Source organism: Cynocephalus volans, chromosome X (genome assembly GCF_027409185.1).
Source record: "Cynocephalus volans isolate mCynVol1 chromosome X, mCynVol1.pri, whole genome shotgun sequence".
Classification (NCBI taxonomy): Eukaryota; Metazoa; Chordata; class Mammalia; order Dermoptera; family Cynocephalidae; genus Cynocephalus; species Cynocephalus volans.
The window spans coordinates 149,136,195-149,208,283 of NC_084478.1; the positions used below are offsets into that span (position 1 = coordinate 149,136,195).

At 35.9% G+C, this 72,089-nt stretch overlaps 1 pseudogene; it reads left to right on the forward strand.

Annotated features, from left to right (window-relative positions):
• Positions 1 to 19,287: 19,287 nt before the first annotated feature.
• Positions 19,288 to 44,414, forward strand: LOC134368463 (syntaxin-binding protein 2-like; annotated as a pseudogene).
• Positions 44,415 to 72,089: the final 27,675 nt, after the last annotated feature.

Below are 72,089 nucleotides of genomic sequence, written 5' to 3' on the forward strand. Positions count from 1 at the left end.
ACTGTAGTCAGCATCCCAGGAGGTGGCTGCACTTCATGCAATGTCATCCCTTGGCATGTCTGGGTTATGGCATTGCTGCTGCTGTTGCTGTAATGATAAACATCAAGCATAGTATGGATATGAAGTTCCAAATGAATGCTCAGAAGAATTATATATTGGGGTGCATGCAGACTGTGCCTGGTCATTCCAATATGTGGCAGCATTCTGAGTCAGAAATTTGGAAGTTTCATGATCCTGCTGTTCAGAAAAAGAGTACTGTGCTGTTTGATTCACATTAAGTGTTGTGCTTCCAGATGCTCCAAAAGATATAGTACTGGAATCCAATGCATCCTTCTTAAGTTTTTCCTCAGACTCAGTTTTTGCAAGCTGTGCTTTATTTATTTGCAGCACAGGAATTTTATTCTGGAAAACTATGGGTTCTGGAGAATTGATGAATGTGGAATTTTTAATAGATGAATTTACTGTTTCGTTATCTTGAAGTTCAAGGACTGTGCCATTCATTTCTAGATTGGTATGGACATCCCTCACAGAACAGAAAACAGGCTTTGAACACACTGATGCACTAAGCTCAAGAGAAGGATTGGTTCCTGGTTTTATGTTTGAAAGACAAGATTTCTGTCCAGGATCTGGGGAATTTTTAGGAAATTTATGTGAAGGTGCTTCACGGTCTTTGGAAAAGGTGTCATCTACACTTTTCTGTTCACAAATCGCAAAGGAACTACAGTCTTTATCACATTCTGTTTCAGCAGCACTAGAATTCACATTTCTTTTCTTCATGCTATTTAAGTTTCCCTGTTGTCCAGTGAAGTTTTCTGAAGTATCAGACAAAATATCAGTTATATCTATTTTGCTTTCTGACTTTGATGTGCAAGTGTCTTTCAGGTTCTTTAAAGGTAAAAGTGAGCCAGGTAGTGATCTTTGCATTTCAGTCTTTTTTGGAGATGCATGGTTTCTTTTCAGCTTGTCAGATGAACTTGATCCTATTTCATTTCCACTTTGGGGACAAGATCCTGTATTCCTATGAAGTGTAACACATACATACAACAACTTTAAATATACAGAGTCACAACATTTTAAAAGAAACACATTTGAAATTATTATTCAGGAGAACAGTTCTCACAATTTATATTTTCTCATTCTTTTGGCAGTATACGAGTAACATATTTTACCAGTTTCTCCCCCTTGGTTTGAATTTAGATACTTTTTCCTGCTGAAGATGACATACTCCACATTTCAAATATATTTCCAATATTGTAATAAACTATTTTGTGCTTTGGATATTTCCTGATAGAGGCTTTTAAAAGTAGGAAACTATCATTATTCAGTTGTTCAGTGTAGTTGCTAAGTCATATGTCTCCAACCCCTTCACAATGCTCATTACTTTCAACTAGCTATATAGAACTTGTGAAACCACCAGCTGTGCACACCTCCTCCACACCCATCCAAATGATCTTTTCCCCGTTATAACAAACTTTTTTTTTTTTTTTTTTTTGCTGGTCCGTCTTTGAGAACGGGCAAAGCAGACTTCCAAAATTTCTTGCCAATTTAATACCGTTGACATTCTTAACTAAATTTAGATAGTCTCGAGTAGGCTGAGAGAAGCATCCATTATGGCAATGTCTAGAGCCAGAGAGTTAAAACAGGTCCCCAAAATAATTATATTTTTTGGTGCTCTATAAAAGTCTTTGAATTATATGTGGGAAAGAGTATGTTGAAAAAGGGAAAAAAGTACTACTTCTTTATAGTTGAGAGAAATTCATCTTTGGCCTGGAATTTGTATATCCACCTCAGGAAACTAGAAGTCTCATATTTTACTGAATCCAGCCTCCTCCAAAGGTATTTCAATAATCATCTAAATCATCATCAAACTCCATATAATACTTTGAGTTCCCCGAACGTATAATTTGACTTTATCTCATTTCCAGGGATGCTTCGGCGATGTCTTGACTTTATATATTGGTAGTTGCCTGGACTATCTGTCCCTTTGTGTATTTCCTTAGAAGATAGTAATTTCCATGATACTAGCACCCTATATTAATCTTTTATTAGAATTCATTTTTTCTGCTATGTGAGTCTTCAGCTTGATTCTTTAAGAAGCGAATACCACTTATACTTAGTTAACAAAGCTAAGATGATTACAAAACTAGTTTATGTTATCCCTCTAATAACCTATTTGTTTTTATGTCACTATACAACTATTTAGAGAGTCATATATGCTAGGAGAAAAATTCTAGAAATGCAGTAAATGAAATGTTTTATTTAAAGAAGCAAAACCAAGTAAGACAGAAATGAGGTTGCTTATTTCTCCTTTTTATATTACTCATTATCCTTCACAAAATGGAAAAAAATGAAGCCAGTCACAAATTGAAAATCTCAGAGTTGAATAAAACCAGAGATGTTCATCAAGTCCAGTGGTGTCACTTCATGTCAAAATGAGAAGCACATAACTAAATGCAGTGAGTTTTTCATTAAAATAATTTATTCACTTAAAAGAACAAGCCTTTGAAATTTTATGGTTTTAAAACATCATTTTATAAAATAGTACTATATTTATAATATGTGTATATGTGTCTGTGACACACACACACTATTCATTTTAATGTTCCCAGTTAGTTACGTACGCTGGCAATTCATATCTCTTTACGTAATTTTGAAATTTGGCTGATGTGTCATATACACAAATTTTTAAAAAGGTAATCTGATCATACGTCCTCATATTGCCTTTTAAGATAAACCAGTTCCTAAGCCCCATCAGTTCTTTAAACAATGTCTGTCAAATACAAACTTTCCCTATTCTGTAAAACAATCACCCTTTTCCTAAGCCTTGGCTAACTTACTTCTAAATGTACTCAGAATCTTCTTATCCTTTAAATCACTGAAAAAACACATTTTCCACGACGCTACCTTTCATTACTTACGGAATGAAGTTCAAACTCCTTGGGCCTAATAAAGGCACCGTATAACCTGAAACAAATTTCCTCTCCTTCCTTAGCTTCCTCGTATCCACTAAGTTACACATATGATCCAATATAATTATATACATAATTATTTTATTCTTGTTCCTTAATATTTGCCCAATTTTGTTTAGAGTTTCTTCAGATATGGCTGATGCCAACTCCTACCTTAGGTGCTTGAATGTTGCCTTTTCTCTGTTGATTTTTGTGATGTTTTTCATGTTAACCAATGTTTAAAAGATACAAAGAAAATCTACATTGGTGATGACAAACTATAACATAAATATTTATTATTTTAACATCAGATATTTGCAATTGTTTTTTCTGCCATCATCTAAGATTAAGCTCATTAATGATCCCTGCGACCCCCCCAAAAAACAGTGACTCGCCTGGACTTCCCATATTTTGCACATGTTTGGAACAACTTTCTTTTTTTAAGAAATTTGCAACATTCTTCTTATGCTCAAATCTTAAAACTAACTGGAGTCCATTTATGACTGCTCCCTTTTTTGTATACTTTTTATTAAACCAGTCACTAAGCCCCATCAATTCTTTGAGCAATGTCTGCCAAATACGAATTTTCTTTTTTATTCTGTAATCCATGGCTGACTTACTACTTCTAACTATACTCCGAATCTCCTTACCCTTAAAACCAGTGAGAAAACACATTTCACATGGCATTAGACTTAAATATACAGAGTAAAGTTCAAACTCCTTAGGCCTATTCTTAAGGCTAATGTGAAACCTCCTCTTTCTCCATCCTTAGTGTACTCTTGCCCACTCTATTAAATTGTTCCAATTCTAAACTCATTTCTCAAATGATGTCAATAAGCATTGTGTCCTGTGTCTTTGCTCACATTATTTCCCATAACTTAAATACCCTCTTCATTTTTACTTTCATTTGTTAACATTTTTTTTCCTTAAGGGAAAGCTTTGGTCTGTGTTCTTCCATACAATAAATAAAACTTCTCTATCAATCCAAGCTTTCCTTTTTTGCTTTTCTTCTCAATACCTACACTTTTTTGAGAACCACCCTCCCTTTAGTCTTGATGGGGAGTACACCCCGTTTTTTGTGTTTTTGAAGTATGTCTATATGTCAGTTCTTTACTAGGTGTTTTCTTAACGTAGTGTGATCGACGGTGATTAGATTCATAGTCTTTAGAACCAGTTTAACAAATACAATCAGAGCAAGCAGAGGAAAAAATCCTACTTTTCATTTTGCATATAGGGCTCTGTTTCTGTACTTCTGAACTAAGAAACTCTTGAAAGGCTGCGAGAGAAGCCTCTGAGTGTAGAGCAAGGGCAACTGTTAGTATGGGCTCTGGGGCTAGACTGCCTGGTTTAAGATCTGGGCTCTCCTATTTACTAACTCTGTGATCTTGGGAAAGTTATTTCATCTTTCTATGCCTCAGTTCCTCACTTTTACATAAGATAATAATAGTGCGTTCATCATAAGTTTTTTGTGAAGAATAAATGACTTAATATTTATACAATTCTTAGAACAGTGCCAAGAACATAATAAATGCTAAATAAAGTGTATTAAAATGTGCTTAAACAGGAATTCTTCTAACTCCTTGATAATCATCTATTTAAAAATATCTATCCTACTTCCCATCTGGATGATAATAGTCAAATAGACAGGCTTCTCTAGACAGTTTTTAATTTTAACAACATTGGACATGTTTTACAGATGCTACTCAGTAAGCACTTACTTGGTCACTCATTTAACTCACATTCATAATATTCGTAATATTGGAGTTCCCTTAAGAAGCTATTAAAATTCATGTGCTTCCAAGAAATGTTTTCTAAATACAATAATTTTTATATTTAAAAAATATCCAATACTTTAGTTAGTAAATTCATTTTGCAAGACATTAAAGCATTCTCTACTTTTATAATTTTGCGAACTACTTGTTTCCTTAAAGAGTAGATTTCTTCTCAAAAAAAAAAAATACTTAACACAGGTTTCATTTTAAAACAGTCATACCTTTGGCTTTTTACAAATGGAAATAGTATTTTTCTCTTGTTCCTAATAGTTTTCACATTTGTCTACAGTGATAGGTCGTTTTTTAGAGGAATTTGTAACGTTTTTAATTATGAACTCTGAAACTGAGGGCACCTTCACAGAAGAAATGAATTTATTGACATTTTCTCCACGTTTTATAACACGAATATTCATCTTTCCTTTTCTCTTCAGTTGTAAAGTCTTCCTTCTGTTACATTGCATTTGACATAAGATAAAGGAAATGGTTAATTTAGAATTTTTAGCACTTATAATCTTCGTATGTTCGATCGTTTTCATGCTTTTCACAATATGGGCCATTTTTCCTAAATCTTTGCAAGGGGCAGCCATTACATTTTCGAGCAGTGTAGAAAACTGACAATAGTTGTATTCTAACTCTGTCATGGTGCTTCCATAATTTATGGATGCTATATATGGCACAAAGTCAATATATGTGGAAAAGGAATACTTAGACTTCTTTAGAAGTTTTTTTATTTCTGAAAGTTCTTCAAGTTCTCTTGAGAACAAATGAAGAGCATAAGAGCAATTAACAGCTTCACTATATTTGTAGATAATAGCCAGATCTTCCTTAAGTTCAGAAATAGCAGTCTCTATCTCTTTCCAAGTGCAATCTGTTGAGTTATCTTTAAGAAATGAAAAAGCAGCCATTTTTTCTTGGCAATGAATTAGCTCAGGAAGAAGTGACAAATCAAACCAAAGCATACCTCGAAACCTCTGTTTTTCTAGTTTCTTTGCCATTACATTTTTAAGAAAGTGAACTGTTTCTGAAACCATGATAATTTCAATGTATGTTTCAATGGCTGCAGATTTTAACATTATACCCCCTTCCTTGCTGTTTTTCACCATATCCAAAGCATTTTGTTCTGTTATAAAAACATTATCTATGTTATCTTCTTGCAGCACCTGAAAGTATTTTTTAAAAATTTCTAAGTGATCTGTACATCTCAAAGTGAGCTCTTGCAGTTTCTTAATGTCTGCAAGTTCAGCTTGATCTAATACTTCGCTAATAAAACAAATATCTGGGTATGAAAGCAAAGTACCACTAAACCCACAGTTTTCTATGCTAATCGTGGCTTGGTTTATTAGATTATCTGACTTTCTGGAAGCAATCAGAGCATCTTCCTCAAGCCCAATGCTGGCAATTGGTTCATCATTCAGATCTTTAGCCACAGTATCATATATCTTCTGCAACTGATAAAAAGCGCATTGATTCATTTTGAGTAGCACTTCATTCTTCTTTTTCCTTGAGTATTCTTTGCTGAAAGATTGTCTTCTCTCTTTCCAAACAAGATTTTTTGCAGCATCAAAATAGATATGTTCCAGACCATAAAGGGATATTATAATACTCACTGCCTCGTTGCTCTTGATAAAATTAACTTTTGAGGAGATAATTTCTATGATAACCCACAGATGGTCTTGTTTTCCTGGATAAGAATGAGCTTTAGGAGACTCCCAATATACACTGATAAGCTTTAAAGTACTTTTTCTTAAGGTTTCTAGGTCTCCTAAACTATCTCCAAAGTTAATGCCACATAAAATATACATCTGACAAAGGATTAATATCCAGAATATACAAGGAACTCAAACAACTTTACAAGAAGAAAACAAGCAACCCAATTAAAAAATGGGCAAAATTGCTAAGCAGGCATTTCTCTAAGGAAGATATACAAATGGCCAACAGACATATGAAAAAATGCTCAACATCACTCAGCATCCGGGAAATGCAAATCAAAACCACACTGAGATACCATCTAACCCCAGTTAGGATGGCTAAAATCCAAAAGACTCTGAACCATAAATGCTGGCGAGGTTGCGGAGAAAAAGGAACTCTCATACATTGTTGGTGGGACTGCAAAATGGTGCCGCCTCTATGGAAAATGATATGGAGGTTCCTCAAACAATTGCAGATAGATCTACCATATGACCCAGCTATCCCACTGTTGGGAATATACCCAGAGGAATGGAAATCATCAAGTCGAAGATATACCTGTTCCCCAATGTTCATCGCAGCACTCTTTACAATAGACAAGAGTTGGAACCAGCCCAAATGTCCATCATCAGATGAGTGGATACGGAAAATGTGGTACATCTACACAATGGAATACTACTCAGCTATAAAAACGAATGAAATACTGCCATTTGCAACAACATGGATGGACCTCGAGAGAATTATATTAAGTGAAACAAGTCAGGCACAGAAAGAGAAATACCACATGTTCTCACTTATTGGTGGGAGCTAAAAATTAATATATAAATTCACACACACACACACACACACACACACACACACACACACACAAAACCGGGGGGGGGTGAAGAAGATATAACAACCGCAATTACTTGAAGTTGATACGACAAGCAAACAGAAAGGACATTGTTGGGGGGGAGGGGGGAGGGAGAAGGGAGGGAGGTTTTGGTGATGGGGAGCAATAATCAGCCACAATGTATATCGACAAAATAAAATTTAAAAAAAAAGAAAAAAGAAAAAAAAAGATATTTTAATTATTAAAAAAAAAAATGTTAATGCCACAGGTAAATGGAACAGAAAGAGAAAAGTCAAAGCAATCAGAAGAATGTTTCATTACGGCTTCACATTCATTAATCTGTCGTTTGTATTTTAAGAATGCATAGTATGAATTATTTCCCTTTTTGTGTCTTCAAACAATTCAATTAATTGATCACGATAATTCTGCAACTCACAGAATGCATTATATTTTAACCTTCCTTGAAGAGCAGGATAGAAACTGGACTGCTGTTGACATCCTCGTGGTCTGCCAAGCAGCTCACTGTACAATGTCTCATCATACCAAAGCAAGCTTCGGAATGTTGGTTCACCTCCTAAGAGGCTTTTTTTGTTTTCAATGAATTGAATAGTCTCCATCATCATTTGAAGTTCTACTAAAGTGTCTACAGCACACGGTTTTAACTTGTGTTTGCAATTATTCCACAAGTTTTGTTCTACCAACAGTTCTCTTGAAATCAGGATTTGTTCAAATGAACATTCTTGTTTCCTTTCAAAAGCTTCAACAAATAAAGGGAGAATATTTTGACAAACTTTAGTTTCTTCCCGTAGAGTCCGCAAAGAAGCTTCATCTGCCCTCTGCAAAATTCCAGATAGCTTAGCTATAAGAGCCATACGGTTAGCTGAGCAATGTCCTTCTTTTAATTCATTTATATGTGATGTAGGTTTCTTTTGAAGAGGAGTGACTTTAGAAGTTTCGGAGTGAGCATGTAAAATAGGCATACAATGAATTCCTAGAATGACTGGTTTGGAAATACAGGCTATTTCTGAATGTAATGTTGAGTTAGACTGTGAGCCATCACCGACTTTAATTTCCCTCTCCTCTCTTTTGTTAAACTGATTAGAAACTGTGTGATTCAAAGAGACTGCCTCAGGAATAGTATTCTTAATGCTTAAATGAAAATCAGTAAAGTTACTTTTAATTGTTTTCTCATTTAAGTGTGAAGATTCCTCCTCGAAGATCTTATTCTTTTGATTTTTGTACTCAGTCTCAGTAGTTGATCCTCCAGTCATGCTTTTTTTGTAAACTGAATCTTTTGTTTTTTCTGCCTTTTTAACTTTCCACATTTTTCTGTCCTGAATGACTTTCTTTGCAATGCATTTTTCTGAAGCATCCTTTATATTATCTCTTAAGAGCAGAGAATTATCATTGTGAGATAGTTTCTTCATTCTACTTTTCCCAAATCTTTTACTTTCTTCAGTTACTGATGTCAGATCCAACTCAGAATTCTCATTAACATTTGTTTCATTCCCATCTACATGGAAGCAATTACTTGAAGAGCATTCTTCTTTCTTTAGTAACTCTTTTCCGCTACATCCCTGCGGATGTGATACAGCAGTAGATGTTGCACAACAATGTAAAGCAAAATTTCTCTGTTTATCCCAATAAAATTTCGAAGATTCTCTCTCACTATCTGTCATTGGAGGGGCTGATAACAATTGAGGAATACTGTAATTTTTGCTTGCTATCAAATTTAGGTGTGATGTGCCCATAAGGATGTTTCCTGAAATAATGCTTGGTTTGGAGATCTCAGTAGAAGCTGTCCACTTTTCTATAGGAAATCTTACTTCCAGTTTTCTTTTATAACCAGAAGAAATAAGGTTATCTCGTTTATAGACATCAACATTGAAAAAGAGCTTCACATTTGATTCTTAGACTGAAATAGATGTGCCAGGTTTCACCTTTGGGTGAGCTGGACAAGTTGCATCACAGTTTCTGTCTGTGCTGTTACTTACATTCTTTTCTTTTACGCAACTTAAAGATACTGGATTACTTTGATTTATTAGTTCATGAGCCTCAGAAATGTTTTCTTTTGTAGCATCCTTACCATTATTATATGCCAAATGGCTCTCAAGCTTTTCATATTTACTAATGTTAGATGAAAGCTTCATATCAATTTGGTTTTCTTTTACAGTTCGTTTCTCATCTGGGTGGTCTGAGGAAAACAGACAACCAGTTTTTCTGGAAAAGGGCTGAAGTTCTGATGATCTTGGATTTTCCATACTGTTATTATAAGCTGACTGACTTGTACTTTGGGATGCGGAGGATAAGGGCAACTGTGATTCAGGACACTGTTCTTGATCACAAAATTCTCTCACGTGAATAGTGGTGTAACTTCTGGACACACTGCTGGCTACACTCTTCTTGGAAAGGCACATTGTGATTCTCCATTTGTTTTATAAGATTTGTGCTTTGCTACAGGGGTTAATGACTTACGAAAATCAAATCTTAAAGCTCTTTTCTCTTCCTGATTGTCATGTTTTCTTTTTGACAAAACATGCCTAGTGGAATATTTTCTTTCAGACACAGGACTATAACCTTGAAGTTCACGAGTTTCCCAGAAATTACTGCATATTTTTGCATGTGATCTTGGTAATGTGCCCTTTCTTTTTTCTCACACTTTAGCTATAAGCTGCAAAGAGGTGTGAACTAATCTATGAGCCTTTTTTAAGTGAAAGACAGCTCTCTCAAGATTTTTGGAAATACGTTTGCTTTTGCATGGAGATGCTTCATTATTTAGAATATCCAGGACATTCCTAACGTGCTTCTCTGACCGTGAAAATGTTTTACTTCGTCCTTGGGACAATGAAGCAAAACACGCAAATGAGTCTTGCCTGGTTAGCCTCTTCTTCTTCTCACAAATTTGATATTGTCTTAAATCTTTATCTGATATGTTTTGATCTTCAAATGTTGTACATAGCTTTCTTTTGCTAATTCTTGATTCCACATCCTTTTTACTTCTAGTATCAATACTGTCAGTTTTTGGTTTCAAAGAGAAACATCTGCTTTCTTCATTTATTGTTGTGACATTAGAAGGTTTAGTAAACAACAATTCACTGTTTTCTTTTTCAGACATATGATTCACACGTGTATTATGACTCAAGTCAAAGGAATGGGAGTATTCAGATTTACTCACTAGTACTGATTCTTGCCTTTTATTACCAAACTTATCTTCATATGGATAGCCTGAATTTTCACCAGAAGCCTGGGAATAAATTTCAAATCCTGGAGCTTTCCCCTCTTTCTTATTTATTTCTGGTTCTAGGGCTTCAGTTACACATTTGCCAGAATTATCTTTCAACTCGAGGGAGTCAGCAGTGGGGCAGAATCCTGGCTGGAATATATTAGTCATTATCACTGGTAGATCTGGGAGTAAAATTGGGTTGAGGAGCTCTGTTTTGTTTTTTTGTGTGGATGAATAAAAATTACTTTCCTTACAGGAATGTTGATCACTATTCTTCCTTCTTTTGGGGTTATCCGAAACTTCCTTCTCTCCACAATTGCTTCCTAATAGATCTTCCCAATCTATACGAGGCTTTAGAGCCTCATATGAGGCCCCAGATACCTCATAAAGTACATTCCCATGGCCATGTGCATCTTGTTGAAATAGAAAAGCATCATCACATTGTTCTGATCCTACTTCAATCTCATTTTCCAATTCCAAATTCTGAAGAACTGATTTCTCATTTATTGATAGATGAAAAGAGTCTTGTAATTTATTTTTATCCATATTAATTTCACAATCAGAAGCCCTATGTTTTGCTAACAAATCAAAATCTGGACTCTCAGAAGAACAAGTTTCTTTTAAGTGGTATCTTTGGTGATCTTCATGATTCATGCTTAATGCAGGTATAGTAGTACCAGTTATCTGTACTGCAGCATTTGAAGCTAAACACACCGATGAACCTGCAATTTGGGGAAATGTTGTGGAAGCCACATGCTCTACACCTCCTCCAGTATTTTGAGTATATATATATTTTTTTAATTTTAAATTTTAAATTTTATTTTGTCGATATACATTGTAGCTGATTATTGCTCCCCATCACCAAAACCTCCCTCCCTTCTCCCTCCCCCCTCCCCCCCAACAATGTCCTTTCTGTTTCCTTGTCGTATCAACTTCAAATAATTGTGGTTGTTATATCTTCTTCCCCCCCCCCCCCCGGTTTGTGTGTGTGTGTGTGTGTGTGTGTGTGTGTGTGTGTGTGTGTGTGTGAATTTATATATTAATTTTTAGCTCCCTCCAATAAGTGAGAACATGTGGTATTTCTCTTTCTGTGCCTGACTTGTTTCACTTAATATAATTCTCTCAAGGTCCATCCATGTTGTTGCAAATGGCAGTATTTCATTCGTTTTTATAGCTGAGTAGTATTCCATCTGGCACAGCACTGTATCTTTTTGTTTTACACCACTATCTTCACTCTCTAATAATGAAGTTTCTGTTAATACGTATTTTTCTCCCCGCATCGAGTTAAACGTAGTAGAAAATTCTTCAGAACTCAGAATTCCTACATTGCTGTAGTTTTTCCTCTTTCTTTCATCTACACTGGTGAAATTTTTGTTTGTATGAAAATCCTGCTTCTCGTCTCCGTATATGAATTCTACGTTGTTTTCTGAAGACAAAGCACCATTTTCCTCTTTAGCCTCATTGTGGTTTGCTTTATCCTTATCTCCTTGTTCTCTGAAATTAATATTCAGGCATATATTATTGTTCAAGTGTGTATTACAGAACAGACTGTCATCTTGACCTTCATCTTCAGTGTGAGGAATTCCTCGGCAGTCTCGGTGATTGTTCTCCGATGGCACTGGCTCATTTTCATTTTTCCTATGGACACACACATGCTCTCTATTTATGCTGCAGTTCGAATTGTCATGAGATGAAATAACTGTATCAGTGAGCAGTTCTTTGTCCTGGGGAACGTCTTTTGCTTCGTGGGAAACATCACTCATGATGCTAACATAATTCTGATTTGTTTTTTCCAATTTCAGTTCCACTAGCTTTTGAGCAATGGCAAAACCTGTATGAAAGTTATCTTCATACTGCAAAGAGTGTTGAGCATGCTTTTGTGAAAGGTTCTCCATACTTGGAGTAAGATTATTTTGTAATTCCAATGCTAGATGATCTAGTTCATCCTTATCCTTTGTGGCAGATGTGAAAGATTCTGGTATTCCAAAATCTCGAGTATTTAATGTTTTATCAGAGTTTTTCCCCAAAGAATTAAGATTCTCACCCTTTTTGTATTCTTGGTGCAATGAAATATAATTATCTAGTGGACTGACTTTTGTTTCATTAGTAAAATAATTTTCAGTTTCTTTCCATAAAGTTTGCTTCTTTTTCTATTTGGAATTGTTTTCTGGGTCGGTGAAGTTTCTCATCTTTCCAATATTTTGAATGTACTCATCTATGTGTTCTTTCTTTTGGAGTGGAAAAACTGCAGACATTTGGTGACCAGTCTGATACACAGTTTTTAAATTAGAAGACTGTAATTTCTGAGAGGTGTGACTACTGTATTCTTTTGTACAAGTATTCACTGATCCATAAGAGTTACGTGTCTCACTGCTTTGTTTAATTACAAGTGGGATGTTGCTTCTCTTTTGGCCTCTCTGGGCTTTTTCCTCACTGTGTTTTGGCTCTCAACTTCTAAAACTACATTTGACAAAGGAATTGGCAAGGAAAAATTGTCTTGGTCCTTACATTGTCTTGTTAACGTCATTTTATTGGAAGGTGTACAATCGTAGTCCATAGAGTCCATGCTGTGAGCCTGAGATTGTGAATCATCAAAAGACATTTTGAAGCGAGGGGCATCCAAACAATTACTAAGAATAGCCTGATTATCAGGAACCACTTCAGGTGAAGAGGCAGAAGTAGTTGGCATGGATGACAGGTTTATTTCTGAATTAACATAACCTGAACTTTTCTCAAATGGCAAAATCTCATATAAACCTGTGGTATTATTCTGCTTTTCCATGGCTTTTCCTCTACTAATCAGTCTTGGGTCTTTGATAAGTTTTGAAGTAATAACTGTGCTTGAGACACTATTGTTGTAAAAGGCAATAGCAGCAGAAAGATCACTTAAAACATTTTTAAGATATGTCAAGTTTAACAAATTGTCATCATTAACACTTTCTTTGGTATTACTGGGCATAAATGAAAGACCCGAATCATGTGCTTGAGAAGTGTCTCTAATTTCTGCTAACTTGTGCTCTGTCTGTCCACTGCATGTTTCAAGTCTAGGAATGTTTCCATTTTGCACATTTCCATAGGAATTAGAAATATTTGAGTTGGAAGTATTATTCTCTGCACTTAGTGCCTTGTATGAAAAATTTTCCTGAACAAATGGATTTATAGGTTTCCTGAAATGCTCAACGATGACTGTAGCATCTTCTCCTTTTCCAATTCTTTTGGCTACTGTACAGTTATTCAGTGAACATATTCTTTCTGTGGAAATAATAAGACAGTAAAAAAAATAAGTAACAAAAAATTGTTTCTATAGAAAAGAATTAATACAAGCAAACTGTGTTATGATTAGTTTTAATTGAAAGTTTAATAACTTAATGTTAAAATGCTTTCTCAACAGAAAAAGCAAAAAGAGAAGAGAATGAGTAAGAAACCAATACTGTACAAATGATGTGGCATGAAACTCTTTCCTAGTCTAGAAAAGTTTCTAAAAAATAGTATTTGTTATGAGAAAACTGAATTCTGACAAGAAATACAAAAATTAAATAGGAATAAGAACGTTTTTCTCACAGACTAAGCCTTTCTTATATTAATTTCCAACATTCAACAACATTTAGGCAAAATTACCTCCATTTACTGTTACCTTGCTTTCCCCCCTTCTATCACAGGAAAACAAAAAAGGAAAGGAAAGGAGAATGAGGTGGAGGAGTAGGGGGGAAAAACCAAAACAATTCCACAAAATCCTTTCCAGGAAGCAAAGCAAATCACTACCCCACCCCCTCAATTGTGAAATACGTATTCCCGATAATGGTTTAAGTACATAAAAACCTGGAAAATGAAAGCATATTTTCCTTCATAACTTATAGAAATGTATTCCTAAAATTTCATAAGGAAACTCAGGTAATAATAAAGGAACTTATAAAAATGCATATTTAACAAGTAAATAATTTCTCTTAAAATGTTCAGAAAACATTCACAGCAAAGTAACACCATAAAAATTCTTTTATTAAAACAGAAATTAATGATGAAAAATTGTTTATAAGATATATGAAGTCATAATCATATCACCAAGAAGCACCGCAATATTATTTTTCAAATGTAAAATCTCTAAAATTTATAATCATTTGTGATTGTATCTTGTTAATTACAGTAAGCTAGAGTGAAAATATGACCACTGATAATGAAAGGTAGTTCTTAAGAGTGAGAGTATAATGGAAAGATAAAAGGAAAGATAGATCCCTACACCTCCTCATACCAAAATGCAATTCATTGAAAAATAGAATTGTAAAAGGACTAGAAGAAAACATGAACGTTTTTATAATCTTGGAGTAGGAAATTACTTTTTAGGCCTGACTGAAAACACAAAAGAAAAAGATGATGTTGATTACATATAAATTAAATATTTTAATAGGCCAAAATGCAAAGAACAAAGTCAACAAAGTGGAAAGGCAACCTACAGAATGGGAGAAAGTATTTGCAATCTACGTATCAGACAAAGGGATAATATCCAGAATATATGAGGAACTCAACCAACTGAACAGCAAAAATGCACAATTTCAAATTGGGCAAAGGACCTGAACAGACATTTCTCAAAAGAGGACAAACAAATGGCCAATAGACATGAAAACATGCTCGACAACACTAATCATCAGGGAAATGCAAATTAAAACCACAGTGAGAGTTCATCTTACTCTAGTTAGAATGGCTATTATCAAAAAGAAAGAAAATAACAAGTACTGGTAAGGATGTGGAGAAAAGGGAGCTCTCCTACATTGGTGGTGGGAATGTGTTTAACTGGTACAGTCACTGTGGCAAATAGTATGGAGGTTCTTCAGAGAATTGAAAGTCGAACTACTCTCATGACCCAACAATCCTACTATGGGGTATATGCCCAAAGGAAACTAAATCAATATATCAAAGAGACACCTGCATTCCCATGTTCACTGCAACACTGTACCCAATAGCCAAAAGATGGAATCAACCTAAATGCCCACCAGTGGGTGAATAGATTAAAAAACTGTGGTATATATGCACAATGGAATACTATTTAGCTATATAAAAAAGAAATCCTATCATTTGCAGTAACATGGATGTAACTGGAGACTATAATATTAAGTAAAGACCTCAAATTAAGAACCTAATCCTTCCACCTTAAGACACCAGAAAAAAAAAGTGAAAACTAAATCTAAAAGCAAACAGAAAAAAAGAAATAAAAATTTAAAGAGGAAATTAATGAAATATAGAAGAATCAGGAAAAAAAAATGAAACCAAACACTGGTTCTTTGAAAAAAAATTAACAAAATCGACAAACCTTTAACCAAAAAAAAAAAGAGAAGACTCAAAATAATAGACTAGGAAATGAAAGAGAGCACATTACTACTGACCTTACAGAAATAAAAAAAAGACTATAAAGGAAATCTATGAACACTGTATGACAATAAATTAGGAAAGTAAACTGAAATGGAGAAATTCCTACAAATACAGATACTACTGAAACCAATGCAAGAAGAAACAGATCTGTATAGACCCACAATCAGGGGAGAAACTGAATTAGCAGTCAGAAAGCAGGCAGGAAACGGAGCATGCCCGGGGTCCTAGCCAGAAGCTGAGGGCAGCCCTCTCCACTTGTAAGCAGGCAAGGAACACACTGAAAACACCATTTTCACATGGGTGGCCTGCCACAGCCAGTGCCACAGTCACAACTGCTGCAAAAGTGTCTCGACACCACAGCAGTACCTATAGTCAACTGTGCGGGTGGCCCGTCAGACTGCAATGACACAAGAAGAGTCTGCATTGACACAAGACGAGTCACCAGTAGAGACTGAAAAAAGAAGAGGACGTTTCTCTTCTCAAAGTCCGCTCCAAAGTAACAGAAGTAGAAACTGCTCGACCATGTCCCTGCTTTAATTTCTGATTTTAGTAATTTCATTCTTCTCTATTTTTTTCTTAGTCAGTCTAGATAAAAGTTTGCAAACGTTGTTGATCTTTTTAAACAGTCAACTTTTGGTTTTGTTGATTTTCTCTATTGTTTTTTAATTTCCTATTTCGTATATTTCTGTTATAATCTTTGTTATTTCCTACTTATATTTGCTTTTGATTTAGTTTGCTCTTCTTTTCCTATTTTCTTAAGGTAGAAGTTTCCATTACTGATCTGAGATTTTCTTATGTTTTAATATAGGTGTTTACAAGTATAAATTTTCCTCCAGCACTGCATGAGCCCTGCATCCTTTAAATTTTGATATGGTACGCTATGATATTTATCTCAAAGTACTCTCTAATTTCTCTGTGATTTTTCTTTTTATCCATTGCTTATTTAGGAAGAGTGTTGTTTACTTTCCACACAGTCGGGAATTTTCCAAATTTCCTTCTGTTACTTTGGTCAGAAAACGTATTTTCTATGATCTTAGTCATTTTAAGTGTATAAGACTTGTCTTTCGGCCAAAAAAAAATCTGAACAGCACAAGCCTAATATTGGAAATTAATCTAATTGTTTTCAGTTAATCTTTTAAAAATTACATTAAATAGCTCTATTATATTGAAAAAAATTTAGTGTAAAATTCTCAATTCTTTTGTTCAGTATTTTTTTGAATATTTCTTTCTTCTTGATGCCAATATAAATAAAATTGTTTTTTATTTTTTTAAAAAAGGAAATTGAATTATTAATCAAAATACTACCTGAACAGAAAAACCCAAGCCCAGCTGGCTTCACTAGTGAAGTCTACCAAATGTTTAAAGAAGAATTAATACCCATTCTTCATGAAATCCACAAAAAAATAGTAGAGGAGAGAACATTTCCCAACTTGTTCTGAGACCAATATTACCCTGACACTAAAATCAGAAAAAGATACCACAAGAAATGTAGAGATAAGTATCTCTTATGAATATGGACACAAAAATCCTCAACAAAATAGCAGCACGCTGATTCTGGCAACCTTTTAAATGAAGCATATACTATGGTCAAATGAGATTTACCCCAGGAATGTAACGTTTGCTTAACATCTGAAAATTAATTAATGTAATAAAATAAAAACCAAAACCCACCAGATGATCATCTCAATAGCTGCAGAAAAAGCTTCTGACAAAATCCAATATCCTTTGATGGTAAAAACACTCAATAAACTAGGAATAGAATCTCCTCAACATGATAAAGGGCTTCTACAAAAGCCCCACAACTGACATCATATTTATTGGTGAAAGAGTGGATGCTTTCTCCCTAAGTTTGGGAGCAAGACACAGAGATGTCTCTGTTCACCACTTTTCTCAAATATTCTACCTAAGGTACCAGCCAGGGCAACTAGGCAAAAAATAAATAAATAAGTAAAATGAAAAGATCGAAAGGAAAAAGTAAAAGTATCTGCATTTGCAGATGACATAATATTGTATATAGAAGATACCAAGGAATCCACTACAAAACTTTCAGAACGAATAATACATTCAGAGCAAGTTGCAGGATATAAGATCAATATCCCCAGATCAATGGTATTTCTATACACTTGCAACGAACAGGACACAAAAGCACCCATAAATTTAACAAAAGAAGTGCAAAACGTAGCCTGAGAGCGACACTTCACACCCACTAGGATGGGTTTAACAAAAAAGTTGGATAATAATTAAGTGTTGACAGCCTGTGGAGACATCCTCACCCTCAGACGCTGTGGGTGTGAATGCAAATGGTACAGCAACTTCGGAAAACAGTCTGGCAGTTGTTCACTCGGTTAACACAGAGTTAACATAGGACCCAGCAATTCCAGTCCCTGGTATATTATACCAAGAGAAATGGTAACAAATATCCATTTGAAAACTCGTACACAAACATTCAAAGCAGAATTTTCGTAATTGCCAAAAGGTGAAAACAACCCGAATGTCCATCACCTGATAAATGGATAAACACAGTGTAGTGTATCTATACAATGGAATATCACTCCATAAAAAGAAATGAAGTCCTGATACATGCTTCCACACGAATGAACCTTGAAAACATTAAGTGAAAGACACCAGCCACAAAAGGACAACAATTATCTATGATTCAACCTTTATGAAATGGCCAAAATAGGCAAATAAATAGATCATTGGTTTCTTAGGGCTTGGGGTGGTGGGCGGAGCGTGAGATGAAAGGGATGTGACAGCTTTCAAAGTCTTTAAAACTCTTCAGAGTTCTGAAACGGACTGTGGTGATGGTTGCACATATTTTTGTGAATGTACTAAAAATCATTAAGTTGTACACTTTTAAATAAAATTGATATAACCAACAATAAAAAGAAAACAAAACTTAAAAAAGACATTTTAAAAATTGCATAAAATACCAAATCTTTAAAAATACATAAAACAAGACATGTAAGAACTTATAGAGAAAATTATAAAACTGAAATACATTAGGTACAACTGAAATGAATATAAATACAATGTTAAAAGAAGACTCAATATACGAAAGATGTTAATTTCCCACAAATTCATCACTAGATTCAATCAATCTCAATCAAAATTCTAATATATTTGGAGACAAACATTAATAAGCTGATTCTAAAATGTATATGAATGGCAAAAAATTCTTTGAATAAAGATGGAGGACCAGATATGTAGGTATTAGCATTTTTAATGGTTACAGTAATTAAGGCAAGGTGCAGATAGCAAAAGGATAGGCAAAGAGACAAATGGAATGGAATAGAGAGACCAGTAAGAGATCTTTCCAGCACCTGTGGCCAACTGATATATCGCAAAGGTGGTACTGCAGATCAGTGGAAAAAATGGATTCTCCAATAAATTGTACTGAGACAACTAAGTATGCAAATGTAAAATAAATTAAATTGGGATCTTATTTAGGTTTTTATCAAGATGGCGGTGGCTGCGGAGGTTGGCACGGAGGAGCTGAGGTGGAAAAGGCGGCCACTGTGCCTCAGGCAGCCGGGAAACTTGTGGACCTTCCTCTTGCCATCTCGTAAGGGAGGACCGCTGCTGGTGTCCGGTCGTGGGGGCTGAACGCCACTTTGACCCCCGGCAGGAGAGGCTGCCTCATTTACAGGCAACAGCTTTGAAGTGTGGAGCAGGAAAAGAACTGTTTCTTAGCTGCAAAAGCGAGTCTCGAAACAGGGAACACGGTGCCAGGGCTGCTTTGGATGCAGACAGGATCCCAGAGGCTGGGGCCGCACTGAAGGTGGCCAGCTGCCCTATTCAGGATTCGAGGTTTCAGGTCAGCATTAAAGAAGATTCCTGGGAGCGCCCGAGCTGCGCCGTGACTGAACAGCCCGAGGCGGCAGCAGCCGAGAACAGGGAAGGTGGCAAACCAGAGGTAGAGAGTGAGCACCCGACCTGGCACAACCCTGTGATTGACCCCTGGACCAGCCCTGTTTGGGGGACTGACACCCAACCGGCTCCCGCCTGCATCACCAGGCCACTCACCGCCCCGGTGCTGCCTCCATTTTCCCAGGTGCTAGCAGCTCCCCCGGCTCGGCCCTCACTGAGCCTTCCCACTTGCTTGGCCCGGCGTGGGGCTTTCCGGAGGCTGCGGGCCGGCCTCCCCTCCCACTCCCTCCGCGGTTCTCTGGTGGGTTGGAGGTGTGGGGCGTCCCCGGCCAGTGTCAGGAGGGCAAGGAAGTACGGGCGGGCTGACTGTCACTCCACCACACCCTGGACTCCGGCCCCCGGTAAACTTCTTGTTACTGGGAGGCAGTTACCATCTCTGTGGCCACCAGTTCGGAAAAAAGCCTAACCAATTTCTGGTTGGGAATAGTGTGGTAGGAGAGTTCCCAGGTCCGCTTGAACCTGCCGGAGAGCTGGCTGCAGGTGGGCGCTAGACTCGGTTTATACTGGGGGGATACAAAGGTGAACAGCTCCCGAGACAGATCTACACAGTGCTACAAAGGCACCCAGAGTGACCAGTCGTCTGTGCCTACCAGAAACCTGGTAGACTTCCTGGGAGAGGCGGTGCCGAGCAGGGTCTTGAAGGCCCAGCTGATAGATGAGGGTTGCAGAAGACATGCCCCAGCCCAGCACAGTGTGCACAGAGTGGGGAGACGTGTGGCCAGGGAGGCGGAGACTCTACAGAAACCACACACCCGGTGGGGTTGCCACTGCACGATCCAACAGCCTGGGCCAGAGCACACGGAACAGGGAGAAGTCTTGCACAGGAAGTGAAAGCTCAACAGCGAACACACACCCTGTGGTACGTGATCCACCAGCCCAGCAGAGTCCAAGCTGACCAGAAAGGTGGCTCCCCGGAGAAGCCCAAGACCCGAGGCAACAACACACACACAAGGCACTAGAGGCCAACGGAGCAGTCACGGAGGGAGCCATACGAAATTGGCAACCACAGCAACATCCTAGTTATTCATTCGTCTCAAACCGGTGGACTGTGAAATCCCCTGCCACAATGAATAAATATCAAAAAAAAGATAGCAGAAATACAAAAATTCAAAAAAGTACACCGCCAAAAGTTAATAAATCTCAAACTCTAGATCCTATAGAACAAGAAGCCCTTGAAATGACTGACAAGGAATTTCGTGTGATAATTCTAAGGAAACTGAATGAGATACAAGAGAACTCAGCTAGACATCATGATGAAATGAGGAAAAGTATACAGGATCTGAAAGAGGAAATGTACAAGGAAATCAATGTCCTGAAAAAAAATGTAGCAGAACTTGCTGAACTGAAGAAGTTTTTCAGCGAAAGAACTATAAACAACTATACGCCAACAAATTTGAAAGTCTGGAAGAAATGGATAAATTTCTGGACACACACAAGCTCCCAAAACTGAACCGTGAAGACGTAGAAAGTTTGAACAGACCAATAACAATAAAGGAGATTGAAGCTGTTATCAGAAGGCTCCCAACAAAGAAAAGCCCAGGACCAGATGGATTCACAGCAGAATTTTACCAAACATTCAAAGAGGAATTGACACCGATTCTTTACAAACTATTCCAAAAGATTGAAACGGACGCAAAACTCCCATACTCATTCTATGAAGCAAACATCATCCTGATACCAAAACCAGGTAAAGATAGAACCAAAAAAGAAAACTACAGGCCGATATCCTTGATGAATATAGATGCAAATATCCTCACTAAAATACTAGCAAACAGAATACAGCAACACATACGTAAAATTATTCATCATGATCAAGTGGGATTCATCCCAGGGATGCAAGGTTGGTTCAACATTCGCAAATCAATAAATGTGATACACCATATTAATAAACTCAAACACAAGGACCATATGATCATATCTATAGATGCTGAAAAAGCATTTGATAAAGTTCAGCACTCATTCATGACAAAGACCCTCTATAAGTTAGGTATAGAGGGAAAGTATCTCAACATAATTAAAGCCATATATGCCAAACCTACAGCCAATATCATCCTGAATGGGGAAAAGCTGAAAGCTTTTCCTTTAAGAACAGGAACTAGACAAGGATGCCCACTCTCACCACTCCTATTCAACATTGTGTTGGAAGTACTAGCCAGAGCAATCAGAGAAGAGAAGGAAATAAAGGGCATCCAGATTGGAAAAGAGGAAGTCAAACTATCCCTGTTTGCAGATGACATGATCCTATATCTTGAACAGCCTAAAACCTCTACAAAAAAACTCTTGGAATTGATAAATGATTTCAGCACAGTAGCAGGATACAAAATCAACACACAAAAATCAGTAGCATTTCTTTTCTCCAATAGTGAATATGCAGAACGAAAAATCAAGAAAGCCTGCCCATTTACAATAGCCACCAAAAAAATAAAATACTTAGGAATTGAGTTAACCAAGGAGGTGAAAAATCTCTATAATGAGAACTACAAACCACTGCTGAGAGAAATTAGAGAGGATACAAGAAGATGGAAAGATATCCCATGCTCTTGGATTGGAAGAATCAACATAGTGAAAATGTCCATACTACCCAAAGTGATATACAAATTCAATGCAATCCCCACCAAAATTCCAAAGACATTTTTCTCAGAAATGGAAAAAATATCCAGTCATTTATATGGTACAATAAAAGACCACAGATAGCCAAAGCAATGCTGAGCAAAAAAAATAAAGCTGGAGGCATAACACTACCTGACTTTAAGGTATACTACAAAGCTATAATAACCAAAACAGTATGGTACTGGCATAAAAACAGACACACTGTTCAATGGAATAGAATAGAGAATCCAGAAATCAACCCACACACTTACTGCCATCTGATCTTTGATAAAGGCACCAAGCCTATTCAGTGGGGAAGGGACTGCCTCTTCAGCAAATGGTGCTGGGATAACTGGATATCCATATGCAGGAGAATGAAACTAGATCCATACCTCTCACCGTATACTAAAATCAACTCAAAATGGATTAAGGATTTAGATATACACCCTGAAACAATAAAACTTCTTAAAGAAAACATAGGAGAAACACTCCAGGAAATAGGACTGGACACAGACTTCATGAATATGACCCCAAAATCACGGGCAACCAAAGGAAAAATAAACAAATGGGATTATATCAAATTAATAAGCTTCTGCACAGAAAAAGAAACAATTAACAGAGTTAAAAGACAAGCAACAGAGTGGGAGAAATTATTTGCAAAATATACATCGGACAAAGGATTAATATCCAGAATATATAAGGAACTCAAACAACTTTACAAGAAGAAAACAAGCAACCCAATTAAAAAATGGGCAAAAGAGCTAAGTAGGCATTTCTCTAAGGAAGATATACAAATAGCCAACAGACATATGAAAAAATACTCAACATCACTCAGCATCCGGGAAATGCAAATCAAAACCACACTGAGATACCATCTAACCCCAGTTAGGATGGCTAAAATCCAAAAGACTCTGAACCATAAATGCTGGCGAGGTTGCGGAGAAAAAGGAACTCTCATACATTGTTGGTGGGACTGCAAAATGGTGCAGCCTCTATGGAAAATGGTATGGAGGTTCCTCAAACAATGGCAGATAGATCTACCATACGACCCAGTTATCCCACTGTTGGGAATATACCCAGAGGAATGGAAATCATCAAGTCGAAGATATACCTGTTCCCCAATGTTCATCGCAGCACTCTTTACAATAGCCAAGAGTTGGAACTAGCCCTAATGTCCATCATCAGATGAGTGGATACAGAAAATGTGGTACATCTACACAATGGAATACTACTCAGCTATAAAAATGAATGATATACTGCCATTTGCAACAACATGGATGGACCTCGAGAGAATTATATTAAGTGAAACAAGTCAGGCACAGAAAGAGAAATACCACATGTTCTCACTTATTGGTTGGAGCTAAAAATTAATATATAAATTTACACACAGACACACACACACACACATACACAGACACACAAAACCGGGGGGGGGAAGAAGATATAACAACCACAATTACTTGAAGATGATACGACAAGGAAACAGAAAGGACATTGTTGGGGGGAAGGGGGGGAGGGAGAAGGGAGGAAGGTTTTGGTGATGGGGAGCAATAATCAGCCAAAATGTATATCGGCAAAATAAAATTAAAAAAAAAAATAAAAGAGCATTGAATGAGGCAATTTATAAAATCAAAAAAAATAATAATAATAGTAATAGTAAATTGGGTCCTTATGTTATAAACCAAAGTCATTTACAAGTAGATAATACAAAACTGGGACAACAGAACTAAAATATTTTTAAAAGATAACTTGTGGATATATCTTCATGTCCTGGGAAAGCATTCTTAAACAACACACATGTAATAGCACTTATAAGAAGAATGCCTGTTCATCAAACAATACTGATTAAAAAGTCTGACAGCACTAAGTATTGTTGAGGATGCAAAGATCCTAACTTCATTAAAAATTAGGGAAATGCAAATTAAAACTACAATAAGATAACATATCACACTCATTAAACTGGCAGAAATAAAAATGTTTAAAAATTATACTATGTGTTGTAAAGGACATAGAGTGATTATGCAACTCAATGCAACCACTTTGGAAAACCATTTGACATCCATCACCTTTGGGTTTAAGTTGCACATTCCTGGTCTACATATAAACTCTTTAGAAAAACTGTTGCACATATTCACCAAGACATTTATGTCAATGTTTAAAATAGCAATATTTGGAATTAAAAGAAAACTTAAAATTGCCCAAATATCCCCAGGAGAATAGTGTATAATCACACAGTGGACTATCCTTCCCTCCCTTCATGTAGCTATCTATCTATGAAAATAAATAAACCACAGTTCTACATATCAACATGAGGATTCACACGAACATAAGCAAAAGAAGTCACAAAAACACCTGCCGTATGATTCTAGTTATACAGTATGGAAAATAGGTAAAGCGCAATGATTTTCCTTAGAAATGCACTGTGTGTTAGAAATAATATTCAGAAATTTTAATATCAGCACAAATGCTAGTGATGTAGAATAATATACGTATCTTACCAGCCCTCTTAGGAAATCCTGTTGAGGGAATTCTCAACGATGTCATAAAATGCCCATTACACACTTTTTGACCAATCAATTTTACTGTTACAACTACATATGGAAGACACTGTCTTGGTTTATCTATTGGTTTTGAAAAGATGTTGTATTCATAGAAGTATACCTGAAAGACAAATAAGAAGAAAAATAAGAATTTTATGCTGATTAATCTTGGCAGTCAGACTTGAACAAGATCATATATTTTAAAAGTCTATATAACTACATGTTATTTATTTATCTACTTCTACATACATGCTCCCCCTTGCCATCTACAACCCTAGCTTTTTTGAAGATTTATAAAGTTCCTTTTTTTCCCCACTACATGTTTTTTAATTTATAGGCTACCAATGTCAGCAGAAACAGACACAATCTGTTTTAAAAGAAAGAGTATTTTTCCATTAAAAGTTCAAATATTTTGCATATTCTCTGAACCATTATATTGTTATTTTACTTGGAGCAAAATAATTAGAAAAACAACAATAGCTTAATAAATTTTACATGTGGGATCATGTATATACTTCTATATAGAAGATTTATCTTATCAAATATATGATTATATATAATGTATATATATATATATATATATATATATAATTTTTCCTCTATAGAAAATTAAAGTTCCACAAACTGTCTAAGCAGAATATGATAAAAGATTACTATTTCACTTAATGTAATCTTTTCTTTTTTTCTCCTTTTGCAAAGTACAAAGGATCAATATTGTTTCAAAAAACCTGATTTTTAAACGTTAATATTTTTATCCGATAAATAGTAATTGTGTATATTTGTGGGATACAATGTGCTGTTCTCATGTATATATACAATGTGGAAAGATTAAATAAAATTAATTAATATACCCATCACCTCACTTACACATCAATTGTTTCTTCTGGCAGCTGACAGGTATGGGGATCTGAACTCTTGACCACAGTGTTATAAATACCACACCCTAACCAACTGAACTAACCGACGAGCCTTACCCATCAATTTTTATGGTGAGACATTTGAAATTAACTCTCAACAATTCTGAAATATACAACACATTATTATTAACTATGGTCACCCTGCTCTGCGGACATGTTAAAAAGAGATTGGTATGTTTTGCAAGTTAGAAATTAATCTATGGAACATCTAAATAAAAGCTGCCACTCTACTTTGAACAATGTTAAATGTAAATGTGGAACCTTCTTTACTAACATTCCCAGACCACAAATATTAAAACGGCTTTCACTGTTTGTTTATTCAAAGCCATATTATATTAAAGAAATTAAGAGATTTTCATTTAATATTTTGGGAAGTGGTCTTAAGTCTTGTATCATAGAATTGTTGATTTTCAAGTAATCAAATCAACCATAATTTTGACATACCACTGAACCATAGGCTTGTAGCTGAATGGTATCTTTCAGAGAAGGTATACTTCTTGACATGTGGCAGTCAAAATTAGGAGAAGGATCCAAAGAAACTTTGTTTTTATCCATGGAAGGCTGAATTTTCTTAACTCTTCCAAAGAGAACCTAAAAAAGAAAAGAAAAAAAAAAGTCGATAAGAATACACCAAAACACTTTTAAGCACTCAAACTTCAAACAGAGGAGTAAGGCTCACACTGTTTTTTAAAGAAGTAGAAATATGAATGGAAAGATAACCCATGTCCCAGATGAAAGGGCTGACTTAACACAGTAATTATGCCAATTCCCCCTCAAATTAAACTCTAAGACTAATTCCAATAAAATTTGCCGAAAATCTACTTTTAGAAATAAGTTTCAATCTAAAAATTTACCTGAAAGATTAAACAAACAAGAACAACCCCCAATTTAAAAAAAAAAAATCGGTCATAAACAGAATGATGGAACAGGACAGGTGATTCACAATTCCAGATATTAAAACATTTTCAAAAGGATCGTATTACCACAAGAATAGGCAAAGGAAAAAACAAACAAAAAACAGAACACACGCAAAAAGCCCAGAAGCCCACACATATAATAAACATATAGTGTATTATTAAAGGCACCATCTGAAATAAGTGAAGCAAGAAAAGATTGTTCAGAAAACAGTATGGAACAAATAAAAAAAATAAATTCTTTCCTTAATCTATAAACCAAAATAAGTATCATGCAAGTTAAATATTTAAATATTCAAAACACAATGAAATATTAGAGAAAGAAACACAAGCAAATATTTATCTAATCTCAAAGTGAGGAGTCTTTTCTCAGAATATGTGCCAACAATCATGAAACCAAATCATGTAGATTTCACTATATAATATGCTAAAACTTCTGTACATCAAAAGCAAATGAGCATAAAATTACAAAAAACAAAACTATGAATAGAATTGACAAAAGATGAGATACAAGAAAGTGCAATGAATATCATGAAAGGTACCCTTTTTATATAAAGTCAGCAATTCTATCACTATTATTTTAAATAAGTTAATACATTCTTTCAAAAATCAAAACAATACTAAGTGTAATGTGGTATCCTGGATTAGATCCTGGAACAAAAAGAAGTATGAGTAGAAAAACAGGCGAAAGCTAAATGAAATCCATAGTTTAGTTAAGAGTTGTGCCAATGTTACTTTCTCAGTTTTGACAAACATGCCACAGTTATGAAAATGTTAACATTAGAAAAAGCTGGGTAAATTGTGTACATGAACTCTCGTACTAGAGCGTGGTAACCTTTCTGTAAATCTAAAATTATTGCAAAATAAAAGTTTACTAAAAAGATAACATGAAGTGATAAAACATTATACAGGGAAAAAGCCTAACTCTCAAGATACTCTTTACTTGATTGATAATACTCACGGAATCAATCACGAAAAAAAAGGAAAAAAAAAAAAAACGAGTAACTGGCAAAGGCTATTAATAGGCAATTCACTAAATATAAGTAGTCAACAAGAATCTACAATGAAGTTTAACCTCGGGAAACCGTAATAAAGAAGAAAATTGAGCCAATGTGGAGAAACAAATGATCACATATTAGACTGGAGAAGATTATTTAAAAAGTGTAATGTACACAATGAGGGTGTGAGATAACAGTCATTATCATACACTGTGGATGGAAATGTCAATTACTACAACCTTTCTCAGTACATCTAGGCATTACATATCAAAAGCTGTAAAAATGTACATAGTTTTGACTCCTAATTTAACGCCTCTGAATAAACCAATTAATTCTTAGCAAATAATCATGCATGTGTGTAAAAACATACCTACAAGGAGGATCGAAGCAGTACTTACGAGTGCAAAAACAAAACAAATCCAAAACTAAATAATTTATAATCCACAACATTAACGAATTTATAGGCAAATTTATGGTACAGGTTTATAGTGGAATACTATGCAGCCATTCAAAGGATTCTGCAGAAGAACATTTACTTAATGCTATAAAAACATCGTCACTTTATAATCAGTGAGAAAAGCAAGTTACACAGTATATAAAGCGAGAACAAACTTTAATTTTAACAATTGCACATTCATATCTGTGTACATGAGTAGAAGACTATCAAAAAACAAACCAAAAAACCTACTGTGTCTATTAATGAGCTTTTCAGAGTATTTTAGTGTGTTTCAAATTTTCTTAGATCAGTATCTATTACTTTTCAATATAAAAATAAATTATGGTTAATGAAATTGAAAAAAAAAAGTATATATATATATTTTAGAAGAGCAACCTGTTTATACTTTGGTCTATACGTTACAGTTCCTTAGAAGGAGCCGGCCACTGAGGCATGTTCCTCTTCGGACAGAAGCAGGCTAGAAGTGAAGAGATGGGACCCTGGGATGCAGACCTGGGGGGCTCACTTCACACTCTCCCCACCCTACAGCCTGCACATGGAGGTCTTGAGGCACTCGTACTGACCTGGCTGTGTGCCACCTGTCTGTGGCTGTTAGGCACCCATGCTGTGCCCTGCAATGCTGTAATCAAGACCCCCACCCAGATACATATAGACCCAGCTGCTGCTACAGCTCTGTCTTGTTTCACACTGCAGTTGCAACACAATGCTGTAACAGAATTTTCTATTCTGCTTCTTCCTTGCTGTAATTTTCCACCCTGAGAAAGATTCATAGCCACATAAGATCATAGGATCACTCCTCTTGCCCTGCTGCAAAAACCCAGAAATGTTATGCTATAAAAATAACAGCCAGACTGCATTTGGAGCTCAGCCATTGGACAACAGTCTGCTGGGCCAGTGCCAGCATATCAATAAACTCTGTTTCCTGTTTTAAGCCTTGGTGTTTCCTGCTTCTCCCTGAGAGTTCACAGTAACCCACTGCAACAGTCTCACTCCAGCCCTAAAGCTAAATCTGTTTCCAGACAGAGGCTCCTAGGGTAAAAAACTCAAGTTGAATTCCATGGAGAGTCAGAAGCCATGAATTTGAAAATATCTGAGGTTAAAAAAAAAGAATTATGTCATATGGATCATTGATTTTATATGGAAGTAAACTCAAACACATCATCCTAAATTGTCCTTACATAAGTAAGAATCCTGTCAAACTACTGTGATTTTAGTTTTCCTGGCAAAGCTACAATTAACTGAAGAGTAAATCTTAAGTAAATGTGTCTTTTGAAACTTGAAATTCTATTATGAGATTTATTTTTTTTCAATTTTGAATAGTTTTAGATTTTCGGGAAGGTTGCAAAAGTAGTTCAGAGGTTGATTCTGGGAAGATGGTGGAGTAGAAAGCTCCAGAAATCTGTCTCCCAACGTAGACAATAATTGCACTGGCAGAATTATGTTCCATTCAATGGAAAAAAATAAACGAACAGAAACTGTCCCTAAAAAGACCTACTGATGGATCTCTTATATAAAGACTTTAAAAGAACTGTCTTGAAGATGCTCAAAGAATTAAAGATATGAAGAAAGTCAAGAAAACAATGTATGAAAAAAAATGGATATATTAATAAAGAGACGGAAAACCTAAAAAGAAACCAGAAAGAAATCCTGTAGCTGAAAAGTACAATAAACAAAATGAAAGACACACTAGAGGGATTCAAAGACAGATTTGATTAGGCAGAAGAATCAGTGAAGACAGGGAAATGGAAATACTGAGTCTATGAACAGAAAGAAAAATATTGGAAAAAAGTGAACAGAACCTAAGAGATTTGTGAGGCAACATCAAGGGGACCAACATACGTGTTGTGGGAGTCCAAGAAGAAGAATGAGAGAGAAAAGGCGAGAGAATATTTAAAGAAATAATGGTTGAAAACTTTCCAAATTTGATGAAAGATACAAACATCGAAGAAGCTTAGTGAACTTCAAGCAGGATGGATGCAAAGAGACTCACAGCCAGACACATTATAATCAAACTGTCAAAAGCCAAGAGAGAAAATTTTGAAAGCATTAAAGAAGCAACTTGTCACATACAAGGGTGCCTCAATAAGATAATGAGCAAATTTCTCATCAGAAACTTTGGAGTCCAGAAGGCAGTGAGATGATATATTCAAAATGCTAAAATTAAAAAAAAAAAATGTCAACCAAGAATCCTATGTCTGGCAAAACTATCCTTCAAAAGTGAAGGAGAAATTACAACATTACCAGATAAACAAAAGCTTAGGGAGTTTGTTATCACTACACGTGTCCTGTAAGAAAGTTTGTTACCAATATACTACCCTCCACAGAGTGTCCTGCAGTTGCAATGAAAGGACACTATACAGTAAGTCGAAATTCTATGAGGAAATAAAAATTTCAGTAAAGGTAAATATATGGGCAGTTATAAAAGTTGTATTATTGTAACAATGCTGTGTAACTCTACTTGTTTCTACATGATATAGGAGACCGATACATTAAAAAAACAATTATTAGTCTAAAAGCTAATATTGTAATTTTGGTTTGTAACTTAATATTTTGTTTTCTATGTGATTTAAGAGACTGACACATTAAAAAAATCATTAGTATATGGTTCTGGACCCAATGTGTAATGAAGCAATTTTGTGACATCAACAACTAAAAGTGGGGGCAGAGCTGTTAAAGGGGTAGAGTTTTTATATGTTGTTGAAGTTAAGACAGTATAAACTCAAATTTGAGTGTTACAGCTTTAGGATGTTAAATGTAATCCCCATGGTAACCACAAAGAAATTAGCTGAAGAATATAAACAAAAGGAAATGAGAAGGGAATTTAAATCCTTCACTACAAAAAAATTAAACACAAAAGAAGATGCATTACTGGAAATGAGAGACAAAATGCTATAAAGTATATTGAAAACAAGTAGCTAAAAGATAGAAGTCCTTCCATAATAGTAATTACTTTAAATGGAAATGGATTAAACTCTCCAATCAAAAGATAGAGATTGACAGAACGAGTATTAAAATATGGTAAGAGACTCACTTTAGATCCAAAGACACAAAGAGGCTGAAAGTGAAAGGATGTAAAATAGTAACTGAAAGAGAGCAAGAGTGGCTATACTAGTCACAGACAAAGCAGACTTTAAATCAAAAATGGTAACAAGAGCAAAGAAGGACATTATGCATTAATAAAAGTTTAAACATGCAAGAAGATATAACAATTATAAACCTTTACACATCTCATAACAGATGATCAAGATATACTAAGCAAAACATTGATAGAATTGAAGGGAGAAACAGTTCTACAGTAACAATTAGAGATTTCAATTACCCCATTCTCAATAATGGATAGAACAACCAGACAGAAGATCACTATGGAAAGAGAAGACTTGAACAATACAATAAACCAACTAGATCTAACAGAAATGTATACAACACTCTCCCTAACAACAGCATACATATTCTTCTCAAGTGCACATAGGACATTTTCCAGAATAGACTGGTTTGGCCACTAACTGAGTCTCACCAGATTTAAAAAGATAGATAACATATAAATTATATTCTCTGACCACAATGCGATGAAGACAGAAATCAATAACAGAAGGAAAACTGGAAAATTCACAAATCTTTGGAAATTAAACAGTACACTCTTAAGCAACCAATTGATAAAAGAAGAACTCACAAGGGAAATTTAAAAAATACTTAGAGATGAATAAAAAAATGCCATAGCTTATGGAGCACAGTAAAAGCAGTGCTATTGGTGAAATTTGTATCCATAAATGCTTATATTAAAAACAATGAAGTTCTCAAATCAACAACCTAACTTTACAATTCAAGAAACTAGAAGAATAAACTTTAACCCAAAGTTAGCAGAAGGAAGGAAATAATAAATGTCAGATCAGAGATAAACAAAATAGAAATTGGGGAAATAAAGATCAACAAAAGCGAAAAGCTGGTTCTTCAAAAAGACCAACAAAATTGACAAACCTTTAGCTAATGGACTAAGAAAATGACTGACGATTCAACTTAGAAAAGAAATGAAAGTGAGTATTTTACCACTGATTCTACAGAAATCAAAAGGATTGCAAGAGAGTACTAGGAGCAACTGTATACCAAACAATTGGATAACCTACATGAAATGGAGAAATTCCTAGACACACAAAACCTACCAAGACTGAACCACGAAGAAATAGTAAATGTGAATAGACCTATAACTAGTAAGGATACTGAGTCACTAATCAAAAATCTCCTGACAAAGAAAAGCCCTTGAACTAGTATCTTCACTGGAGAATTCTACCAAACATTTAATGAACAGTAATTCTTCTCAAACTTTTTCCCAAATATTTAAGAGTGGGGAGTACTCTCTAACTGATTCTGAGAGGCCAGCATTACAAAAACAAGCGTTGGTAAAGATGTGGAGAAATTAAAACCCCTGCGCACACTTGGTGGGAATGTAAAATGGTATGTCGCTGTGGAAAAACATATATGGCAGTTCCTTAAAAGTTTTAAAATCGAACTACCATAGATCCAGCAATTCCTCTTCTGGGTATATTAAAAAGAATTAAATTCATGGTCTCCCAGAGATATATGGTAGTCTTGGTATACCCATATTCAAAGCAGCATTATTTGCAATGGTCAAAACGTGGAAGCCACCCTAGTATCCATTGACAGATAAATGGATAAGCAAAATGTGGTATGCACATTCAATGGAATAATATTCAGCCTCAAGGAGGAAATTCTACAACATGGATGAATACCGAATTATGCTAAGTGAAATAAGTAAGTTAAAACAGACAAATACTGTATGATTCCACTTATATGAGGTACTTAGAGTAGTCAAAATCATAGAGACAGGAAGTAGGATGGTGGCTGCCAGGGGCTGGAGAGAAGGGTGGTTATTGTTTAATGCATATAGAGTTTCAGTTTGCAAGATGAAAAGAGTTCTAGAGATGCATGGTGTTGATGACTGCACAACAATATAAATGTACTCAATCCAATGAACTGTACACGTAAACACTGGTAAGATAGCAGATTTTGTCATGTGCATTTTATCATAATAAAAATATTTGAAAGAAATACACACTTACTATGAGATATTTGGAAAATATTAATTTGAAAAACTAGAAAGAACAGAAAACACTCCATATTGTCATGATTCAAAGATTATCACTGATAACCACTGAGAGCATTTCTTTCTAGTTGTTCCTTAATCATTTTGACGATATCACATATATGTTACTATTTTTGCTGGCTGGTACAAGGATCAAATCCCGGACCTTGATGTTATCAGCAGCATGCTCTGACCAAGTGAGTTAACCGGCCAGCTCTTTATATAGTATTTTTAACTTAATTTTTTGAAAAATTTAACATGATTGCATAAACGTTTTCCCATGTCTTTAAAAACTCTCTGTAAACCTAACTGCAACAGATGCATCATATTCCAGAGAAAGGACATATGATAACTTCACTATGAACTATTGTTGGACATGTACAAAGAGCTATTTTCTTCTATAGTAAACAATGGTTTGATACACGCCTACAAAAAAATAGTTCCGAGGTCTCATATACCCTGTATTCAGCTTTTCCTAAAGTTAACATCCTACATAAACCTGGCACAGTTATCTAAATTAAGAAATTAACGTTGGTATAATACTTTTAACTTCAATAAACTGTAAGAGTTTCATAACTTTAACTTAAGCCACTGTTATTATGATACAATGTTTCAGAGGAGGACACTTAAAACACTATGGTATTATTTATGGCATGAACAGAAAAGAGAAAGAGAAGAGGGTCAATCAAGACAGAAAAAGATATTATACACTGGGAAGACAAAGATGATGAAAGATGCTTTTGCTTACCTGAAGTTTTTTTTTTTTTTTGTCTTTTTTTTGTGACCGGCACTCAGCCAGTGAGTGCACCAGTGCGCCACGGGCTCGGCCCTGCTTACCTGAAGTTCTGCTCTTCCTACCATGAGTCAGAAATAGGGGAAAATTCTGAGTGATAATGATGACAAAAATAATAAATATTATTATTGCTATTTATTTTATGTAATGCGATTTTAAAACACTAATTTACATTGAGAGAAAAATATATTTAGGTCAATTTAAAGCAAACAGTACATATATTTAGTAATTGTTGTATGCTACCTACCTTAAAAATGACAATACTTTCTACAGTGGTATTTCGACAGTGATGAGCATAATTCAAGGCAACATCAACATGTCTAAATATATAAATTCCAAGAAGAGGATTTCCTAATATCTTCAATGAAGATGCTTTTGTGCTTATCCCATTCTGATATATCTCTGCCACATCACTGTGAGGAAGTGATAAAAAGCAGAAATGCTCTTCAAGTTCTCTGCCACATCTTCCATTCTCATGCATCACTGATCTAAAGCAAAACAAATAATGTGAATATATATATATATACATTTATTTATTTTTGTCTTTTTCGTGACCAGCACTCAGCCAGTGAGTGCACCGTTCATTCCTATATAGGATCCGAACCCATGGCGGGAGCGTCGCCGCGCTCCCAGCTCCGCACTCTCCCTAGTGCGCCACGGGCTTGGGCCTAAAGTGTATATTTAAATAACAATAACAACACAATTTTCAAGAAGATAAATATTTCAGATTACCATAGTTAGAGAGTAAGAAACATGTTGATGATATTCGATATTCAGAGGTGTCACTACCCTATGATGATAAGTTAGGCTGAAGAATGAATTCAAGATTACTTATTCAGGATTTATGGACCACATGATGCACAGGCCAGTGATAGTAAGAGCTAACATTTCTTGAATGCTTCTAAGGTATCCAGTACATAATGTAAAGCTTTACATGCATTTTGTCCTTTCCTTCTCGTTTCCCCCAAGAAGTTGTTATTATTATTATTATTGTACTTGTTACACGCATTTTGAAAATAAAAAAATGAGTTCAGAAAATCAAACTCTGCCAAAGTAGCAAGGTGACAGAGTTGGAATGAATTACACGTGCCAACTCTCGTCTGTCACGTTTCAGAGCTCAAGTTCTTGCTAATTGTGTTATGGATGGAAGAACATCAATTTTATAAATTAAATTGTATCTCTATCTCTATATCTACATTGATCCAAATACATACCATACACGGTCATTTATCAGGATAATCTCCATTCTTCAGAGATCTAGATAAGAGCTGAAACGAACAAGCTAATATTTGATTATAGACTCCTATCTTAGTAGTAAGAAAATTATGACTCATCCTCAGAAAAGCTTGTAGTCTGAAGTACAGATACTTCTGATTCTACTACTTCCATAACAAGACCCATTTCAACATACAAAACATATCCCCCTCCCCACAAACTGGCAGATTAGATAGCGTGTTCTACATGGCTTGCTCAGGTGTAGAAGCGGCAGCAGCAAGTACCACACCAGGTAGTACAACAGAGAGGTTCAGACACTAGGACAGAAATGTGATTCCAAATGATTGTCCGCAATGGGGAACCTACAGAACCTAGAAAAGGAATATCTATACCACAAAAGGAAACTGTTCTTGAAAACCACATGCTTCTAACATTTATTTCTTAGAACACAACTCACAGAATTTGTATAAGGTATACTGTGAACATAAGCATATTAACATTTATTTTTTTGCAAGAATGACATCATTAACAGTAGTCAGGATCACAAAACACATGGCAACAGCTACAGGCCAAACTGACTGATTAGATCACGACCACTTTTCTCCTAGTTCCCGGAAATGTCAATCTTATCTTTTAAATGCACATGTCCGTATTTCCTGCTCTTGCTTTCATCTTGACGACAGTATATTCTGTGAACCACTAAGAGCTCGATGTTGACTGTTAAGGTTTACTTCTCACAGGAGAATTATAATGCTTTCCCCCATTTTTCTGATTTCTCAATTAGTTTTTATTGGGATTTGGAAAAACATTAACTTTCTGAGCAATGCCTACAAGGAATTCCCATTTAGGAACACTAACAACAATAGCACAAAAGACAGGAAAGAGGGAAGACATCGAAGTATACTGCTGTTGTAAGGTTCTTACACTGCACATAAACATAACATTTTTTGAAAATACATTGTTATAAATTAAGATGTATAACATTAAGTCCTAGACAGCAGGGTTTTTCAACAGTGGCACCACTGACATTTTGTGCCACATTCTTTGTTTTATACCTAGTTACTTTGCTGGCTAAACACTATATCATCCAAAGGGATTCCATGGAATGGAAAAATATATACTTTAATAAAAGTCTGACTCAGGGCTACAAAAACCACTGTAGATTAAAGTAGAAAATATTCCCTTGAGTTTTGTATTGGTAATAATACTGATAAAAAACTCAGGCCTAGGGCTGAGCCTGTGGCGCACTCGGTAGCGTGCTGCGCTAGCAGCGCGGCGACGCTCCCACCGCGGGTTCAGATCCTATATAGGAATGAGCGGTGCACTCCCTGGCTGAGCACCGGTCACGGAAAACAAACAAACAAACAAACAAACAAACAAAAAAAACTCAGGCCTAAATATGATTTAGATAATAAAAACGACCAATTAAAAATTAGCTTTTAGATCTATTTCTGGCTCTAAAAAGTTGTGTAAAAGGTTGGCTTTGCAACATTCACCAGACACCAGGATCTACGTCACAATGTTAAATGAGAGAAGCTCTGAGTCTCAAGATTTCCATTTCAGAGGCTGGAGGTAAAATGAACCTGAATAGCCTTTTGTGTGTATAACAACATGTAATCAGATAATATAAAGATCTAGCATTTGCAAGGTGCTCTATTACCAAGAGACACTAATAAGCATCACATTCCATGCTAAAAAGGATATTCATATTAGCTTGAATATTTTTAAAAACATGAGTTAATAATAATTTTTGAGAAATGTTTTCCCATCTTTTGATGTAAAACATAATGAAGAATAGGTGTCAAAATCTGTCCGACCTTGAACCTTACACATTGTTTAAGCTCTGGAACAGAAAGCTCAAAATGAACCCAGGAACCAAATATTAAAATCTGTAGTTGTATTCTTATTTGTGGGTTTGTCATTTTTGTCATCATTATTATTGTTATTATTATTTTTTTTTATCTTACAAACAACAGAAACCTATTTCTCACTCTTTTGGTGGCTGGAAGTCCAAAATCAAGGCATCGTTTCTTGAGTGTCTATTCCTCATAGCACCTTCTCATTGTGTCCTCATATAGCAGAAGGCTATTTTTTAAATAACTATTTTATTAAATAATAAGTAAATAAATGTAAACGACTAAGATAAGAAAACTTATATTGATAGAAAAGTTATAGAAGTTAACATAGCACAATTAAGGAGGGAAGGTAGAAACAGAATTGGAATTTTCTCTCTCTGAAGAACATGAAATTTTCATTAACTCCGCACTACTATGCTGTCTCCCTAATGAAACCAACTACGACAGAGTAAAGGTGTAAGTGACTCAGATGAAATGCTTATGTCATAGTTAATTACATCTTCCAGAATAGATTCCAAGATAACCTGCATAGAGTAGGTAATCAATAATTTGTTGCTGAGTAAATGAAACACTGAGAAGCATGGAAGGATTCCATCTCCAAGTTTAACTGGAAACAAAAGTACACACAAGGTATTTAGCTACTGCGGGTGACTAAAGGAAAGAATCAAAGTATTCATGTAAGTATGTTTTTTAGAACATAGTTAAAGAAAATGAGGCTAATTCTTTGGACAGCTTGAAAGGGAACTTAGTAGTTTTCAAAACCAGCAGATTGCTAGTGGTAAGCACTCATTGACTAGCTGGCCCAAAGTGCAATATAAGAAACGAAAAATAGACAGCTAAGAGAAACTGGGATTCAACAAACTCACACAAGTCCAGAGATGAGGCAGTGTGTTAGTTTTCTATTGCTGCTGTAAAAAATGACCACGAACTTAGTGGATTAAAAAGTGTATACTTATTATCTTACAGTCATGAAGGTATTAAGTCTAACACGGGTCTCATGGGGCTAAACTCAAGGTGTCATCTGGACTGTGTTCCCCTTTGATGTCTTAGGGGAGGATCCCTTTCCTCGTTGGCAGAATTTAACTATTACCAGTTGTAAGACTGAGGTCCATTTCCTTGCTGGCTGTTAGCTGAGGGTCCTCTCAGCTTCTAGAATTTACCCACATCCCTTCACTCATAATCCCCTTCTTCCATCTGCAAAGGCAGTTTGAGTTCCTCTCAAATCTCTTTCTTTCATCTCCTTCTCTGATCCACTCTTCTGCCTCCCTCTTCTATTTATGAAAGCTTATGTGGTTAAACTGGGTCCACCCAGATACCCAGAATAGTCACCCATCTCAAGGTCTGTGATCTCAGTCATATCTGCAAGCTCTTTTTACCATGTAAACTAACATTCATAGATTCTGGGGATTAGGACTTGGGTATCTTCGGGGGAGCATTATGCTGCTTACCACAGGCAGATTCCAAACTTACTCAGTCCTTCAACGATAATAGTAACACATTTTTATTCCTGACTCTCCACTATACTGTCTACAGTTTTGTCTTTATCCATGTTTGGCTCCCCTCATAGTCATAAGAGGGCTGCAACTAGGCTTTCTGGCTTTCTTGCTCATAGCCACCAGGAGAGACAGAGACTTCACTTTCCAGGATTCCAAGTAAATCTCATGCTGTCTTCGATGGAACTATATTGACTAGGCTTCTGCATCAGGAACCCAATAAAGCAAGGGGAATGGGGCAAAGAATGGCTTAAACTAATTATGTCAGATGATCTAGAACTGTTAGGAAAAAACTGCAGTCTATTATGGTCTACTCATTTGGCTACCCTTTATATACACCCTTCTTCTAATACATTAAACCTTTTAAAAATGCTCATGCCCACGCAAAGCACTTTCAATCCCAACTCCCAAGAAGGGAACAACCCAAAGTCTCATGTAATTACTACATCAAACTCCAAGTCCATGATGTGAGTGATGTGCCTTCATTTCTAACAGATCTCGAAATAGATCCCTATAATCAACATCCATTTAGGCAACATATGGCTAAAACAGTTAATTTATCTACACCCAAAATACACTAGTGTGGAAAAAACAGGATGACCACAATTAAATTCAGAAAAGAGAAGAATGACACAACAAATGGTCACTCTTAACTGGTCCTTAGCACAAAGTATATCTATGCAAAAAGAAGTAGCTGGGATTCCTTACTCTCAAAATTCAAAAGGCGATTAACCATAGCAAGAGATCTTGTTTAGACAATGGCTGAGACTAAGAATTTCTATCTCCTGGCAACAAGCCTCTGAGATCTTCTCATCACACAAGTCCCAGAATCTACAACGGCCTTTAATTACTGGGTTTCAATTTGAAACTATCCGTTTCTTCCTCCCAGATGGCATTTAAAATATGTATTTATTTTTTAATAGTTCAATTGACCAGGTAGAAAATATTGAAAAGGAGGTATTTGGGGAAGATTTAAGGCAACAGATTAGTGCTTTGCCACACATACTTATCTCCTATTAAATCTCGTTCCTTATAAATCCATATTCGCACTACGTAAAAGAGGAATTCTCTACTTCAAGCTAATCTTACAAAGCTGAACTGTGTGAAGCTAGGCCACAAACAGAAAGAACCTCTTTTTTTAAAAACTCAAATCTGCATTTTCTACGGTTTTTAACAAATGATCTTTCTTGGGTCTAACCAGGAATTGGCCAAGGCGCTCTAATATCTTTGTTTTTTTGGACATTTTCCCTCAAATCTACAGGCACATGAAATACTCTGTCTTTGCCCCAAAGTAGAAAGTATTACCAACCTCCAATCTGGGAATAGTGGGGGTCCTGATTGCCCTCTTCACCTGAATTAAGTCCTTAATTTTAGAATCTCTTACGTGTTAAGTATCTCTTTACCAGGACCAAATTCAGTTCCAGTTGGAATACCATGACTTCAAGTACAGAAACCCATTCAAACTGGCTTAAAAATAAGTTAACTTCTCATAACAAGAAGTTCAGAAACCAGGCAACATTTATCAGGATTGATTGATTCCATGACTCAGAGGATCCAGGTTTTTCTCATCTCTTTTCTCTGCCGTCCTTAGCGTTAGAGTCACCCTAACACTAATCTCATTATTATCCCAGGAATGCTGTTACCAGTAGCCGGAAGAACATGCTTCCTTGTTCACATCAGATTGGCCTCTCTTGCCAAGAGACCCCAAGCCAATGTTTCCTCAGTGTGTCCCTGGTCCAAACTGTTTTAGTTCAATGCACCCTTGGAAGTAATCATTGATAAAGTGGATGAAATTAACCATGGAGAGTTCAGACTACACATCTGCGGTGGAATATAAATTGAGACATTAAGTACAAATTCAATCACAGCATTGACTGGGTACTGACAGTGTTTAAAATGATAATCTTTCACATAAATTTGAAATGTTTAAAAGTTATCTTAAAACAAAACCCAAAATGGCCAAACTGATACACTTAGGGCAATAGACTTAATGGGTAAGAGAGAAACTACATTTAATTCCTCTTAAGACCAGCTCAAGTTTCTTAACTCTGTGAAACATCTCTCAGGAAGAAGAACCAATCCCTCATCTGTACACCTGTATCTTTATTATAACATTATATTATATTTAGCTGTGTGCCTTCTCTAATAGAATGTGAACCTTTTACGGCTGAGGAGAAAACTTGATTCATTTTTTCCTGAGAATATCAAATGTAATATCTGACACAGTAGGCAATCAAATGTTTAATGAATGATCAAATACATAGATGTTTAGATTATTTGTTTTTGCTGATTTTACACTTAAGAAGTAGACAAGAAGTAGACAAGAAGTGGAGACTGGTATCTTTTTGGAGCCACCTGCTTTTCCTGATACTGCAGATTTATAAACTTACTTCCTCTAAGGGGAGTGATGAAAATAAAAACCAGAGGCATCAACGTTATCGATACTTTCTCTCTTCATATCCCCATTTTATTATTCTCTTCTGCTAACCACTCTGTTTATTTTTATTCTTCATTTCTGCCTGTGCCTTAATGTTCCTTAAGGGTACTTCTTAGCATCACTGATTTTTTAAAATGACATAAAAGTTTAACTTAATTTGACATTTAAGCACCCGATTTGTTGCCAGACTCACATTTATGGACACACACAAAAATAAAACTCACAATATATTTCGGGAACAAGACGCAAACCAATATATTGTGGTACATCTTACAAAAATGAGTATAAAGTACTATGGGAAACAAATGAGTTTTTGTCTAATTGGGCAAATACCAAAGAAAACAATAAATCCTATACTTGTTGGTCATTTAGAAAGTTCTAATATGTCCTGTATCATTGGGTAGTTGTTCTAACTTTTCTGTAACACTAACAGGGAGAAATAACTGGTTGAAAGGACAAAATTTTAAATGTCTAAAAGAACCAGAAGCAAGAAACAATACCAGGAATTCATTTTTTGGTCAATCTGTTCTTTGTATCTGGAAGTGGCAGGACATATGCAGTCCATTCAACCCTCACTCAAAGCTGTGGTATTTAGAGGGAAAAGAATATACCACAACTTATTCTGTCATTCCCACCAATTCCAAATCTCCAAAGTGACGTCAAGTGGGGCAGCATGTTTGGGTCAAGAGGAATGGGATTCTAAAACAACAGCAAAAAAGAAACCAAAGCATTCCAAAATGAATCTACCAAGCCATAGTTAGTTTTGAAGTTAAAGAGGGCAATATGGTAAGGAGGTGAGTTCAGAAAATGAAAATGCTAAAATAAGCTATGCTCACACCACATCAATACTTATACATACAAAATGTTTACATTGAGAACTTTGCATATGATCTTATTCTTTCTTATCAAAATAACAATCATGTGTTCTGCCTTCCCAAAAAGCTGAAGGGACACTTTAAAAAACTGAGCCTCAGAACCAGTGGCGTCAGCCTAGACAGATGGTTCTAGTGGAACAGGTGGAAACAGCCCGGTTCCAGGCCCCCCAAATTAAAACGTCAACTCAGTTTCCAATGGCTTTTGTCAAGAGTAAAAAAATTACTTTCTGATTATCTTAACTGCTCTTTTGTATTACACAGAAGGTTCATGGTATCTTGAAAACGGCTGCTTAATAAAAATATGCTGATCCATGCTTCTGGAAAATTTATCAAGATTAGAAAATTAGAAGGAGATGTCTGAAATCTAACTACATTAATGTGTAAAACTGACTAAGTAATCAGACCTCAAACTTACCTTTTCAATATTACCAAAGGCTAAGAGAAGGTAACAAAATAATGATCTGTACTTATTTTCTCAGTAATCCTTAGTAAATCTCAAATGGTAGAAATCAATTAGCATAAGACTCCATATAAAAAACAAACAAAACAAAATCTCGAACTTATCTAAGTCATAATAACTTACCTCTTAGTAATAAAATTTTTTTCCAGGTCCTCATTGTGAACCAGATTTGTATTCCCAAACTGCCATGAAAACTGTAGATCACGGCTTACATCAAGCCTGCACTGGTTAACAACAAGGGAGAAGATGGTGCCCTCGGGGTGGTGCTGGGGTGGGAATTCTGAGTGGAGCTCATTCAGAGCATGAAAAAGGACGAAGAATGGAAGGTGCTTATATATCATCTGAGCATAAGCATCCAGTTTTCCTGCTGCAAAATGTCAGATATCCCAGCCAAGGGCATCACCGTTGTTGAAGATATCAATAAACAGCGAGAACTCATCTAATGTTTGGAGGCCATTTATTTGCTGAGCCCCACAGAGAAGTCTATTCAGGCTCTGATCACAGACTTCTGTGGGACCCCGATCGTCACCTACAAAAGTAGCACATGTTGTCTTCACTGACAGCTGCCCAGAAACACCGTTTAGTAAGCTGGGCTGCTGTCATTTGGCAAAGGCAGTGAAGATGTTGAAGGAGATCCACCTGGCCTTAGTCCCCTATGAGGCCAAGGTGTTCTCTCCTGGATGCCCACATAGCACCTACAACCTCTACTCTCTGGGCATGGGAGCATGCACAGCAGCTTGAAGTGCTGGTCCAGTGCACCAGGCTGCAGGAGTACCCTGTCATCCACTACTGCAAGGGCCTGAAGCCCATGGCCCAGCTGGCTCATGCTGTCCTGGCCAAGCTGAACGCCTTCAATGCAGACACTCCCAGTCTGGGCAATGGCCCTGAGAAAATCCACTTGCAGGTGCTAATCACGGACTGGGCAGCCGACCCCTTGTCACCATTGCTGCATGAACTGACATTCCTGGCTGTGGCCTATGATCTGCTGGACATTAAGCAGGACACGTACAGCTATAATCACCAGGCTGAGCATGGTATGGGAGAAGGCAGTGCTGCTGGATGATAACGATGATCTATGAGTGAAGCTATGGCACCTGCACATTGTGGACATGACCAAGAGGGTCACAGAACTTCCGAAGACATTCTGTGAGGGCAAGAGGCTGACCACTGACAATGCCAACATCAAAGACCTGTCCCACATCCTGAAAGAGATGCTGCAGCACCAGAAGGAGCTGAACAAGTATGCTACATACCCGAATTTAGTGCATGAATGCATGAAGTGTTTCAAGGGTTCAGTGGAGAAACTGTGCAGTGTGGAGCAGGACCTTGGCCATGGCCTCCAACACAGAGGGCAAGAAGGTCAAGGACACCATGAAGATGATCTTGCTGATGCTGCTTGACATAACAGCGCCAGCCTACAACAAGGTCCGGGTCCTGTTGCTCTATATCCTTCTTCCCACTGGTGTGAGCAAGAAGAACATGGCCAAGCTGATCCAGCATACCAGTATGCAGGCTCACAGCAGCCTCATCCGGAACCCGGAGCAGCTGGGAGGCACCATTAACGACCCTGCGGATTCGGGAACCACCAGCCAGCTGGAGTGGATGGAGTTCATGGAGTCCACTTATCAGATGTCCCGTGGACTCGGGTCGTCAAGGACATGACGGGGGATGCCATGGAAGACTGGCTGGAACGAAAGCTGTGGCCCTTTTGTAGCTGACATTGCCCCCACGCCCATCACCGAGGCCACTGTCAGTGCCTGCTTTGGCCACTGGCACAAGAACAAGGCAGGTGTAGATGCTTGGGCCGGGCCATGGCTCATCATGTACATCCTTTGCAGCACGGCCATGTCAGAGATTCGGCGTCCTACGAGGTGACAAAGGACACTGAGGGCAAGTGGGAGGTGCTTATTGGCTCTTGCACATCTTTCCTATGACCCACTTCCTGGATGACCTCAAGACACTGGACCAGAAACTCAAGGACATTACCCTGCCCGGCCCCAACTCCCTCCATTTCTAGAGAAATAAACTTCCATCATGCCAAAAATAATAATAATAAAAGGTTCTACAACTGTAATATGGACCTCCTAGACTTGATAAAAACAAAAAGATGAATCTGGTTTTTCTCCACATACCTATTGGAGTTCTTAAAAGTTGACATGTATACACATAATATAGTTCCAGAACGCAGGCAACTCGTTTTCAACTTAAGATGTACACTGACTCTATGTGCATCATTACACAAACCTGGTACCTACTGTTAGTGCATGAGTATTTATTGCATTTCCCAAGCAAAGGTAAGACAACCTACATACTAGAAAACTATCTGGTTATTTCAATTTGCACAAGTACCAGAACATCTTTGTAAGCTGCTGACTGATACAGTGGCACGAATATTCACGTACTGACTTTTGTGTGGACATACGCCTTCATTTCCCAAGGATGAATGCCCAAGAGTACCACTGCTGGGTCATATGCATTTGCATGTTCCGTTTTAAACAGTTCAGTCAGAAGCTGCCAAACTGTTTTCCAGAGTAGCTGTGCTATCTCACATTCCCACTGTCAGTATACGTGTGATTTGGTTACTCCACATCCTCATGAGCATTTGGCATTGTTATTCTTTTCCTTTACCATTGTTCTAAAAGGTATGTGCTTATATCTCATTGTGGTTTTCATATGCATTTCCCTAATGGCTATAATGCTGAACATCTTTTTGTGTGTTTATCTGCCATCCATATATTCTTCCTGGTGAAAATTCTGTGCATGTTTTTTTTCCTGTTTTCTAACTTGATTGTCTACTTTTTTACTATTAAAAGTGCTTTATATGTTCTAGATGAATCCTCGGTCAGATATATGACTTGCAAATGTCTTCTCCCATTCTGAGCTTATCTTTTCATCTTCCTAACAGGGTCTTTCACAGAGCAACAATTCCTAATTTTGATGAAGCCCAAATTATTGAATTTTCTCTTTCATGGATTGAGCTTGCCGTGTCATGTCTAAGAACTCTTCATGTGGCTTCAGATCCTGAAGATGTTTTCCCATGTTTTCTTCTGAAGGTTTTATAGCTTCACACTTTACATTTATTTATTTTTTGGTGGCTGGCCAATATGGGTGGCCGAACCCATGACCCAGCACCCAATTTAACTGAGTGAGCTAGCTGGCCAGCCCTACATTTTACATTAAAATCCGGGATTCACTCTGAATTATGTTTTGTGTGAGGTTAGGATAAAGTTCATTTTTTTGTCTATGAATGTCTATGTTACCCTAGCAACATCTGATGAAGACTACCTTTCCTCCACTGAATGTACCTTTGTTAAAAATCAATCGAAAGCCTATCAATTGAACATATTGGCAGGTATTGATTTCTGGAAATTTCTATCTTGTTCCAGTAATCTATTTGTCAATAACAAAGTGTCTAATTATTGTAGCTATATATTAAGGCTTAATACTGGGTAGACTAATTCCACACACTTTTTTAAATTTCAGAATTGTTTTAAGCTATACTATTCTCTTTGCCTTCCCGTGTAAATGGCAGAATAAGCTTATCTATTTACGAAACGTCTTGCTGGAATTTCGATAGAAACTGCAATGAACCTACTGATAAATTTATGACGAACTGACATCTTTATTATGTTGAGTCTTCTAATCCACGAACACAGTACATTTATTTAGAATTTCTTTGATTGTTTTCCATCAGTGTTTTGTAGTTTAACACATAAAATCCTGTAGGTGTTCTTAAATTTATACCCTCCTATTTCATTTTTTGAGCTATTGTTTTTTCATTTAGATTTCCACGTGTTCCTTGCTAGTATACAGAAATAAAATTGATTTTCTGTATTTTAATCTTTTATTCCAATGACCTTGCTAAACTTACTAGTTATGGGTTTTTCTTTTCTTTTTTGTAGACTCCTTCAGATCTTCTATGCAGACCATCATGCTTACTTCAAATAGGGATAATTTTATTTGTTCTTTTCCAAACTGTATGCATTTAATTACCACAATTTTTGTGTAGAATTTCCAGTATTATGTTGAATAAGCATAGAGAAAGAAACCTGTACTAGCTGTTTGTAGTATGTAATTCATTTTACATATGGCTGAACTTGATTTGCTTAGAATTTGTTTAGACTATCTGCATTAATGATCATGATAAACATTGGTCTATGGTTTTCCTTTTTAAAAGAAAATTATCTATGCCTGGTTTTGGAACCAGAGTAATACTTGCTTCACCAAATTACTCTCTCCACTTCTATTTTCTGGAAGAGACTGTGTAGAATTTATATTATTTAAATGTTTAGTAGAATTCTCCCTTGAAACCATGCGGGCTTGGAGATTTCTTTTTCAACAGTGGATTAAATTTCTTTAAAAGTTAAAAGGCTATTTAAATGATCTGTTCAGTTTTGGGAGAGTTTTGGTAGTCTGTACTTTTTTTTTTTAAAGATGACTCTTAAGGGGATCTTAACCCTTGACTTGGTGCTGTCAGCACCACACTCTCCCAAGTTAGGTAACCAGCCATCCTTATACATAGGGATCCGACCCCATGGCCTTGGTGTTACCAGCACCACACTCTCCTAAGTGAGCCATGGGCCAGCCCTGGTAGTCTGTACTTTTTGACAAACATCCATTCCATCTAAGTTGTTTTAAGTTTGTATGTAGATTTACTCATAATATTCTCTTATTATTCTTTCAAAGTCCATGGGCTCAGAGTGAAAATCCATCTCATTCTTAATAGTGGTAATTTGTGACTTTCATCTTTTTTTCTATGTCATCCTTGCTAGAGGTTTGTTAATTTTATCAATATTTTCAAGCAGTTTTTTTTTTCTTTTTTCGCTCCTTTGATTTTCTTTCATTTATAATTATCTCAATTAAACTTTTATAAACAGTATAGGTAAGTCAAAATGAAACTTTAAAGATGTTCAAGTAACCCACAAGAAGGCAGGAAAAATGAATAGAAAATTGAACAGAGTGAAAAACAGAAAATAAAGAAATTGCTGGCTTAAGCCCTAACATATTTTTACTTATATTAAATGTAAATGATCTATATAGCTAGATAGGAAAAATAAGTTCCAGTGTTGTGCAGCAGTGCTAAGTATCTATAATTAGCAATAATCCTCCATATGTTCTCAAATGGCTGGAAGAGACGAGCTCAAATGATAAATTCTTGTGATGATGAATATGCTAATTACCCTAATTTGGTCATTACACATTGTATACATGTATTAAAGTGTAACTGTACCCTATAAATATGTATAATCAATACGTGCCAATTAAAAAATAAATTTAAAAAAGTAAATGACCTAAATATACCAATTAAAAGACAGAGGCTGACAAAATGGATTACAAAGATGACCCAACTACATACTGTTGACAAACAGACTTCAAATACAGTGATATAGGTTGGTGGAATGTAAACATATGGAAAAGGATAGGTCATGTAAACAATCAAATAAAAACAGGAGTGACTATATTAATAATGGATAAAGTAGACTTCAGAAGAAAGAACATTTCCAGGAGCAAAGGGAGATGTTACATAAGGATGAAAATGTCAGTAAACCAAGAATAAACAGCAATTCTAAATGTATATATACCAGACTACAGAGCTTCAACATACATGAAGCAAAACTGATAGAACTGAAAGGAGAAATGGACAAATCCAGAATTATTGTTGGAGACTTTGCACTCTTCTCGAAACACTTGATAGAACTACTAGACAGAAAATCAGCAGGGATACTGAAGAATTTAACACTGTCAAGCATCAGGATCTAATTGACATTCATTGATTACTGTACGCAACAACAGTAGAATAGACCTCCCTACAAGCACGCATATAACACTCATCAAGACAGACAATATCTTGGGACATAACACACATCTCAGGATGTTAAAAGGAATTGGAAATAGACAGGATGTGTTCTCTGTCCATACACAAAGTAGAAATTAATAACAGAAATGAAGGTATATCTCCAAACACTTTGAAAGTAAACACCACATTTTTAAATATCTATGGGATTTCAAGGGAAACAAATACATGAACTGAGTAAAAATGAAAGTGCAATGCATCAAAATGTGAGGAATACAGTTAATACATTGTCAAAAAGGCAATTTATAGCACTAAAAGCTTACATTAGCAAAGTAGAATTGTTTCAGGTCAGTAATCTAACCTTCCACTTTAAGAAACCAGAAAAAGAATAGCAAGATTTTAGGATCAGTTTGTCGATGTCCACAAAATAACTTACTAGGATTCTGAGTGGGATTTCAATGAATCTATAAATCAACTAGAGAAAAACTGACATCTTGACAATATTGGGTCTTCCTGTTCATGAACATGGTACCTCTCTCCATTTGTATTTTCTTTGATTTCTTTCATCAGAGTTCTATAGATTTCCTCATATTGATATTACACATATTTTGTAAGATTTGAACATCAGTATTTCATTTTTTGGTGCTAATGGAAATGGTATTGTGCTTTTACTTTCAAATTCTCCTTGTTCATTGCTGGTATATGGAAAAACAGCTGACTTCTGTGTATCAACCCTGAATCTTGCAACTGCCATAATCGCTTATGAGCTCCAGGAGATATTTTTGGTTAATTCTTTTGGATTTTCCACATAAACAATCATGTTATCTATGAACAAGGACAGTTTTATTTCTTCCTTCCCCATCTGTATACTTTTTGCTTCCTTGTCTTACAGCATTAACTAGGACTTGCAGTATGATTTTGAAAAGGAGTGGTGAGAGGGAACATCCTTGCCTTGATCTTAGTGCCATCTTTGAGTTTCTCACTGTTAAGTATGAAGTTAGCTGTGGGCTTTTCGTACGTATTTTTTATGAAGTTGAGGAAATTCCACTCTATTCCTAGTGTACTGAGAGTTTTTATCATGAACAGGTGCTGGATTTTGTCAAATGTTTTTTTCTACATCCATTCACATGATAATATAATTTTTCTTCTTTATTCTGTTGATATGATAGATTACATTAATTGATTTTCAAATGTTGAGGCAGCCCTACATACCTGGGATAAATACCACTTGATAGTTGCTTTGGGTTAAGTGTGCCCCACAAAAGTTAATGTATTGGAAACATAAACCCCCTTTGTGATAGTGCTAAGAGGGTGGGAAATCTGATTATGGTATTTGAAAGTTGAGGCCTTGAAGAAGGGTTTAGTTTGAAAGGACTATTCCCTTGCAAATGGGCAAATCCATTCATGGAGTAACGAGCATGGTTCTGATGGCTTTAAAAGGAGAGCAAGTGAGGAGAATAGCTCTCTCTTACTCAGCCTGTTCTCACCATGTGCTTCTCCGCATTGAATTGGAGAGTCCCCATCAAAAAAAAAAAAAACAACCTCATCAGATGCGTTCCCTGGACCTTGGACTTTCCAGCCTCCAAACTGTAATAAATACATTTCATTTCATTATAAATTACCTAGTTCCAGATATTCTGATATAAGCAACAGAAAGGGACTAGTATAGTAGCAGTGTGCAAAATTCTTTTTACACATTGTTGGATTTGATTTGCTAATATTTTATTGAAGATGTCTGCATCTATGTTTATGAAAGATACTGATCTGTAGTTTATTTTCTCATAATGTCTTTGCCTTTTTTGGTATTAGGGTAACAGTGGCTTAGAATGAATTATGAAGTACTCCCTCTGCTTCTACCTTCTGAAACAGATTGTAGAGAACTGGTATCCTTTCTTAGATATTTGGTAGCAGTCACCAAATCAATAAGGGGTCTGGTGCTTTCTGTTTTGGAAGGTTATTAATTATTGATTCAATTTCTCTGATATAGGCCTACTGAGATTGTCTATTTCTTCTTGTGGGACATTTGGTCCATTGTGTCTTTCAAGGAATTTGTTCATTTCATCCAGGTGATCAAATTTGTACCAATAATGTTGTCCATAGTATTCCAAATCCTTTTAATGTCCATGGGATCTGTAGTGATGTCCCTTCTTTTCATTTCTAATGTTAGTAATTTGTCTCCTGCTTTTTCTTAGTCATCCTGGCTAAAAGCTTGTCAATTTTATTGATCTTTACAAAAAAAGTCAGATTTTGGTTTTGTTGATTTTTTCTATTAATTTCTTTTTTTCAATTTCATTGATTTCTGCCCAAATTTTTATTATTTCTTTTTTTCTGATTGCTTGGGATTTAATTTCCTCTTCTTTTTCTAATTTCCTAAGATGGAAACTTCAATTGTTAATTTTCGATCTTTTCTTATTTCAGTGCTGTAAACTTCCTCCTAGCACTTCTTTGCTGGATCCCACAAATTTTGTGTTTTCATTTTCATTCGGTTCATGGTACTATTAAATTCATCTTGAGATTTCTTCTTTGATTTATGTGTTATATAAGAAGTGTGTTGTTTAATCTCCAAATAGTTTAGATTTTCCAGCTATATCTCTGTTATTGATTTCTAGCTCAATTCCATTGTGATTTGAGAGCAGACATTGTATGAATTCTATTATTTCAAATTTCTTAATGTGTGTTTTATGGACCAGATGTGATTTATCTTGGTGCATGTTTCATGTGAGCTTGAGAAAAATGTGTACTATGCTAATTGTTAGATGGCATAGTCTACAGATGTTCATTATATCCAGTTGATTGATGGTGGTGATGAGTTCAACTATGCCCTAACTGATTTTCTGTCTGCTGGATATGTCCATTTCTAGCAAAGGGGTGTTGCAGTCTCCAACTGTAACAGTGGATTCATCTACTCCTTTTTGTAGTTCTATCAGTTTTTGCCTCACTGAATTTTTATTTGGATTATTGTATTTTTCAGATCTAAATCTTCTATTTTTTTGTTTATTTTAAGTGTCTTTAATTGCTTGTTCAGACATCTTTATGATGTCTACTTTAAAAGCCTTGTCAAATAATTCTAACACCTGTGTCATCTCTATGTTGGCATCTGTTGAATATCATTTCCCATTCAGGTTGAGATTTTCCTGGGTGGTGTTAAGATGAGTACTTTTTATTGTATCCTTTCCATTCAGGATATTGTTATGAGACTGGATTGTATATAATCTTGCATTTTAGCAAGCCTTTACTAATACCATGCTGGCAGGGGAAACTGCTGTCCGGGAAGGAAGGACACTACCACTAGGCAGGGTTGAAGTCCTGGCTCTCCACAGGGCCTCCATTGACACCCTGGGGGGTAACTTGTCACCCCTGAAAAGGGATGGAAGTCCAAACTCTCAACTAAGCCTCCACTGATATTGTGGGAGTGGCAGATGCTTTGTTATTGATGAGTATGGTAGAAGCTCAGACTCTCCACTTTGTGTGCACTGACTTTAACCATATTGGTAAGGGTCAATTCATCAGAAAGAGCAGAGGTGGAAATCCACTGGCACTGCAGGAAGAGGAGATGGCAAAGAGGGGAACACGTTAATGCTCTGTGGTGGTAACAGTCTTGCCTCCTTACTTGATAACCACTGGCACCACAGGGAGAAAGAGGAATACTTTGCTCCTGCTGGGTATTGGTCAGAGTCCCGTCTCTTCACTTGGCCTCCTCTGAAACCACCCCAGTGGGAAAGGGGAGAGGCACAGGTGCAAGTCTCTGTTCTCCATTTAGCCTTTGCTGAAAAAAGTGCAAGGGCAATGGTCCCCTGCCTCGTGGTGTTATGTAAGAGTAGGGTGTTTAATGTAAAATACATTTCTATATTTCTAGGCTGCTCCTTTTTCAGTCCTTTGGCAAGAGAGAACAGGCTTTTGTTGGGGATTTGGTGGGGATGGGGGTCTGTGTCAGTTGACATTTCTGGGTTGTGGGCATCCAATCTGAGTTATGTAAGAAACAAAAAGTAAATACAGGGAACTTACTGCAATGTCATGGTCCCTGGCCGGTCTGTTATCTTCTTTCCACCAAGGTAAGTCTGCTTATATTTGTTTCATATATAATGTCCAGTGTTTTTAGATTTACTTAGTGGAAGAAATAGTAGAAATGTACCTATCACATTTTGTGAAGATCCAGAAGAACATGTGAGTTTAAGGAATCAAAGACCAGACTTAACATAATTTTATATATTATAGAGTCAAAACAGAAGATGAACATAAAGTAAAAACCAGAGAAATACAGTACTAGCTATGAAAAAAATCCCATCTTCTATAGAAACATTACCTTTTCCAGCTGTCCTCCTGATCTTGGGAATGGTGAATTTCTTCAAAGGATGGATTTCTACACCAGTAAAAAGTAAAGGTTCACTGGTTGAGCTCATTTTCCACAGTGTCTTGTGTTTGGCAATGTTTTTCATTTCCATTTTGATGGTGGGCTAAAATTAACCCAGAGTTATTGAGCAAAAGGGCCATAAATACATTAAAGATATTGGTAATAAAATTGTTTGAAAGTTCTGAAATGGAATTGAATTAAGACATATACTTGGTCATACTGTCAACAGGTTTCAATCTCAACTTGCCAGGTTATCGAAAATAGAAAATGAATTCACTTTGGTTTTTATACAATATTAGAAGTATTTACTTTTTAGTTTCTAACACACGTTTTCCTTGTAAGTTATGTAGAGGTTGAATATCCCCTTTCCAAAATGCTTGGGACCACAGTGTTTTAGGTTTTGAATTTTTTCAGATTTTGGAATATTTGCATTATACTTACCAGTTCAGCATCCCCAGTCTGAAAATCCAAAATGCTCCAGTGAACATTTCCTTTGCGCAGCATGTTGGTGTTCAAAAAGTTTCAAAATTTGGACCATTTTGGATTTGTGTTTTTCAGATTAGTTCATTACTCAAGCTGTAACTGTAATTGGGTAACAAAAGCCTCTGTGTCCCTGAAAAGCTTAAATACTTTGAGAAATAGCAATTTTTATAAACATTTGGTAAATTTCTTGCAAATACTCTAGTTTTTAAAAGTATTTTTCCTGTATGTTTCTGTGACTAGAATGATATTCTCTTTAAATCAGAATCTCTGGCATTAGGAGAAATTTATGAAAGCTGTAAACCAACTATTGCCTGACTACCCTACAGCTGATGGTCAACTGTAGTTCATTGGCTATTGTTCCATAGTATCATTCTACAAATGCCTAAGACAACATCATATACTGTTATCCTAGTAGTAACAAAGGTATTACTCCCCTTCCTTGTTCTCCCTTCCTCCATTTTCTCTATCCCCAACCTGCAACTTACCTTTCCCCATGCACATACAAACACTGACTCTTACCCTCTCCAATAGAACTCAAACTTGATATCAAAGGAAAGCTATGGTGCTTATGCAGAGAAATCTAGGTAAGGAGGCATTTTTCATACCATTTCATAATACGGTTCATGGGCCTCCTGATACGTATCAACTGCTTAGTTCAAGCATTAGGTCACAATCCAAATTAAGAGATGCCATAATTCTACAGAGGGATCATAAAGGATAAGATTCTATAGGAGGTTCAATAAAGCATTCCCTCCCAATCCCCACACCTCCTCTGCCCTTTATGAAATGAGCTCTTGCATCTCCCAATCAAACACGGATCAGAGTAGGGAATGGACAGAGACCTCTAGAAAGAAGAAAAGAAATTCAGTCCTTCTCTCATCCAGCCACATTGACAGACACTAGTGAGGTGTTGCCTTCTAAAAAGAATACCCTGAAGACATACCAGCTCCAGAGACAGCTGTCAAGACTGCCATGTTCCCTGGCAGTTTAGTAGGGGGAAGAAGGGAGAATAATTTATTAAGGATGACTTAAATTACAGAAAAACTCTTCAATTTGTCTTGATCTATATCAACAGCAGATAAATGTATAGAACAATCAGTTGAATATATTTACTTAAGAGACAAGTGCTGAGAAATCCTCAATACTGTTTTCCACTACAGTTAAGTTATATATTCAAGATAGCTGGATGATTTTAGCTATACGGTTTCTTAAAAATGTTTCTCTAGTAGGATTTACTAATACATGAAAGACTTCTGAAATTCACTGATTTCTTTCCTTAATGCTTAGGACATTACATTGCCACAAAAAGCTAAGTTTGAAATTGATGAAAGATGAATATTCAGGATACAATCCTATTCAATATCCTCTATTAAATAAATCACACCCAGTAATTTTTCAATTACTTTTCCAACATTGAATAATATGCCTTTAACTTCAACCCAAACAAATCACCCATGCTAAAGTGATAACAAATTCATAGATTTCTTTATGCTCACATATCACATACCCATAACCATTACATTTATATTATTTACTTTTACATACATATGCAAAAATGTGTCATGTTTTATATTACAATTGTCTTATCAGCCATTATATACATGTTTACATATGTTGTTTATTTATATCTATGTAGAAATAAAATCAGAATGGTTGAATCTGAAGGATTCGTGGCAAGGCTATTCTATGTGAGCAATAGAGAAGAGACCAAAAAATTCCTAAAAAATTTAGGAACAGTTAATGTACAGTGCAATGCACCCAGGAGGTCCTAAACAGATACTCAAAAGAAAGGATGAACTAAACAACTAACGAATCAAAAACAGAAGGATTTCACAATAATTAAAACATCTATGTATATAGGTTTTAAGAGTGTGTATATGAAAGTGAAGAACTTCATGCCTATATATTTAAAGTTTACAAAAAATAATAAATTCTTGGAATAATATAACTTAGAATAAATAAAAAGAATGAATAATCCTATTATTATTAAGAAGACACTAAATCGGTAGCTACAAATTGATTCTAAAAGAAAATAAAGCTAACATATCACAAATACATTGAGTTCACCTCGAAAATGCAAGAGTGACTGACCAATAGGAAATATGTACATTTCGTTTACTACCTAACCTGATTAAAGGAGAAAAATCAAGTGATTATATCAATAGGTCTGGAGAAAGCTTCTACAGTTGAATTCAAAATGCATTCGTGAATTTTAAAAAGGTCTTAGCTAGAACTGGTTTTTTGGAGTTGGCTGGTTAGCTCACTTGGTAGAGCACTGTGCTGATATCACCAAGGTCAATGTTTCAAATCGTAGAACTGGCCAGCAGTTAAAAAAGAAAAACAGAATTGATTTTTGGAAAGATAAACAAAATCAACAAACCTTTAGTTAGGATAATGAAGAAAAAGAGAAGACAGACAAAACCAGAAATCAAAAAGAAACCATTACAACTGATACCACAGAAATACAAAGATCCTAAGAGATGATTACAAACAACTATACGTGAACAAACTGGAAAACCTGAGAGAAATGGATAAAGTCCTGGACACACACAACTTACCAAGGTTGAATCATGACGCATTTGAAAACATAAACAGACCAATTATGAATGAGACAGAAATAGTAATAAAAATCCTCCCAACAAAGAAAACCCAGGGAACACAGGGCTTTACTGTCAAATTCTGCCAAACATTTAAAGAAGAACTAATACCAATTGTTCTCAAACACTTTTGAAAAACTGAAGAGAAGGGAGTACTCCCAAAGTCATTCTACATGGCCAGAATTACTTTTATGCCAAAACCAGAAAAAGATATAACAAACAAAGATAGCTACAGACCAATATACCTAATGAATACAGAAGCAAAAATCTTCAACAAAATTCTAGTGAACTAAATCTAACAACACATTAAAAAGATCATTCATCATGATGAAGTGGGATTCATCCCAGGGATGCAAGGATGGTTCAACATACACAAATCAATACCACATCAACAAAATGAAGAAAAAAACTGTATGATCATTTCAATAGATGTAGAAAAAGCATTGGATAGGCTCCAACACCACTTCAGAACAAAAACACTCCACAAATTACGTATGGAAAGAATGTACCTCAACACAATAAAAACCATATATGACAAACCCACAGTTAATATCATATTGAATGGCCCCAAATTGAAGGCTTTTCCTCTAAGAATTGGAACAAGACAAGGATGCCCACATTCCCCACTGTTATTCAACATAGTACTGGAAGTTCTAGCCAGTGCAATAAGGCAAGAAAAAGAAATAAATGGCATCCAGGTAGGAAAGGAGGAAGTCAAACTATAGCTGTTCATAGATGACAAAATCATATACATAGAAATCCCTAAAGATTCCACCAAAAAATTACTAGTGAATTCAATAAAGTAGCAAGATACAAAATCAAAACACAAAAGTCAATAGTGTTTCTATATGCCAATGATGAAATATCTAAAGAAAGCAAGAAATTAATCCACTTCACAACAGCTATAAAAAAAGAAATACCTTGGGGTAAATTTTTCCAATGAGGTGAAAGACCTCTACAAAGAAAACTATAAAACTTTGGTGAAAGAATTGAAGATGACACAAATAAATGGAAAGACATCCCCTGTTCATCGTTTGGAAGAATTAATATAATCAACATGTCCAAATTACCCACTGTCTACACATTCAATGTAATCCCTATCAAAATACTGATGGCATTCTTCACAATAATAGAAAAAAAACTTAAAATCTGCGTGGAACTACTAAAGACGTGGTATACTTAGCACAAGCTTAGACAAAGGAACAAAGTAGGAGGCATCACACTACCTAACTTCAAAATGTACTATTAAGCTCTAGTAACCAAAACAGCATGGTACTGGCATAAAAACAGAACAGACAAACTGACTAATGGAACAGAATAGAGAGCCCAGAAATAAACCCGCACATTTACAGACAACTGATTTTTGAGAAAGGTGCCAAAAATATACACTGGGAAAAAGATAGACTCTTCAAAAAATGGTGTTAGGAAAACTAGATATCCACATGCAGAAGACTGAAACAAGAGTCCCATCTCTCACCATATACAAAAATCAACACAAAATAGAATAAAGACCTAAATCTAAGACCTTAAAGTATGAAACTACTAGAAGAAAACACAGGGGAAATGTTACACGAAATGGGAGTGGGCAGCACTTTTCTGAACAAGACACTGACAACTAAAGCAAAAATAGACAATTGGGACTTCATCAAAGGAAAAAAAGCTTCTGCACAGCAAAGGATACAATCACAAAGTGAAGAGACAACCTATAAAAAGGGAGAAAGTATTTGCAAACTACACATCAGACAAGGGGCTAATATCCACAATATGCAATGAACTCAAACAACTCAACAGCAAAAAACAAAATAAGCTAACTTAAAAAACGGGCAATGGACCTAGACAGACATTTCTCAAAAGAAGACAAACAAATGGCCAACAGGCACACACAAAAAATGCTCATCTAATTATCAGGGAAATGCAAATTAAAACCACAATGAGAGTTCATCTCACTCCGGTTAGAGTGGCTATTATCAAAAAGACAGAAAACACAAATGCTGGTGAGGATGCAGAGAAAAAGGGAACTCTCCTGTATTGCTGGTGGGAATGTAAACTGATACAGCCATTGTGGAAATAGTATAGAGGTTCCTCAGAGAACTACACATATATCTACTTTACGACCCAGCCATCCCATTACTGGGTTCATACCCAAAGGAAATGAAAACAATATATCAAAGAGACATCTACGCTCCATGTTCATTTCAACACTATTCACAATTACCAAGAGATGGAATCAACCTAAATGCCCATCAGCAAATGAATGGATTACAAAACTAAGGCATATATACAGAATAGAATACTATTCAGCTGTAAAAAAGAAAATGGAATCCTGTCATTTGCAGCAGCATGGATGGAACTGGAGATCATCATGGTAAGTGAAGGCAGGCACAGAAAGAAAAATAATGCATAAGATATCACTCATATGAGGAATCTGAAAAACAACAAAAAAAGTGGTTCTCATAGAAGTAGAGAGCACAATAATGGTTACCAGAGGTTAGGGGGTTGGCGGGGAGCAGGGAAGTAGTGGATTAATGGGTATGAAACTGTGCTATCTACCCTAAGTGCACCAATGTACAGCATATGAATGTATTGAAACACACTGTACTCCACAAATATGTACAAATAAATGTAAAATAAATGTAAACATGAAAAAACATCGTACCAAATGGGAATAGACAGAAACACTCATAACTGAACATTTACATCAAATTGGTCAATGTCAGAAGTACTCTCTTAACATTAAGAATAAAATAAGGATACCCTCTATTACATTTTCCTTTTAACAGTGTACTGCACGTGCTCATAAGGTCAGAAGACAAGAAACAAAAGATATAAAGGAGCTAAAATCTAACAGGGAAACTGGGTTCTTTGGGCTTGGGAATATCTAAGAATCAATGAGAGTGAGTCTCAGTTCCTAAAAGGAAGCCTAGACCCTAATACTAGACCGATTAAAAACGGATGTTACTTTGAAAGGCAATATGTCATAATGGGTCAAATTTAGCTTCGGCCATGAATTAACAATGCTAATATGGGTAAAATGACTAACTTCTCTGAGGGTAATAATAATACCTACATGTCATATAGTTGCATAACCTGGTACACAACAACCGCACACAATTACCTGTTAATGTAATCCTGAAGCCTGTGCTATGGAACCAACTTATAGAGTTTGTCAAGAAGCACAGTATTGTAAAGATCAACAGGTTACAAGCCAACTGATTTTGGTTCTAATTCTAGCTCTGAAATTAACCAACGATGGAACCTTGGGCAAGTCACTACTTTCCTCCACAGTGCATTTCCTCTGCGTGCATTAGGAAGGGTAATACATCTTTCAAAGACAAGTTAGTGGAAAAGGAAATAAACCCCTTCTTTCAAATAGCCAGTGTAAAGACTTAATCCTCCCAAGGTCTGTTTAAGAGAACATTTAAACTGAGTTTCCTAAGACTATTATTAATATTTAGAAATTTCAGTACTAACTGATTTGAGACCACTGGTTACAGATTAGAGATTACTTAAAAAAAATAAAAATAAAAAAAAATAAAAACAACAATAACAAAAAAACCCTGCAAAATCTTTTACCTGATTACTATCGAAGAGTCTTTAATAACAGAACTTGGTGTTTCAAGTGAACAACTTAGAGAGTCCTAGATTCCCTTAATAAGACTCAAATGCTATCAGTCATGAAAAAGTTTCTTAATATGAGGCAACTCAAGGTAGACATAACAAAGCATTAGTGAGAAAGGTTTTTTCCTGTTCTCTTTCAAACTTTCACGTAAGGCATCTTGCTAGTTCACATTTAACATCTCTAGAACTTTGTTAATCTCCCTTTTTAACAAAAAGAATTTATTGCATCAGCTTCAAGGTCTTCTGGCAAATAGCACTATTCTCTTTCACTTACTTTTACAATTACTTTTTTTTGGTGACAAATACTGATTTTCCATTTATTTTCCATCTCAAAATATACTTTAGTAAAAAAATTCGATATTAAAATATTAAAGTATTATAATGATGATATGCAGGCATGGCAATAATCATCCCTGTAATTTCCCTGGGAAAGAATTCCTGATGAATAAATAATATTCTTGGAATTTTAGTCACAAACATGTAAATTCTGAGTTCTTCTGCAGAGTTCTAAATGGATGAGACACAGAATTACTTCTGATAAGCATAAGGTTAAATCAAATCAAGTGGCTGGCTGGTTGGCTCAGATGGTTAGAACATGGTGCCGATAACACACCAAGGTGCAAGGTTTGATCCCTGTAACACCCACCTGCACAAAATAAAAAAAAAAAAAAAGATAAATCATAGATATGATCAACTACATATATACTTAGTCAGATTAAGTCAAGATAAATTCCTTAGTTAAGACTATACAATGTAGAGATAAAATATACTTTTGTCCAACTTTTCATTTTATACATCTGAAGTTGGCAAACTATAGCCTGTGGGCCATATCCAGCCCACTACTTATTTTTGTAGAGTCTGAAAGCTAAGAATGGTTTTTACATTTTTAAATGATTGAAAAGAGTCAAGAAATTTTCATGTCACATAAATAATTATAAAAAAAATTAAATTTCAGTGTCCATAGTAAGTTTTGCTGGAACACAGCCACACCCATTCATTTACCTATTGCCTTTGGCTACTTTTCCTATTAGAAGAGTATAGCTGAGGGCTGGCTGGTTAGCTCAGTTGGTCGGAGCGTGGTGTTACAACACCAAGTTCAAGGGCTGAGATCCCTTGACTAGCCAGCCAACCAACCAACAAAACAAAACAAAACAAACAAAACAAAACAAAACAAAAAAACAGTATAGTTGATTAAGTGTGGCACAGGCCCTATGGCCCACAAAGATTATAATATTTACTATCCAGCTATTCATAGAAAAAGTTTGCTGACCTTGTTACAGATGAAGCAACTTAAGTATCAAACAGGTGGGACTAAATATAAACTAGGTCTCATCATCTCCATTTCAGAGCCTTCTCTTACACTTCATTTCTCAGTCATCTCTACCATATTCTGAATTTCATCCTTGCCCACTTTGCTTCTCTGACTTCTACCCAACAGCATTTAAACAGGCTTGAACTTGATTTTAAAAACTTACCGGGGTCATATTGGTCTTTGTCTAGCTCACCCCTGACCCCCTCCTCAAACTACTTTGATTTCCACCTACATTACTCTACTGAAACAGCAATCTTCAGAATCATCACTGATTTCAGCATCAGTCTCTTTCTCCCTTAAGCACATTTCTGGCCCACAGCTTACTTCGCCTCTCTACTTTTGATTCTCTTCAGCAAACTGTTCTTGAAATAATACACTCTTTGCCAGACTTCTCTGACTTCATAATCCTGATTTTACAGCTGCTACTCAGGTGGTGCTTTCTTCGTCTCTTAGTAACTCATGTTTCTCTATCTAGCCTTTATTACTGTTTTAATTAATTTTTACTTATAAGAAAAAATATTCTCTTAAAAATTTTATTTTTTAATACCTGAAACTTTTGCAAACTTGATGAATAAAAATAGAACCTGTGGTTCCAACTTGCACTTCTTTCATCAACAGTGAGGTTGAGCTATTTTATTTTTTTCTGTGAATCACCTGTTCCTCTTTATCTCCACTTTTTTTTCTTTCAGGGAGGGAAGATGGTCTTTCAGTTAATGATTTGTAAAGACTCCATCTACAGATGTGTATTGCAATATTTTTGCCTTTTAATTTTATAGCATCTTCCTCCCATAGACTACACAAAAAATTAAAGATTTTCTAACTTCTGAATCTTTATTATACACTGTCACAAGCAGTGTATGAATTCCAATTGCTTCATATTCTCACCAACATGTGATGTCAGCTGACTTGACTTTTTGTCAACCTGATAGATGCAAGTGATATCTCACTGTAGTTAGTTTGCATTTCCCCAATTTTTGATGAGACTGACCACGTACTGAGTATATTTACTTGTCATATGTGTTTTTACATCTATAAAATGCCCATTCAAGTTTTTTCTTACCCACTTTTCTATCAGGTTGTTTATGTATCTGCAAGAAATCTTTATATGAAATATTACTATCTCTTCACCAATTATACTTGTTGCAAATAATTTCCTCCACGTTTGAACCTGTCTTTTCAATTCTTAAACAGAAATTTTAACTTCAATGTAGTCAAAATTATAAATATTTTCCTTCCTATTTTCTTTTCATTTTTGCTTTTGATCAACTTTTAGAAATACTTTTCCCCACCAGAAAGATAATTCCACACACGCTCTTTTAATACTTTTATAGTTTTGCCTTTCACCTTTAAGTCTTTACTCTTCCTGAAATTCATTTTTTGTCTAAGGTAAGAAACAAAAGCTCAGTTTTTCCATACGAATATAAAACTGCACTAGCTGTCATTTTAACATTTTCTCTTCCTATTTATATGTAATGCCATCTCTGACATGAATCTATTTTTCATATATGCATGAAATACATGGGCTCTCTGCTCTGTTTCACTGGTGTCTTTCTGCATCCCCGCACCACCACCCATACTATAATAAACCTCAATATACATTTGGGTAAAACCAAAAGAAAAGAAAAAAAAAATCTTTGTTCTTCCATAGCATTTTTATGCTTACATATACATTTTTAAATTGCACTCATCTAATAAGGAATCCTGTGCTGGTTTTAATTGTAATTTCACTGAAATTAGTGATCGATTTGGGGAAAAATAACAGTTATATTAGTCTTCCTATCTGTGAACATGATACATTTCTCCGCTTTTTCAAGTCATATTTTTTTTTCCATGAGGATTCTACAGATCTTTTAAAGTATTTATTCTAAGGTACTTCATAATTATTACATTACTAAAAATGGAATCTTTTAAAATTGATGTTGATGATAAAAATGGTTAACACATTCACACAACAGTTTTCTGTAAGGTACCAGACACATTTCTAAGTGCTTTAGATATATATTGATCCATTTAATGCTCAAAATATCCTTGTGAGATACGCTTATTTTCAATTAGAAAACAGAAGTGCAGGGAAGTTAAATAATACTCCCAAGGACACATAGCTGACAAGTGCTGAATGTGGAATTCAAAACCAGACAGTGTGGCACCACAGTGAGCAACTCAACCACTAGGCAAACTGATTTCCAGTGAAACTGATTTCTATATATTGACTGCCCAGCAACCTTGTTAAGCTCTTACGAAAAAATTCTAATAATTTGTCATCATAAACAACCATATCTGCCATGAATAATGAAGGGCAGTATAATAATGACTTCACAGTTTGGTTTCTTCCTTTCTAGTTCTTATACCATTTATTTCTTGTGTTTAGTATAATGTCAAGTATAACTGATAATGGCAGATGTCTTAGGTCTGTCCCTGACTTTAAAAGAAATGCTCTAAATCTTTTCTAATTTAATTTACTTTTTTAGTAGACATGCTTTGTCACGTTAAATTTTCCTGGGTATACAATTCTAGATTGACTGCAATGTTCTCTTAGCAGTCTGAAGAAATTATTCCACTACCTACTGCCATCCACTGCTCTGCTTAAGAAATCACCTACAATCTAAATATCATTTATTTATGGATAGTATTCTTCTCTAGCAGCTTTAAACATCTTCTCTTTGTCTCTGGTGTTTTCCATTTTTATCATGATGTTGTAAGGATTGGTATAGAATCAATGGTTATATGCAATTCTCAGCAACTTTATCTTTAAATATTGTTGTGGCATTGTTCTATTTCCTTAATATAGAACTTCTAATTACCTATGTTCAAAACTCTACCTTCATTCTTCATATTTCTTAACTCCTCATTCATATTGTTCATACCTAAATATCATACTTTTCATCTAATGTCTAGTTCACTGATTCTCTCTCCTGCTGGGTCTAAGCTGCTGCTAGTCCATTGAGTTTTAATTTCGGTTATTACTATTTTCATTTTTAAGAGCTATATTTGGCTATTTAATAACTCTGTCTCTTACTCTTCACATTTGATATCCCCAGTCCTTTAAAATATTTTACACCTGATAATTTCAACATCTGAATTCTGGTAAGTCTGATTCTCCTTTCAATTCTTTGTGCTATCTTTTGCTTATAATACTTCACTTCTCTATGTAATTTATTAATTTATTCACTCATTTCCATAAGCGCTTATTCCTTGGAGCTTGGTACAGGCATCAAGACAGACATCTAGACCAACGGAATCGAATAAACTGCCAAAAATGAACCCTTACGGTGAAATTACATCCCACAAGAGTGCCAAGACCATGCAATGGGAGAAAGGATAGTCTCTGCAATAAATAGTGCCAGGAAAACTGGGTATACACATGCAAAAGAACGAAGTTGGACCCTTACTTTAACCCATATAAAAATTAACACAAAATAAATGAAAGATCAAAGCATAAGAGCTATAGCTATAAAACTGTTAGAAGAAAATATAAGAGAAAGTCCAATGTGAGGGTATTGCGTGGTGGGGGATTTAAGAGGTGATTAGGTCTCGAGGAAGTGTCTTCATGAATGCGGTTAGTGCCCTTTATAAACAAAGGAGACCTTAGAGATGACCCTCCCCCTCCCAATACGAGGACACAGTGAAAAGACAGTCATCTAAGAACTAGGAAGCATTACCTCACCAGATACTGAATCTGCCAGCACCTTGATCTTGTACTTCCCAGTCTTCAGAAATTTGAGAAATAAATTTCTGTTCTTTTGAGTTACCCAGTTTATGGTATTTTGTTATGGCAGCCTGAATACACTAAGACAGAGGATTTTTAGATCTCCTATAGGTCAAGTTGGACTGATCTTTACTCAGCAAGGTCAAAAGGATTATGATCTGTATGATGAGAAGGAAAAACGCTTATATGAAAAAATATATACCATAATAACTCATAAAAAATCCACTTAATAACAAATTGATTGTCAATAATGTCTGGTGAATTGGTGATGGGGGTACTGAAGAGGTAAACTTAAACAGTACATTATTTTTCATGGACTGGAAACTTGAAACTGAGCCTTGTTGAAGGATCAGAAGATGCCGCTAAATTACCATCAGTAAAATCCATCTATTAATAATCCTCTTATTTGACTTAAAGAATATTGGTGACCTTTATTTGTCTGTCAATTCAGGCAGGAACATCTGGTTGAACATCAGATCACTTTTTCTTACTGACTACAGATTCGATTCAACATTTATGAAGCCATTGTAATGTGACACCCCATTAGGTAAATGTACAAGCTATTCAAGGGCAGCACTTTGTGAACACATACACTTAAACAAAGTTCATTTTCACTGTAGTGACTTATGAAGTTGAATCCTTCATTCTCTCTCAAGTCCTTTAGCTTGAGATTTGGTATGGGTGACTTGGAACTTGGGAAGAGAGAGAAACATCTGGAATGACCAAATGCAGGATAATGATGATCATTTTTTAGAAAACTGCCCACAGTCTTACACATTGAAGCTAGAAGTTATTAAATTAAAAAAAAGGTTTCTAGGTCATAGTGGATTGAATTATGTCCTCCCAAAACTCACTGAAGCCTGAGTTGCATCCCCCAAGTTTCATATATTAGAAACTTAGCCCCCACTGTGACTGTTCAAAAGGTGGGGAATCCTACTATGAGAAGTGAAAGGTGTGGCCTCGGGGAGGTGACTGGATTGTAGGACCGTGCAGTAGTGAATGGACTAACAATGGTGGTCAGGGGCATGGTTCTGTGGGCTTTAGAAGAAGAGAGTCTGTCTTTCTCTCTCTCTCTTTTTCTCTCTGCTTCCACCATCTTGCCACGTGACACTCCTGGGTCACTGGCGCCACCACCAGAAGGACTTTGGACTTGCCAGCCTCAGAAACTGTAAGCAATAAATTTCGTTTTTCTTTATAAATCACCGTTTCAAGTATTTCATTGCAAGCAACAGAAACGGACTAATACACAGTTCATCTCCATTATCTCCAGGATAAATTAACAGAAAAATGGAAACAAAATAGCAAGGAAGCCACAATAGCACTTTTATTGTGCTCTTACTTTTATTTAAAATGGATGTTAGGACTTTTCAGACCATTTTTCATTTTTTGTTCCCCACTTACCCTGTTTACTTTGTCATTGCCAAATCTCAGAATCTTTCAGAAAGAGTCATGTCGAGATTACCAAATCCTTTTGGAGAATCTGAGCCATCTGTTGAGAACTATTTCCCTAGAGAGCATTATTGTGATACAGAGACAAAGGCTTATAATAACTACACAGTAATTCCAGGGGTTTCCTGGACTCACTAACAGAAAATAACAAGGGGAATTAAAAAAGTTTTTAAAAAAGTCAACAGAACTCCTAAGAAAATGAGCCTTCTATTGATAATTGATTTACTTAGTTTTAAAAGATGTAGAGACGTAGCACCTGTGTGATTCTTAAAATCAGTGCCCATATCAACCACTTCCTCAGAAAGATATGCTCAAAAGAAAGTCTCACATGTTAGAATGTTCTCTCTCACTAAATTCTTAGAAGTGTATAGTAAAAGTGTACTAATCTGAACTATTGGAGAAGAATAAAATCTTAGAACCTAGGGTGAATGTAATAAATATAATATGGAGTGCTACCAAATAAAGTTTCTTCCAGATTTGTTTTGAGGACTCTACTAAGATCCAAAAAGCAATTTTTTCTTCAAATGCAAAAAAGTCTAGAACTGGTCATTACGACCAGTGAACACATGGGGGTGGGGGGAATCTAAATTCTCAGGCCCACCTACTGAAAGGAGCTGAGGATAACCTGGGTAGAGTCTTACTCTTGTAACTTAATCCAACTTTTCACTGTCCAAATTCTTCATGAAATTCGATTGAAAAAAAAATTTTTTCTGAAGGATTTATGAGATAGTAGAAAAGACTCTATACAGAAAGCAAGCAGATAAGGGTTTTCTTGTCCTGATTCTGCCACTCACTAAATGTTTGCTTGTTTGCTCCTAAGTCTTATTCTCATTTGTGCTTCAGACTTAAAATTGAATTGTAAACCTATCCCTCTTCCTACCACTTTTGGACTCTATTTATTTACATTTTGTCTGTGCTTCCACAAACAGGCATATGTAAGAAACTGCATATTGTATGCAAGTTGATGCCTTAACAGTTTGACAGCTTTGTAAGTTAAACAGCATAGATACCTCCCCTAAGTTTCAAATTACTTGGAAAATTTGTCTAGAGTACTTCTCGCAATGACTATAGTACTTTTGATTTTTGAATGTCAACAGTAGGTGCAATTTCCATCCTCTGAGAGTGAATTTCATTTTTAGAATCAACCAAATATCATTTAAAACCCATTTAATTAACATGTGGGTGACCAATTGTGGCAATACCACGTTTCTTTAAAAATATCAAATAACTTGCCACAAAATAACTAATTTTCTTGTCCTGCTTATGTATTGGATCAAAAGCCAATTCCAGACCTTGAATACCACAAATGTTCTAAGCAATACAACGGTACTTTGAAAAGTTCGTGGAAAAATAGAATTAAAAGATAATACAAATACTTCCATGAATTTTCTGAAGTACTCTTGCATTTGTATATTGGCCTGACTTTCCAAATTAGTTATTAAAAGGTTCAATACTTAGGCTAAAAATGAGGTAAATTATGTGTAGGTCAGTAGTCTCCCCTGGACTATAACTGACCCATTTTTCTATCTCTAGCACAAAGTATAGTTCTTTATAAAAAAAAGTACCTGCTATGGTTTCAGTTTGTGTCCCCTCAAATTCTTACATTGAAACCTAATTTTCAATGTGATGGTATTAAAAGGTTGGGCTTTCAGGAGGTGATTAGACGTTGAAGGTGTAGTCTTCAGGAATGGGACTAGTGCTCTTCTAAAAGAGGTCTAAGGGAGCTAGCTAGTCTCTTCAGCTGTGTGAGAACACAACCAGAAGGCACCATCTCTGAGAAGGCAGGCTCTCACCAGACACTGAATCTGCTGGTGCCTTGATCTTAGACTTCCCTTCCTAGAGAACCATGAGAAATAAATTTCTGTTGTTTGAGGAGTTGTCCAGTTTCTGGTATTGTATTATAGCAGCCCGAATGGATTAAGACGGTACCAATAGATATTTACTACCAAGGATAGATATTTACATACATTAAAAGTATTCCAATGTGTGAAAAATATCTACATCTTCATGTATCATATTTATTACAAAATTATGCATAAATCAATTGAAGAGCAGAAGAATTTACCCAAAGAGAGTTGAAAAAGATCAACACAGTATTCTAAGTAATAGCGATAGCAAAGCCATTATTTGAAACACTTCCCACTCTTCAGTGGTATCTGGCATCATACAGTTATGATCAGGATTCAGTCTGCACATGAAAAGTGACAAAGGAATATCTACAAAAAAAGAAAAAGAAACACAGACATGTAGAGAATCATGGTCGGAAGCTCCCCCCAGAGCTCTCTCTTTATTGTCCTCTGCATTCAGTTTTTTTCCCCCTGGTTTCTGCCTCCCTTCTATTCCTATTTCATTTTGGGGGAAGGAAGGGTCTCTTTCCTGCATGTCTCAGTTCCTTCTTGCTCACACCCATTCTTTCCTCTTCTTTCATTCGTTTTTTCTCATTAAGTTTTTCTGTTTCTCATCCCTCAGCACATTCTCATCTGTTATTGAGTCCCACTGTCAGCTCACCATTCTTATAAGAAAGGAACCTTGTGACACAGCAGGTGACCTTGCTCTAGCGTTTTTACATAGAGCAAAACAAAACACAAGAAAAACCACACGCAAAAAAACCCACTAAATAACTACTTTTATACCAAAAGTTTGATTAACAATCATAAACAGCTACGATCCATGCTATGCACTCTGTAGGTACTTTATATTCAGTATCTCATTTTATCTTCACAGATTGGTAGTAGTATTCTCATTTTCAGATGAGAAAACAGACTCAAAAAGTTTAAGAAACTTGCCTAAGGTTATCTAACTGGTAAGTTACTTTTCAAGTCCAGGCTTGATGTCTAAGTCTGAATTCAAAACCACTACACTATCCCAACTCAGTCCTTAAATTTCTTTCTCGAGGTATTTAAACTTTAACTGATTGATTGTACCATGGAAACAATATATTGAACTGGATAACTTTAAATTTATGCCTTGATTTCAGCATAATACTACTAATTACATAATATGTATCTATATGTAACTAATTCATATATTAAAATGCTACACAGTTTTCAAGAAAACATGTTTTTGTTAGTGAAACATCATATTAGAGAAAAATCACACGCTGCCAAAGTGCTTTACCCAAGTGCTTTTCCCGTTACTCTTACTCAGTGAACAAATGTGTGGGATTTTTCCCCACCAGCAAGCAGGCGAGCAATTTCTTAGCAGACAGCAGCTGGATTTCCTCTAGTTCAATTCTGACACTATTGACCTGGAGACAGTGTCAGATCCCACAAGTTGTGGGCTTAGTCCCCAAGACTGCCCCACCCCACTTCTGATGCCAACTGCAAGCTACAGGTTGTTTTACCTGTGCTTCTGACCAACTGGCTACAAATTGGGATTCCCGTAACCCACATTTGGGTTCGAATGATTTGCTGAGTGGCTCACAGAACTCAGGGAAACACATTTACCGGTTTATTATACAGGATACCACAAAGGATACAGACAAAGAGAAACTCAGGGTGAAGTATGGGGAAAGGGGGGCAGAGTTCCCATGCCTTCCCCGGGCAGGTCACCCTCCAGGAACCTCCAAGTGTCCAGCTATCCGGAAGCTCCCTGAACCCTGTGCTCTTGGGTTTTTATGGAAGCTTCATTACGCAGGCATAATCGAAACATGAACAACTGTGTAGAAATGTAATTGGCCAAAGAGGGAACGATCTAACACTAACAGACTGGGTGCAGAAACCCAGCAAGGCCTGTCTGTTCAGATTCTTCTTGGCCTCTCTGTGCAGCATTCTTTCCTCCTGAGTATAGGGCAGGGCCCCTCCTGAAATGGGGGTCTTATACCCTACAATCAACTATGGTCGGTCAGAGAATTTCCTGCCTTGGGGAGAAAAAGGAGGGGAAAGGAGGGAGTAGAAGGTCACAGAGCAGTATGAGCCAGGAACCATGGATGAAAACCAATATATAAATAGGATAATTTCACAAACATCCAGCAATATTTGAGACTTACTTCAAATTCCAGATTTGAATTTCTTTTCTCCAAGTTAAGCATTCAAGAAAATCAAAAAGAATTTAAAATAGTCATTGTAGATCAATTTTTAAAAAGAAAATGCCACTACAACACATTCTAAAACTCAGTGTATAAACAATAGAACATTTTATCCATGAATGATTTATTATTTTGCCTATGTTTTACTCTAGTGCTTTAATGAAGTGTCATTGCCCAAGGCACTCAAAGTAGTAAAAGTAGAGTATATAAAGAAACAATTAGGACCAACTATAACCACATATGTAGTATTAGGATAATAAGGATAAGAGACTGGCCAATAAAAATAAAATGCCCATAATATGGGTCCTAGAGATTCTGAGCAATTTGATAGTGATGGTCCATCCCCCACTGGCATTCACATAAAGACATCAGTTGTGGACCGAAATTAAGGCTGTTGAAGCAAAAATAATTTTACAAAGTTTACTGAAAGCCGCGCTTGATGATCGATCGAGGAAACACAAGGCAACGGAGTTGAAAAGTGTTCCAAAGTCTGCTACAAGCAAAGACATTTTATAGGGAATTTCAAAAGGAAATTTTAGAAGGGAAGTATCAAAGGGAGGGGGAAAGCTCCAAGCACAGTTGCCCTTTCCTCACAGAACACAAGAATCATATTCATTGGTTATAGATTACAACAAAGGAGCCAGAAGCATCTACCTGCACCCTGAAGCAGAAGCTTCATGCTTCAGCTATTCTTAACAATACCTAAATGGCTTATTCAGAGCCAGCAAGTTGTACAGTAATCAATAAATCAGCAGTTCTCACCACGTATATTCTTTATCTTAAGAATAAGAGCTTGACACAAGCTCATGAGACCTATCCCAAAGCAGTGAGCTTTGGAAAATATTCAGCATTTTGATTATTTCCTCATCACAATAATAGTATGAAATACTTTGCAATAATTATGCAGGTACTATGTACACTGGGTAATTGATGACATTTGTATGTCTACTACTATTATAGTACAGTCAAGGATAGTTTTCAAGTCACTACGTTAATAAGAATCTGAAGCAAACTTGTAAATTAACACAAATGCCATGTATAAGAAACAAAATGTGCTTGAGGATGCAAAAGTTACCAAGTGTCTTTTAATTTGATAAGAGTTGTACAAAGAAAGATATCAACATAAAAATACTTGGCACAGGTCTTTTCCAGTCTTTCTGGAATGGCAAACAATACTCTTGAAGTGGGAAAATAAATGTTGGCTATGGGGACACTGAAGTTACAGAGCAAAACCAACCAGAGGTTTTAACAAAAACGGTACTTATTTGGCAAACCTTTCCACAAATTCAGGAGAAATATTCCATTAAAAGAAAAACTAAAACTGTCTTCAATATTTGTTTTCTCTACTAGAAGCTATCTAGTAGAGTAACTGAATTTAATCTGCAGGAGGTTTAATCTGCAGAGGGATGTATGTATTTGTATGGGTATGGTTGAAAGTATTTAATAAAGTTTCTGTTAAATATAAAAATTCTATATTGATTGATATATTTCAAATTTTCCTCCTTAAAATTACTCACTTAGCAAGAATAAAAGCTTTATAGAAGGGTTTGGAAAAAAGCCTGAGCTTCACCCACTTTTAACCTGTTTCAGGAGATGCTGAAGATGTGTTAGGTGATCAGAATTCAAGTGAGAAGAAGTCAAGTCTACAAAAACTGTATCTAGCTGTGAGAAAAAAAAATCCAAAAGAAATGTCAATTTCCCATTCCTTAGGTAACTTTATGGGAGGAAAGAAAATAGAGAAACAATATCCACTTAAAGTAAACAAGCAACACATAGTTTGGGTGTAAAATTGTATTAGGAGAACTAAGTAAGCTTGAGATAAAAGAAAGCAGAGAAGCAGACGAATGAAGTGATCACTGTGGCAAGAGCTGGGTGAAAAATCTATTCCACTCAAATTTAGTTCTTTAAATAGGTGAGTTTTGAGTCAGTTTGTAAAGAAGTCTAAAAAAATATTCTTGTGTTGAAAGTGAAGATCTTAGCAGACACTTCTGAAACACAGAAAGGCACAGAGCTAGGGAAAAAATACTACTCAGTAAGTTTGTTATCTAGACATCTACTACACTTTCTAATCACTGGCTATGCAAGCATGGGGACCTAACAAACACATTAATAACCCCCCTGGATTTCCAACCTAGTCAGAGCAGTGGTTCTCAAATCGTGGTCAATAGACCAGCAGCATCAGCATTACCTGGGAACGTGCTGTCAATGCAAACCTTCTGGTCCCATCCTACACTTACTGAATCTGGGGGCTGGGGCCCCTCAACCTGTTATCTGACACGTTCTCCAATTCATTCTGATGTAAACTAAGTTTGAGATTAACAAATATAATTTTGAGGAAAGCATCCAATCAGCTAC